General features: G+C 37.1%; 3 protein-coding genes across 4 annotated transcripts in view; all 3 read right to left on the bottom strand.

The window, feature by feature from the left end:
* Positions 1-11,817: 11,817 nt before the first annotated feature.
* Positions 11,818-34,495, bottom strand: cacng1a (calcium channel, voltage-dependent, gamma subunit 1a). The gene is made up of 4 exons (XM_053499115.1): positions 34,056-34,495; positions 21,032-21,106; positions 14,733-14,870; positions 11,818-13,874 (listed from the first exon to the last, which is right to left on the bottom strand). Exons 1-4 carry the CDS (start codon positions 34,288-34,290, stop codon positions 13,645-13,647), a joined length of 678 nt encoding a protein of 225 aa, XP_053355090.1. The 5' UTR covers positions 34,291-34,495; the 3' UTR covers positions 11,818-13,644.
* A 7,549-nt stretch (positions 34,496-42,044) lies between these two features.
* Positions 42,045-56,323, bottom strand: cacng4a (calcium channel, voltage-dependent, gamma subunit 4a). The gene is made up of 4 exons (XM_053498999.1): positions 55,743-56,323; positions 45,405-45,488; positions 43,214-43,354; positions 42,045-42,980 (listed from the first exon to the last, which is right to left on the bottom strand). The coding sequence occupies exons 1-4, from the start codon at positions 55,969-55,971 to the stop codon at positions 42,454-42,456; spliced, it is 981 nt and encodes a 326-aa protein (XP_053354974.1). The 5' UTR covers positions 55,972-56,323; the 3' UTR covers positions 42,045-42,453.
* A 14,115-nt stretch (positions 56,324-70,438) lies between these two features.
* The window catches only part of cacng5a (calcium channel, voltage-dependent, gamma subunit 5a), a 32,787-nt gene continuing 31,136 nt past the window's right edge, over positions 70,439-72,089 (bottom strand). For both annotated transcript variants that reach the window (XM_053499077.1, XM_053499078.1), the window contains 2 exons: positions 71,935-72,080; positions 70,439-71,862 (listed from right to left, as the gene is read on the bottom strand). In XM_053499077.1, the coding sequence (XP_053355052.1) occupies positions 71,611-71,862; positions 71,935-72,080 (398 nt within the window). In that variant the 3' untranslated portion in view covers positions 70,439-71,610. The remainder of the gene's footprint in view (positions 71,863-71,934; positions 72,081-72,089) is intronic.

Genomic DNA, 72,089 nt, shown 5'->3' with positions numbered 1-72,089 from the left:
CAAGGCGATGTTTTCTTCCATCCGGGTCGACATTTATTTTTGCTCAGTAATGAGTCATTTTCCTTTTTTTGAAATTGTTATCTATGATAAAAAAAGGGGATCAGTTCTATTTTTATATTGATGAAATGCCAAGGTGAAGGAGAAATATGGTTTTATCATTGTCTCAAAGTGCTTTGATAAAGTTGTGTGAAAACCGCCATTTTGTTTAAAATACATCACAGAACGCATAAATAGCATTTACATAGTAAATCTTCCAAAAACAAAGCTACCTCCTACACATCCTAAACTAGCAGCATTGGAAAAAAGAGGCTCAAGGTTCGGGTCACATGGTGTAACTGGTTACACCACCTGACATTTCAATGATATAAAATTTGACAGGCATTATTATAAACATTTATGCATTTTACCTTGGTGTAAGCATTTAAACATAAATATGTTCAAGTATGTTTAAACTTACACAGAGGTCAGCCTTTCTGTAGTAGTTCTTGCAAGGACAGTATTGTCAAGTGCATTTGCAAAATCCCTCAAGCACCATAATGAAACTGGCTTTTATGAAGGCCATCCCAGGAGGGCGAGACCAGAACCTACCTCTGCCGCAGAAGAGAAGTTCATTTAGAGTTATCAGCCTGAAAAATATTTAATATAGTTTCATATATAGTACATTATTTTTTAAATGGCCTAAAAAGTGCTCATGCTTTTTTAAATAAACAATATTTTTTCCCTTCCAACAAATAATATTTCCCTATCAAACAACTGGTGACTATATGATGTATGTAGATTTACTCCGGCAAAGGCTCATTAGTCAAGAAGGTCATTTTTTGGGGAAGTTTTAAATGGGAAAATACCACTTTTCGTCACCAAGAATATCAGAAATCATTTGACAAAAACTGTGTGTGATTTATTATTGTCTTGACTTAATAAAAGCCTCATTTGTAATGCGATTTTACTCTAGAATAAACTTCAGGTGGTTGTTGTATAGAAAAAAAAACGCAGTAAAACATATCTGGTTTGTACAGCCTTCGTTTTTAATCCGTTCCCTCTGGACCCAATATCAAAACACACTAAGCTGCACTTGGACTGTTCCTGTTTGTGACTAGCACGTTTTTGATGCCAGTCACCTTGCTCTCAGCAGGAGGGCCATTTTGTAGCCATCCTTTTTTCCTGTGGCTACTGTGACATGCCCTCATTATTCTTTCACGGACCATTTTCTCCCTATTCTCTGTTCTCTCTGCTCCTAACAACTTTATATCCCTATTGCATGTTTACCTATCACTAATGCTCTCACCAAAAACAAGAAAAAAAAATGCACAAATGGTGTCATTACTTAGGGAATGTGTTATTACCTATACATGCTTTCATTACTGTTGCCAAATACGCCTGGAGGAAACATACTTAAATAGCCTTATGTAATTATTTGTGCTCGCAGAAAAATGAAGAAAATGGCTACAATAACAACAAAAAAATGGAAATCTGTTATAACACAGTTTTTAAAATGAGGGCTGTAGTAGGAATACATCACTAGGAATAAACAGATCATGTGATCTAAATGGATGAAGATAATGTATGAATAAAAATGAGGAGGCATACTATTTGGGAATGGGATTCTGCTGGACAAAAAAGTTGGGACAGGTTTTGGTTTTTACTTTCCCACAGCCGTGTGTTGCATCTGGCCTGAAGTTTTGTAGCCGTTCTTTTACCACTTTCAGTTACTTTTTGAACATTTGAGATGTAATAACAATGCAAAGACTCACAGTTTGCCAGTCACTCATGTGAGCACTGAACCTCATAGCGTTTTGATTAATTGCCTATTTTTGAAACTAGTTTTTGTCTCTAAAAATAGCTCTGCTTAGACATTTTGCAGTTTTTTTTATAATGGTCAGTGCTCTGTTTATCACATGTCATTTTCAATTGCGTCTTTGGATATGAAGGCGGCACGGTGGCTTAATGGTTAGCACTGTCACTTTGCACCTCTGGGGTCCAGGTTCGATCCCTGCCTTGGGGAATATGTGCATGTAGTTTGCATGTTCTACTATGGGTACTCCGGTTTCCTTCCAAAAACCATGCAGATTAGGCTACTCATGAGCATGGATGCTTTCTTTGTGTCTCTAAATCCTCTGTTACACAATCTTTTCACTCTTACTTACTCATCTTCTATGCAACTTTATCCTGTATTTAGGGTCATAGGGGGCCTGAAGCCTATCCAAGTAGACTTGGACTGCACCAGGCAGGGTACACCCTGGACAGGGTGCCAATCCATCGCAGGGCACACACATATACTTACTCACACACACACTAAGAGCATTTGGCAATTCCAGTTAGCCTAATCCGCAGGTCTTTGGACTGTGGGAGGTAACCGGGGTACCCGGAGGAAACCCACCAAGCACGGGGAGAACATGCAAACTCCATGCACACAGAGACGGGAATCGAGCCTGGCTGGGAATCGAACACAGACCCTGGAGACTAATGTTCCTTCCACTTCCGGCCACATGCACTTTAGGTTTAATTTTAAATGTGTACAAAAAGGTAATTGGAGCACTGAACAGATAGAGATCTAAATAAAGTATTGTGTTACAGTCCTTAAATATGCCTTCACTTTCACTTTATCTCCTCTTTCTTAAAAGTTTAATATTGAAGTTTCAGTTTGAAATTCAGCTATTTGCACATTTGATTCATTTTTTTTCTCCACAAAAGTAAGGAAAGTTAAGGGTGCAGTTAATTTCAAAGCCCCAATATAAAGCGCTATAATCACACTTAATCATCACAATTCATTTAAGTTCAGGTTTCTCTGGAACACCCACGGAGCTAAAGAGATGCACTGCCATCATTATTTAAATTTTTACATTTTCTCAACACTTTCCAGCAAGATTTAATCAGACTAATCAACTCAATGAACACAATATCACACAAAATTTGCTGAAAATGTATTCAATTTCATTAGTTTCTCATGCAACTCTGACCTTTAGTATATTGAGGATAAATAGATTACTAATTAAAGTTGTCACTTAATTTGAAATAAATTTTATTCGCATAGCTGGGTTATATCGAGTTTCTGGGTCAATGCACAACTTTACTGCTAACATGTCTGCTTCTACTGAACATTATCTTTACACTTCTGTTGTAGTGCATCTGACTGGGATCAGGACGGAAGCTGACGAGATTCATACACCTGCTTCAGAATCTGCTCTCAGGAAAGAGATACCACTGAAAGAGAACAAGCGCCGCATAACATTTGGCAACCTGCAAGACGAACTAAACCCTGTGTTCAAATTACAGTCATATTTTCTTATTTATTGTTATGGCACACTAGCATGGCTGTGTTATAACCACTTTTCTGTACTTATGCACCTCATAAACCTCATATGTACTCATAAACATCAATTTGCATAAGCAAACGTGTATAGCCTCATTGAAAGAAGATAATCTTTTTACTCTAGCTTATTAAATTCATCTTTCATCTACTCATTTGCTCCATCCATCATGAAGTACTAATGTACATACTAGAGCATCAGACCATTATTCTTTCACTCATCTTAAAGGATCTGCCTTGTCATGATGAATGGGGAGTCAATCCAGGAAATCCTGGGTGAAATGCAGGACCACGCCATACACCTTTACTAATCAAAGTAATAAGTATTTCAGCGGAGTGGGCCTGAGTAGTTACTACTTAAAGCTACTGTTATTCGAAATATAATTCACATTATAATAACTTGTTACAGCACATCAATTTTTTGAGCATTGAGGCTTGAACCCATGACCATCACCATAGTAGCCCATAACCGTTACTGTTGAGCCACTACTGCCCTCAGTTGCACTTATTACATGAGAAAAAGGCACAACTGTTTTGGTATTGGTGACATGATGGTGCATTGACTAGCACTATGAGCTTGCATCTCCAGGGTATAGGGGTTAATTCCTGCCTTAGGTCTGTGAGTGCAAAGTTTGCATGTTCTCCCTTAGCTTGATGTGTTTCCCCTAGGTATTCTGTATTTCTCTCAAAGACATACAGAGTAGGGTATTTGCCATTGTCCAAATTGCCCAAAGTATATGCACAAGTGTGCCCTGTGATGCAGCCTCATGCCATCATTGTCACCATCACTGGCCTTGAATCAAAGGGCAGGAAATGCAAAACAGTAAAATTCTATTGGATTCAACTTAAACATACTAACACAATGAGTGATAAGCAACTAAAATATAACACACTAAGACTAGCTAAGTAATGCAATAAATAAATAAATAAAATTTTGAGACAAACAGCATGTTCGAGCCCCAGCACTGTCAAGTTACTGCTGTTGAGACCTTTGAGCAAGGCCCTTAAGCCTATCTGCTCCAGGGGTGCTGACTACTTAACTTTTCATTCCATCATGTACACTGCTTTTTTTCTTCACTTTGGACTAGTATGACAGGAGAAGATCACTGGGTAAGATGTTGGAATAGTGATTAGAAGGTCACAAGTTCAAATCCCAGCATTACCAAGTTGCCACTGTTGGGTTCTTGAGCAAGGCTCCTCAATTGCTCAGCTCTCTAATAAGATAAATGTAAGTTGCTCTGGATAAGGGTATCTGCCAAATATTATGCTGTTTTTTTTATTATTATTATTATTATTTTTATTGAATCATTGCATTCATTGGGTTCAACCAACCAAAAAGCTTTAAGAAACAATTAGGCCTTTTTTTTTAGCTAATTTTGCATAGTAAAACAATCCAAACTAGTCTTAGGATCAGTGTCAATGTTAAGTTAAATTTTTTTTTTTAAACTAATTCAGCTGCAACATACGTGGACATAAGTATTTGGCCAAACCTGTAAATGATTGAATTCATGTGTTTCAATCATCCCCTTATCCCCATTAAGTTGCAATCTTAATGCTTTAGCATAGCAAGACATCGTGGAGAATGGTATCGTTCCAACTTTGTGGCAAAAGTTTGGCACAGAGTAGGCACTTTTCTATTTCAACTTGCACAAAGCAAGGACTATAAAGACATGTGGAAGAACTTGACTGGCCCAAACACAGAGCCCTGACCTCAACCCCATCGAGCATCTTTGGGATCAACTGGAATGAAGATTGTGAGCCAGACCTTCTTGTCCAACATCAGCGCCTGACCTCATAAATGCTCAACAGAATAAATGGGCACAAATTCGCACAGAAACACTCTGAAATCTTGTGGACCGCCTTCCAAGAAGAGTGGAAGCTTTTATAGCTGCATAAGCGGACCAACTACATATTAAAGTATGTGTTTTTGGATACAATGGTGCAGGTTTGGCCAAATACTTTTGTCCATTTAGTTTATCATGTCAATATGTTTATCTATTATAAAATTCAAAATTATGAATCATTATTCATTAAAAATATAATGATTCGTCATTTTAAATTTAAAACATACATGACAGTCAATCCAACAGTCAATCAGCAGATATTTCACAGGGTAAGCATTAAGATACAGTAATGAAAGTTAAACAACAAGTTAAACTATTCTGCCCTTAATGATAATGAGTTCTAAGATCTGACCACTGATGGTGCTACTTGTGAAAGGCGTTTGAACCCCTGCAGGTTTTTATTCATTTTAAATTCATTATTATTATTATTATTGTATTGCTTTTGTTGTTCCCTTTTACACCTCATGCTCAGTTATCCTATGGGGTAGTGTGAAGTTTTTATTTAACTTAATTAATGAAAGTGCATTAGTCTTAAAAAGGATAATTAACAATAATTATTTTTAATCATGAAATTGTTCGGCCCAGCATGCCTTTCAACCTGAAAATGTAGGTATGGGACAGAACAGAGTCTGTACATGTGGAATAATTGGATGTTTATTTAAGCAGCATGGGCTCAGGGAAGAGAACAAGGGAACGTTTTAGGGTTTTGTTGGAAATAGCTATTCAAAAGTAAAAAAAAAAATATATATATATTTTTTTGTTCAAGTTGTCATTGTATGCATAAACCTTCAGACAGGTACCTTGAAAAAATACAGACTAAAATTCAGTGTTTAACCGTTTAAAAAAAATCATTCCATTATTTTTTACATTTTTTATATTGTTTTTACTTTCATGTATAAAGCTGGCTTTAAAATGCTATTTTCTATTGTCACAGACCATTTGCCTCTGAAAGATCAAACAGCGTGCGTCTGCAACCTGGTGAGCAGCTCGATCAGGAGACTGTGGCCCAAAAACATCAATCAGGCCATCATACTGCCTCAAACTGCTCACACACAACAAGCAGAATATTTAAAGATCCGAACAGACATTTTAATATGAGGCTGGAAAGCTTTAAAAAGGCATTCATTGGCCCATTCATATGCAGCCGCATGTTAATTAATAAAACATCACTACAGAAAAGAAGCTCCTAATTGCGTCTTGTTAAAAAGCTGGTTATAGAAAAACACACTCTTAAAGCCATAATATTTAATAATTAGCAATTAATTACACAGACTCCATGTAATGACTATAGATTGATGCGGTACAAAAGGCTGTATGTTTTTCTCCTTTAAGGTTTTTTTTTTCTCATTACAACAAAGAGAATGTCTTTGATGTTCATAGTAACGGGATATTTTATACATTACAGACCAACTAGTTTAGTAGGCTGAAATTTCAGTATAACAGGAGTTAATATGGAGTCCAGTTTGTTATTGGAGGCCAGTTCACTGTAATACTCTACGTCCACGAGTCCCCCAGATCTGCTTCTTTACCCAAGGCAAATCTATTTACAAAAATGCTTGATTAAATAAATAGGTTTTTAGCCTAGACTTAAAAACTCAGACTGTGTTTAAGTCCCGAACATTAACTGAAAGACTATTCCATAACTTTGGGCCTTGTAAGAGAAAGCTCTGCCCCCTGCTGTAGCTTTAGTAATATGCGGTACTGACAAACAGCCTGCATCCTTTGATCTAAGTAGGCGTGGCGGATCATAAGACACTATCAGCTCACTCAGATACTGCGAGACCATTTAATGCTTTACATGTCAAAAGCAATATTTTAAAATCGATGCAAAATTTTACAGAGAGCCAATGCAATGTGGATAAGATTTGGTGCTCATATCTTCTGGTTCTAGTGAGGACTCTCGCTAGCTGAAGCTTGTTTAAGCACCTAGTTGAACTACCAGACAGTAAGGCGTTACAATAGTTCAACCTAGACGTGATAAAAGCATGAACTAGTTTTTCTGCATCATTTGGTGACAATATATTTCTTATCTTGCCAATATTTCTGAGGTGAAAGAATGCTATCCTGGTAATATTATTTACATGTGCTTCAAATGAAAGGCTGGAATCTATAAACACACCAAGGTCTTTCACTGTTGCACTTGATGGAACAGAAAGGCCATCTAAAGTTATAGTGTCTGTAGAGGCGATGGTGCAGGAATTGAAAATACTTAAGTACAGTGGTACCTGTGTTTTTTTTGCCTTAAGAATAAAAATTTTGCAAGACATTTGCCAGTTGCATCTCATGTTTCACGTATATCCGGTTGCACATACCTCCGGTAGCAGATAAAAACTTGTTTGCGTTCTTGTTAGTTTTTTTTGTGTGTTTTTTGTTTTTTTTTTGCATTTTGTGCAAGATTTGGTGAAGACAGCGCACCATGGGTCCCAAAAAAGTTAGCAAGGACAACAGCAAGAAGAAAACAGAGCCTCTTTCAGTTTCGTTTTTAAATTAGCTGGTGCAAAGGGGATTGATAAATTAAGGATTTAGTGAGGTTTAATGTCTATTTATTTAATATTTTTACTTAATTTACATGTCTTTCAAAATGTTTTGATTGTTTTTATATGCAAAAATATGATTATTATGTTGGAAATTGGAAATATTGGTAATAGTGTATGTTTGGGTGACTGGAACGGAATATGTGCATTTACATTATTTCCTATGGGAAAATGCATTTCGCAATATGAAATTTCTTTTTAAGGACGGATTAAATTAGTTTGCCAAGGTACAACTGTATTTGTTTATTACTTAATTAAATAGATAGATAGATAGATAGATAGATAGATAGATAGATAGATAGATAGATAGATAGTGAGAGTAACTGAGCAGACCATGAAGCTAACAGATAAGAGAGAGATATGCGAGAACCACTATGGTGCATAAACCTGAAGAGTCTTACAGTAGATCTCCCAGTCCACACACCTATGTAAAGAAGCGTTGAAACGATGAGTGGCTCTGGGGGAAAAGCATTTGCTGAGTCTATTAGTTGAGCAGCTTTGCAACAGAAGTCTTCCACTGAACACACTCTTCTGTTTGCAGAAAACTATGGAGCTTGATGGGTTTTTGCAAATGCACTTGACACAATACTGTTCCTGCAAGAACTACTGTGTTGCAGAACAGCTGATCTTACTGTCTTAGAATAACTGACTAAATTATCTCATTCCAAATGTGTCATTTTATAGTTTTGAAATCTCCAGTATTGTTTTAGAATATTGAAAATTAATTACTGAAAAATAATGAATTAGAAGTTGTGTCCAAACAATAAATGTTCACGGGGAGCAGAAATAAGTGCAGAAGAAGTGCAACAGTCCTTTTTTTTTTTTTAAGTTCACTTCAGTATAGACAAAAAAAAAAAAAGCCTTGTGTGGAACTCCCATGGCATTTGTCCCTGTAGGTGATCGTCTACAGTATGTCGCCTTTGCCACTGGCCTGCCCTCAAGCAAAGACTACAATATGAGGTGATTTCTTTGCCTCCCTAGAAACCATGAAGTACATCTAACTTGCTAACATTCACTATTTACACCACTCAGCAATAATGCTAACACCACCATCAGGCTAACTGACTAATAATAATAATAATTATATAGCAATAAATGGGTGACTGTCACCAACAGTATTACTAGCAAAAGGTCAGGAATTGTCTGTTCACCCTGTCCAGGTCTATCAAAGACATGGCGGTTAAAACAAACAAACAAAAAAAAATCTAATTTGGACTCATCAGATCAAATGACATTATCAATGGATCTAAAGTCCATTCCTTTGTGTTACTTAGCCAAAGCATGTCTCTTCTGCTTGTTGTTCTTCGAAGTTCAGTCTCATCTGAGCAGTGGATGTCTGCCACTTGAATTTCAAAAAGCATGTAGGTTCTAATCTGAGAATAAACTAATTCTAACTAATAAATGTATCCTCTGCAGCAGAGGTAGCTATTGGTCATCCATTCCTGGAACGGTCTTCATGAGAACAGGTTTCATAGCGTTTGATGGTTTTGGCGACTACTTTTCTTCCTGGGATTTTTCGAAATGATTGACCTTAATTTCTTAAAATAATGATGCACTTTTTTTTTGTTTTTTCTTTTTACTTAGCGGAGTATTTCTTGCCATAATATGGATTTGTACAGTAGTCGTAGCACTAATACTGTAGGGCTTATTTCTAAATAAGAAAAGTTGCTTTTTACATTAAAAAGTAGCAAATTGTACATGTTTGAATGGGTACTTCCACATATGATTATGACTTTTAACACATTTATATTATTTTTAACATTTTATATACTTTCATTACATACATTATATATACATTCTACTCTTTACATATACATTTTTTAAATGTTTTTTTTGCATCCATGTATTGATGTTATTAAAAGAAATCAATGAAGAATTCATGCTTCTTTCTAAATTTACACACTCTGCAAAATGTCCATGTTTACATGTTATTTACACTTGCATTCAACAGAAGACCAAAACACCTTACTTGTCTTTCAAATCACCTATCTTGTGATACTTATTGGGTGCATTTTACACAGGGTAAAGCAGTTAGAGGCCAGAGGTTCACAAAGATAACAACATTTCCTCCCTGACACACATATGCTTTGAAACTTGCCAGTCTCTCCCTCAGGGAGTTTGAATCGCTTGATTCTTGCTCATTGTAATTCCACACAGTCGGGCCCGGCACTGCCGATTGCTCTGATGTTTGATTCATCGGCCCCTCATTATTGTCGTGATTGCGTTCTCTGCATGTCACTGGGCCCACTGTGAATGGCCATGATTGGCAAAGGCGAAACCTGAAGAAGGACCACATGACAGATGAAGGTCGATCATTGTTTTTATTTTTTCTGTCGGTTGTAATATGTGAAATGCCTTAACAACAACAACAACAACAACAACAACAACAAAAAACAAAATTAGAAATACCCTCTGTCTAATGTTTGTAGATTCCTCAAAAAGTCAGTATTTAACATCATCATTTCTTGTCTTTTCTTTTTTTTTTCATGTGTGTGGAATTATGAACTTCACCTGATTTTATAAATTATTAAAGAAGATCATTTCCCTAACTTGCATCTGATATTTCAAGCACAAAGGCATGTAAGTGATGTCTCCCACTTCCAACAATGTTCATTAGGATTTATCACATTAAACAATAAATGACAATTATGACAGAATTAGGTCAGCCATGCTTTGATCCAGTATTTAATCTGCTTTACAGACCACTGGATGTCCCGTTTGCTTGGGATGGACTTGCCAGTTTCGATTAAAATGTTAATCAATTACAATTTTCCAAGGAGAGTTTGAATTACTTACATAAACAGAGCTTCTTTCACATGCTTGTCAGTTTGTGTAAGTCACTGATGAACAAACCTGTGTCTTGAGACAGTGTTATGGGAGTAACTTTAATGCATACAATCATATTTCAAAAACATTAAGCAATGTAAGTAAGGTAAGTGTGAGGGGTGTTTTTTTTGGGTCTTTTGGTTGTTACAGTACACTAGTACTTGGATACCATTAGGGTAAAAAGATCTCTCAGTATGCTGGAGCCATAATGAGACTGCCTGCTTCACTTCTGAAACACTGGCCTCCCAGGAACCCCTGGCCTCCATGAGTTCCTGTAATGTGCAAGTGGTTTACGTGAATGACTGTGTGTATACAGTATTTCCTACAGGCAGATGCGTCTCTTCCAGAAGTTGGCAACAGGTTATCTGTCCGTTTGTAAAGATCAGGAGTACCACTTGTTGAATGCTAACAGAAATGACTGTGAACAGATGGTCGTCTTTAAAATGTATGTACCACTGCAATGTGTCACATCACCGTACCGCGCAAATTCCATCACAAGTCCCAGTTTTACTTGAACACACCCTCATTTACATCTGCACTGTTTTATATGTAAAATTGTAACTGGGTTTTGTATTTATCGCATGTAAAATTGTATTAGACTAAAGACAAAAACGCTGAACTCAGAAAATGAGTTGTAAAGCCTAAATGTATTACATTTACCAAAATGATTTTTACAGTTTTAGGATAAAACAAAAACCTGATATTTAGAAATTGTTGTCCTTAGTTTATCTTTGGAAAGTTCTTCAGGATAATCTCATGTTTTATTTGGTGATATGAACAAGAAGTTGTTTTAGGTCTGGGGCCACTGTTTGACACCTTGATGTAACTTTTTAACTTTTAAAGGTCTGGTATTTAACTGTTTCTTTTATAAATAAAGTTTTTCTCTTTTTTTTTTTCTCATTGTTTGTACAAGACATCCACACTGGTGACCCATCTGAATGTCTGAAACTGAGTAAAAAATGGATTATGCATATTATAGCCTTATGGAGCCCATTGATCATATTTTTTTCATGTACATTAATACCCATAATTTGCAAAATCCTACTAAATCAGGACCTAATGTTTAATAAAAATTCCCAAATCTACAAAAAAAAAGGTGGGCTTAAGTTGAACAAACCAGTCAAAAACCACTTTACCAGTATAACCAGGTTAATGGAATGGAGTATGCAATTTATGCATAAATGCTGCTACCAGCTATAAATGATTATACTGTATGAGGTATTGGAATAAAATAGAAAACAAGCCAAAACAGAATTAGGTAAATTATTAGGTAAAGTGAAGTCCCATTAAACACAAATGGTCCAGATCTCATTAACTGCATTTATTTTCCAATAAAAAGTCATAAGATGCATAATGTACATCTGAACAGATTCAGAGTGGCGCATACAGAAGGGTGAAATACAGTACGTTTCTACAGTATATCTGTTTATCTGCATGCACATCATTAACATAGGCTACATTTTAAAAACCAATTTTCAGTAGTTAATAAATGGAATTAGTAATAACATTTTAAACTGCATGGCTCTCCTGAAAAAGTTCTATTATGCTATAAAGAAGATCTTTAAAAGGTTAAGCACAGCTCTTAGAACCTGGAAACTGAAAGTCAGAACCTGAAGGTATTTTCCTTTTGCATGTAAACAAAAGAAGCAGGTCTTAATAGTTCGTGGAAAATTAATCTGGTTTAATGTTACCGTCATATAAGCTCTGTCTATGGACACAGTATTCACAAATAATCAAATGTACCAAATCAGGAAAATTATCAAACTGTGCAAGAGTGTAAAAGAAATATTCATGAAATATTCACTCTTCCATAACACAACACTAACATACAGTATAATGTAAAAGTCTTGCACGAAATGTTCATAGCTACACTGCAATGTGTTTATACAGCTCACTAGGCCAGAAGCAACATGCATTTGAAATATCTTTTAAGTTTCAGGTCCGGCGGAATTAAGAAAGTTTCAAAGTCTCCCTGGTGTGTGAAGAATGCTGAAAAATAATGAAGATCCAAACCGGAAGTGTTTAGTGTTGGATGTGTGTGGATGACTGCAGGGCAGGTGAGGGTGGGTTGGCACAGCAATGACAGAACTAGCTGTGTTTTTTTTTTTTGTCTTTTTCTTACTTTTTTTTTTTTTTTTTTTTTTTTTACACTTGAAACTTGAAAGACGCCATTTGTGTTCACACCTGCCAGAACTGAAAGCACTCCAGACATTCAGAGGCCATGGCAAACCGCATATTAACATTCTGTTCGAATCTGAAAGCAGACACACAGATCTAGTGTGTCTCAAAACAAGGCTAGCATAGAGGACTTGTACAGACATGTCTAGCTGGGTAAACCCCCAGCTTCATATATCAAGTAGGAATAAATAGCCGACGACAATTTAGTTTAAAATCGCATCATTGTCACACACTTCTTAATTCAGACACAGGCAAAATACTTCTATTTTCTTATTAGCTCCTAACAGCCCAATCCTAGGTACAGATGGTCTGTGTATAAAGAGAGAACATAATAAAACAGTTTTCATAAATTTAATATTAGAAGATAAAATGGTTCATTTAAGGCAGCATTGAAATTAAGTTCTTTCAGGGTGAAATCAACAATACATTAAGTTTCACACCGAGCTCATGATCACAAGTGCAAGGATTTCGCCTTACTGACCTGACTGTAGTATATGGTGGTTGAATACCTAGGAAATAATCATCAGGTGCATTTGGGGTAAATATTGGGAAAAAACTTAATAAAGCATAATTTTTTATTATCATTAATAAGCGTGGCACTTTAGTTTAATAACGATATTCAGAATTTGTCATGCTTAACCATCAACCAATCTTGACACATAAATAATACAATAATCAGAGGAAATAAAATGCCTTCGCTGAAAATATATCAAATAAATGGCACTTTGGCATGGCTACGCATAGAGTACAGCCAACTATCTGGTAGGGGTCATAAACTATTTCAGGTTGGTTCAAACCCCAAATGCCCTGGTAACATGATATTAAAAGGAAACACTGGCACCTCCTAAAGCTTTATGAGAAACAAAATCAATTGTGATTGTTTGAGCCCCAAGTTTCCATGCAACGACTGTAATGGCTAACAGAACAATGACAATGTCACATGGACGGGTTTTTATTAAATTTGTTCAGGCTCTGCATCCATGCAGGTCTCCCATGGATTCTTAGGCATGTAGGGCATGGAGAGGACAAGCAGGGCAATCCCACAGACGAAAAGGAAAACGCACGCTGTGCAGGCGCATGCAAAGGACCAGGAGTAGTAGTACTCAATCCAGATGGTATCCTCGCTCTCAATCATCCTCTTTACTGACTGTCTCATCACCTCCACAGAAATGATGGCACATACGCCTGTGGGACAAAGAAGGGATTAGAAAATGATGAAACGCAATGTAATGGAGAATCTCAGTATCATTAGCAAAAATGCACACGGGGTCCTTATTTCAGTATATATACCCTACCGTTCAAAAGTTTGGGGTCACTTTCTAACTCCTTCCTGATTTTTATTTCTTTCTACATTGTGAAGGAATGCTGAAGGCGTCCAAAAAAATGCATTAATCTCCTTTGAACAGTTGATATTGTGATGTGTCTGCTACTTCTGCTCTGTAAAGACTTCATAACGCCTCTAATCTGAGGTGCTGCTAATTGGGTATTTTTTCAGGCTGATAACTCTAAATGAACTTCTCGTCTGCGGCAGAGGTAGGTTTTGGTCTCGCCCTCCTGGGATGGCCTTCACGAGAGCCAGTTTTATTATGGCTCTCATGAAGGTGATTGACGGATTTTGCAAATGCGCTTGACAATACTGTTCTTGCAAGAACTATTACAGAAAAATCCCCAGTATTGTTGTAGAATATAGAAAATAAATCACTAAACAAAGAAATTTGCAAGTGACCCCAAACTTTTGAACAATAGTATATATATATATATATATATATATATATATATATATATATATATATATATATATACATACACACACTAATAGGGCTTTAATACTAAACTATATATATATATACATACACACACTAATAGGGCTTTAATACTAAACTATATATATATATATATATATATATATATATATATATATATATATATACTAATACTTTTTACTAACACATTTAATACTTTTTCACGTATACAGTATATACATTTCTGGCTGTAGAATGTAGAATTAGCTATAATAAGTTATCTAGAACCTTCTTGTCTTACCAGCAAATGCATAAAACATTCCAGCAGGTTTGTGGAGGTAGTCCTTGCCTTTCCTTAAAGAGCCCAGAATGCACAGAGATCCCAGAATAATGAAGGCAAGGCTGAAAACAGCAATGGCTGCTGCTGAGATGTTGTACTCTGGAAAAGAGAGTAAGTGACAACAAAAATATATGAAATGCATTGCATCGAGTATTGCATTGTGTCATGTTGTTGTCGTGTTGTCGCTCTTGTTTGCACATTTGCACATGTACTTTATCTTGTCTTTTGTATAGTACATAAATAGTTTTGTTAAATTATCATGTTAATTTGTTTTGTAGTGAGATTATTAGTTGTGTTTGTTAGCTAGTTAGTTTTTTTTATTTATGTTGTTCATTTATGTTGTATGTATGTAGCACCTTGGTCCAGAAGGAACTGCATATGATTAAAATGACAGTAAAAGCTTACTTGACTTGACTTGTTTGATTTAATTTATAAGTACAGATTATTGTTTTGCCCCCTTTTTTTTTTTTTTTTTTTTAATCATCTAATCCATCTATTGATCTAGGAACTTTTGTAGTCCAACTAGGAACCGTAGAGGCCAGTGGTGACTATTGTATTTATTCCCATTTCTATGACCTCCGGTCAACACTCACACTTCTCGGTATTAAACGCTGAGCTGTAGTCGACAAAGAGCATTTTTGTCAGCAATAACGCCTCAAGAGGGCGCTTCTGTGCCCAGAAACTTCTCCTTGTTTTTTTTTTTTTTAGTTTTGTGTTTTCGAACTCTAATTCCCAGAATGCGCCTCAATTCCCTTCTGTGTATATGCCTCACGACATGCCAACGCAAGCACCCGTGACAATTTTACCATAATTTCCCCTTCTAGTTCTCAGAGGGAATGATTGAGGGAAGCAGAATGGGGTTTCTTCGGGACAGGAACAATAATGGACTCTTTGAATCATGTGGGGATTACCCACCGAGATAAGGAAAGAGAACTCGAGAACTCGTCCTAAGATGCCGTCTGGTACTGCTGTCTGGTCCTACTCTCCTAAAGGCTTTCCTCACGTCACAACGGAGATGACGAACACGTTTCTGATGCTGGCAGTGTATTTCCATGCAGCTGTTTAGCTTTAGCATTGCTAGCATCTTTAGCCGTAGTCTCGAAGCGTTTTCAGCGTGTTCAGCTCGTCTGCCAGATTTGGGGTCCGCGTAATCATAAAAATGTATTGTACAGTCCATCTGGAAAAGTATTTTTATCGATTCACTTTTTCCACATTCATATCGCTCCACTTTTTAAAATGCGGAAATGTTTATCTGTGGATCTGTCCAGCTGCACTGTACACCATATGTTTTAAAGTTTTACGTATTTCCTGTTTACGACACAGGAAGGAGTATCGAGTAAGAAACAAACAACGAAAGAGTCTAACTAAGAAAAAACTAAGGAAAAAGTAAGAATACTTTACAGTTTTCCCCTTTTTGTTTCTCAATTGTGTACCATGTCTGGGGGACCACCACCACAAAACCAAGACCACAGTAAGTGCTTTCATTGACACGTGTGGGGGGGATTATTTAGCCTTTAGCTCAGGACTAGCTTTTGCATGTTCACTGTAAAGAATTTTGCTCTTCTGATGGATCGTACAGGAATAAACATCGACGTTACAGGAGGAGGAATGCATATGGGACAAATTCTGGTGGATAATGATTTCCAAGGAGAACTTAGATGCCTTTACAATTACACTGGTAAGAAAAAGGATTAATCGCCTTGATTTGGTAAACATCGGAGAGCACTGGAAAATAAAAACATGCTGCAGCGTACTGTATGTAGCTTCTCTTGAATTTTTTTAATTTTAGGACCTCCTCCCAGAGAAGAACCAGCTCCTGTTGTTCCCGGACAACCAAATGGTACTTGCCTGAGCCTGAATTATTTCTTTACATTTACTGTATATGAAAGTGCACTTTTACTATTTCATTATTTTTAAACTTGTAAAATTCTCTCTTTCAAACTGGAGTTGGGACGATCAACATTAGAAATGAGGGAAGTTTCTCAAATCAATCCATTCTAAAAGGGAATAGATTTGGAGGCAATGTGCATTTGGAGCAGAATATTAGAAGTGAGTTATTTCTGTTTAAATATTCATCTGTACATTTAAATGGCATTATAAACTTGTGTGACACATTCTCCTTTTACAGTTCAAGAGCAAATCAACAACGAGGGCAGGGACGAAGGTGAGATTTCAAGGATATTTTGCTGTTAAAATGAATACTGAGCAATGTCTACTTAATGATTGAGCTAATTATATTGTCTTTTTATTACAGACATGGATCGAAATTAAGATGAAACAATCAAAAATTGTTGATGATAATTTTTTTACATTCTTACATACCTCATCAGTAATTCAATAAAGCTGAACATGATTCACTTTACTGGTTGATTTGTACTTCATCTTTTTCATCATGATGACATGTAGGAAGATGCATAAATGATTCTTAGTGTAAATTGATCCAGCATTTCATGACAGCATTCATGTTTATTTTTATTAGAACTATTTCAAAACTATTATACAGTATAAGTCATGAATTTAAGAATAAAAGAAGTAGAAAATATCTACCCTAAATTAAGGTCAATAACACAACACCCTCATAACTATGCAGAATTATTATAAATCTATTTAATGGCAGGGTAATAAATGATATGCACTGATCTCTCGTTGGGTTTATTGAGGTGGTTTAACCGTACTAGCTGACTCGTGCGTTTGTATTTTATACCACAATGCAGTTTAGGGCTCAATTCTGATTGGTTAGAAGGTTATTGGTCAGGGAAATTAAATGTTGTAACTATGTAAACAAAACTAAAAGGCGGTCTGACAATATATTAAAGTGTATGATGACATTTTTGTATAATTACCAGTAAAAATGTTTTTTTTTTTTCATTGAGGATTTAAGTTTAATTGTAAGTGTTATGAAACTGTACTGCAGGCACGGTGTATGCATAGATATTACGGCTGTAGATTAACAACATGGGACATAAACAAGATCTGTGCCAGGAACAGGAAAACAACAGTAAACTAAACTGAACAGAACGGATGCGAGAATAAAGACAAGACTAAACATAGGCATTTAAATAATACAATATACAAAATTACAGCACAGTTACAGCACAATTACAGCACATAAGCTTCCTACTATATTAGCATCACTTAAAAACATTAACCACTATCAGCAGGAGTTCTTACAATAATGTTGCAGGATGCAGAAAACATCTATCTATCCATCATTTTTTTAAAGCTGCATACAATCACTATTCCAATCAATTCCATTAATTTCTCAATACCACTTTTTTCTGTATAAGATTTCAGGGATCCTGAATCCTCTATCCCAGAGAACTCATGGCGCCAGGCATGGGCCTTATGATTCATACATTTCATAAACAGTTACATAATTTTCCTTTGATTGTGTAAAGCTGCTTTGTGACAAGGACCATTGTTAAAATTGAATTGAATTGAACTTATCATACATTATGTTAACAATTTAAACATAAAACTACCTCTAACTTACTACTAATGCAGTATCATGGCTATAGGGTGTTATAAATGCATTATAACATGTTCATAGTCTATTACAAATAGGAACTTGAATACATTATTAGACAAATCGAAATTGTTCTTTTATTTCAGATTTAGCCGAATCATTTAAACAAAAAGTGAAAAGCAGATGACGAGAAAAAGTTAACTTTATGCAAGATGAACGCTGGAAGCATAAAAATCTGTGAGATGCTGATAGATCTGTGAAATCAGAATTCAGACTGAGCATGAGCGAAACATACTGTACGGTAGCTTGCTGTACAGTTTGCCCCAAACCATTGGAGCAGATTCTCAGTTTCTGAGCCTTTCTGAGCCGAAACAATCGCTTTTTGCTAATTATTACAGCCGCATCTGTCACTTACAGCTACTTAGACAAATCATTTCGCTAGAGAAGGAGTCTTGCTTCTGCTAATGAAGCTCAAATGGAGCTCACACACAGTTTATCGATATATAACATGATGTCGTCATATTGTTCATTTTGCAGTTTTAAGGGATGAAGGTTCTCTGTGCAGTTGTAGTACAGTCTTTGGGGTGTAGTCACTGCTATATTACATGCTGTAAGGACAGCGCGGAGAGAATAGTAAAATAATTAAGAAGAGAGAATGGTATGCTAACTATCAGGCTCAGACTCATCACCCAGAAACCCACCGGCGCCGTTCATTAAGGCAAAATAATTGTTCATCAAACCCCCTGCCTCGATGCCCTTACGATACAAATTACATCCTGCACTGTACAGTACGAGCCTTTCACACTGACAATATTTAGCCATCCGTGAATCCATACATTTAAGGGAGTTTAAAATATTAACAAATTTGATTTGACGAGCTCCGGGTCTATCCGTTTAGGGTGGGTGTGTGGTTGTGATTTGGGGTTTAAGAGGAAAGGAAAAGAATATTTCCTACCCAGAGAGACATCCATCGTCTCAGTAGCAGTTTCATACAGGGGCGGGTTGCGAACTCAACGCCCGATTGAATCTGCACAGTTCACTCAAGGGACTAACAGTTTAAACTGGGGCTCGAACCAGTGTCCTTCTGATCAGTAAGCCCCCATGAACAAATGAACTGTTTTGAACATTTAAATTAAACTATTTTTATAGTCATAACATTATGTCATGAAGCATATTACTGTAGATACCTGTTAGATGTTTATTTTGATGCTCATCATGTTCTTATTTATAAATGTTTAATTGTGTTATAGAATATTTAACATTTTTCTATACCTTTACATTACTTCTCTTGCTTTTAGCAATATATTATTATATAGCAAAAAAAACCTGGGTCTGGGCTGAAATGCTCATTTCCTTTCTTCATTCTATGTCCCTATATTTTTGGACTTTTAGATTGTGTTTAAGGACGGTGGTTTAGCTATTTAAAAAATAGATATGATTCATTTTTCAAAAATCTTAATATAAATCCATACTATAGATCGTTTAAACAATCTGAACACTGGAGCCCAGAAAACTCCTGTCTAAATATTTGGAGCTCCCCCACTTCAATACTGATTGAACATAAGTTGGATATAAGTCTCCTATATGCTGTATATGAACCTTTGTTGTACAGTATGCCTCAGCTGAAATAATGCAGAACCTAAAATACAATAGACCTAATGCAAATGAGAGCAATCACATGTAGACTTGCTTGGGAGCAGGAAAGCTTGGTCTGGAATTTTCACTAGTGAGAAGATGGAAAACTACATATTCTCCAGTCAGAGTCAGAAGCCTACAGTACTGTACATACACCTAGGCGAAAATATTTAAAGTCAACTTTTCACAATTACTGACATTTAATCTTAGTAAGTCTTTCCTGTCTTAGGTCAGTTACATTCTTCACAGTTGGAATGGCGTTCTTCAGCTTGGAAACCTCCTTCTTTTTCATTCAGACAAATGATGGTCATTCTGGCCAAAAGTTCAGTTATTATTTAATCAAGCCAGATGACATTTCTCCAAAAAGTAAATCTTTGTCCAAATGTGCAGCTGCAAACCATAGTCTGGATTTTTTTTTTTTTAAATGTGACTTTGGAGTATTGGCTTCTTCTTTACTGAGCAGGCTTTCAGGTTATGTCAATATTGGTCTTGTTTTATTTTGACCATAGGCACTTCTGTACCGGTTTCCCGCCGTGTCTTCACAAGGTCCTTTGCTGTTTTTTTCTGGGATTGATTTGTGCTTTTTGTACCAAAGTACATTCCTCTCTAGGAGACAGAATGCGAGTCCTTCCTGAGCGGTATGATGGCGGCTTTTCATTTTGCCATGATGTCAAACAAAGAGGCACTGACTTTAAAGGAAGGCATTTGATTACACCCACAGTTACTTCTTCTAATTAACTCAAGTGATGTCAATTAGCCAATCAAAAGCTTCTAAAGTCATGATGTTATGAATTTTTAACATCATTGTCAACTGAGTATATGTACTGTACGTTTCTGACCCACTGGAATTGTGATATAATGAATTAGATGAAATAATTAATAAACAACTATTTAAAAAATGACTTGTGTCGTGCATAAAGTAGCTGAAATCTTTAGAAGTTGAAAAATTGTATGTACATTTCTGACTTAGACTGTACTTAAACAACAGTAGCTATTGAAGGTTACCTTATTATCTAGTGCTGATGCATGAGGGCACAATTACACTGTAAAGAATTGTGTAGAGATGGAAACCCCTTCCTAAACTGTATAAAGTATAAACCTTCCAGTATAATGGGTATTTAAAAGCATAGTCTCCTCTCTTTTAAGCAGATAATCTTACCTCTCTGTGTTTTAACCTCAAATATCTCCGAGTTTTCTCCAGGAGTGAAGTGTCGGAAGTAGGAGCAGTTGACCTCTGTGAGGAAAAAAACAAATTATACACAGTTAGTTAATACTCTAATACTTGAGAATTCTTAGGATGTTAAATCGAAGGATAAATTTACGTAGTAATAAATGCGTAGAGACAATCCAACTGTGCATAAATACCAGAATCCGCATCTACTATTACTCATGGCCCAGAAGCATGACTGCCAAAGACTTTAAACATACACTCCAAATGCTCTAGCCCATATATATTCACACACTCATCCACCTGGCATTTTGGGTAGGTGGCTTAGCCCAATCTGCATGTCTTTGGACTGTGAGAGGAAACTGGAGTACCTGGAGGAAACCCACCAAGCACTGGGAGAACATGCAAACTCCACGCACACAGACCCAAGGCAGAAATTAAACCTAGCCCCCGGATAAGGAAGGCGACCTTGCACTCTATAGGCAATAACGCACCCTATATAAACAAACACATTCATTTCAAAGCATTGTACAGTATAGGCACATCTTTTGATATAATGAGTTGCATTATTTATTGTTTATTTGATTTTGAGTTTCATTTGTCCACTGGTTGCACAATCTAGTCTTGCCTTGTGCTTGGTTTTGCTTGTTTGGTCATCGCTTGAGCAAGGCTTGTGTATCCCTATTCCACCTCGTCTCACAATTAGTATTTGGTTGCCTGTTATCAATAAATGCTTCTATCTGCACCTGCACCCATGCCTTTATGCTGCCACAAATATCTTTGTCAGTAAGGGTACCTAATTATCGTAATTTTGGCATAATTGCCTTTCGGTAAAATTGGGGAACCTTCACGGTAAAATAATCAACAAACCATGATGGTGAGACCTGTAATAGAAAATGAATCAAAATGTTTCCTGATTTTTTTTTTAGTTCTATTGTACTACAGTCATTTTGATGATTATTAAAACATCATGCTTATCTGTTTATACCTCCTTTTACCATTCACAAAACAGTCATAAAAGCAAGTTTTACAAATCCAAAAAGATATATTGTAAACTTACACAAGCGTCAGAAAGTTACATCTTTACTCCTCTTGCAATAGAGACTCCTTCTAAAAATATCGAATAACATTCTTCTAATAATGTCTATAATAATGTGTCTATAATAAAACACAAGCATTTATATGCTGTTTTTAAAGAACATTACACACCTACTAAGCAGTCAAACTTGAGGACTAACCACGCTGTAATATAAATGATATGTACTAATAATGTAGAATAACTTGCAGGATGATTCTGTCCTTTTTATTTGGATGGACACGACCAGCACATGTGACTATGGCTTGTATTTCATAACTCTATTTTGGGAATCCCCACACTCCTCCCAGCTGTAAAATCATGAAACTTTATGCAATCATGAACTTCAAGTAGGGAAATATGATCCAGTATAAGACACCGAGCCTTTATATGTTGTACCACAACAACATATAAGGAAGCCGGACCCTTTAACCTAGCATTATGCACTTGTCAGTGCATATCGAATCCCTATCAATGAAGAAGGAACACAAGGCTGCTGAAAAGTGTTAAACTCAAACGATCAACGCTAAACCTTTTACTTTTGAGAATATTATTACAACAGACGAGAGTGGCATGTTACGCCAGACAGATAAGAATCTATAATCGTGTGGCTCATCGCTTTGGATGGTAGAATTATTTCCACGTCTAACCATTAATGTTAGTAAAGCAGGTCTATTACACTATTATTTAAAAAATATTCTATTTGAATTAATTGTAAGCTCAAGGAATTTTTTATAAGCTAGTAATTAAGCTTCTTTCTAATCAATAAATGTTCCATATTTTAATCCACAAAGTGTGTGTTAGTGCTCCAGCTGAAACAATCCTTAGATCATGCATCCCTCTATTCTACTTTTTCTAAGTGAGCCATTTCAGTATCTTTGTAAATGAGCTATGAGAAGCCGCGTCCAGCCAAAGAACAGCAGAGCTGAGCCACCTGGGGAAGGGAATGTTCTTATATGAGGTCACAATAGGGATAAATTCTAGTTGGCTTGTTTAAACCTCAGCAGTAGAAAAAAAGGAGATAAAAAAACAGACAAAAAGTGATTTTTGTTCTTTCAGTTACATTTTTAAACAAGCACACTGAAGACCCATCCAAATTTTTTAAATTAAGTGATTTACTATACATTTATGTTCCCTTTAATACAAAAGCAAGACATTTCAAGGATAAAAGGTAAGAATTCCTAACAATTTTATATGGGTTTATAGTAGACTTATAATAAGGCATTCTATTACAGAATTTCACACAAACACTAATATTGATCTTAACTGAAATGTTGAAATTACTCTATAGTGAGCCAACCTGATGCAAAAGAGAATTTGTTGGCTTTCACACAAATAAGGTTTGACAAAGAATATGAACAAACTCCACCATACCTAAAAATCATTTAAACTTCTTACAAATTTGCAGTTGCATGCTTTCTACATAGTTGGGTGAACCAAATATACTTTGTTGTGTGAAGAATCCCAGTCACAGAGCTCTGCAAAGTGGCATATGCTGGGTGTGGCAGCAGCTGCTAAAGCTATTTTGGAACAAACAGTGTAAATCCTCTGCTGTGATGTGTACATTTCATTTTAATTACCGTCCGTGTTGTCAAACACACACATTGCATCCTTCTCCTGTTGTACAGGAATTTATTCCTATAAGAAGTTTGTCCTTCCCACATGGCATGTCCACATGTCTCTTTATATGCCACATGGCATCCTCAAAAGTAAATTACATTATATTTGTTGTTAGAAAGTGTGGTTGTTGTTTACTTGTTTACAAGTCCTGCAATATTAAAAAAAGAAGAAAAATCCAGCCTAAAATAGAATAATCGATAATGAAGATTGTTTTTCTCCAAACACAGCAGTGCTACCATCTGGGGAACAGCCCTACAGGCAACAAACCAACAACCTCCAACAAGGTCAAGCTAAGTGCAGATATGAATGAGCTGTACAGTATGACAGTACTGTAAGTCTTGTTTTGCTTCCAACAGGAACACTTACCTAATATAATTGACATCGTCCTGTTTAATGTGCCCGGCATGACGTACAGTACAGTACATCATTTTAGATTAGGTGATCACATATTTATTGGAGGTTATTTATTGACCATAGACTAATTCTGGTCATTAGATACATATGTGTATGGTAGCATCCCTGCCTATATGGTTTAATTAGCAATTGACTGAATAAACCATAGTCCCATTGCTGTGTTCAGGTTTTCTGTAGTATTCTTATCATTTCTTTGCCCACCTTCACTGCAGCCAGCAATTTTTGCAAAATGTTATGCATGCAGCAACATAGAGAATAAATTATACCAATACTGAGTTGACACTGTCTTATTTTGCATCCATATCCTTACAAACTGAGCCTTGGGGCAGCTCTGGAGCGTTGATATACTAACAGTGTAGATACATTAATCTAACACTGATATCAGATTGTCATCATATTGCATCAGCTGTAAGCCTACATTAATCCAACAGTGATACTGGAATGGCTGAATACAGAACATATATTGTATAATATGGTATAATGTAAGCCTACATTGACACCACATTCATCCTTACCTGGCTTAATACTGAGTTACTGGCTCAATACCGTTTGCACAATTTAAATAATGCTCTTAGCTCTCTCTCAGCATCCCTCTACAAATACAGTAGGTAAATGAAGTAATGATTAGAGCAATAAACCACTCGGTACCCCAGGTGGAGTAATAAACCAGGTCAATCTCTTACTTGTCTAAGAGCTGTCTCATCACCAGCAAGCCCCATGAGAAAAACTTGTATTATCAAGCTAAAGACAATAAACCATTTAGATTCATCTGGATCTTTGGTGACAATTTGTTGGAAGTACAACATATTTTAAGTTCTTGGCAGATCCTGACCCTAACAAGAGAGAGAGAGAGAGAGAGAGAGAGAGATCCACATGACCCTTGTGCCAGGCCCTCTCCTGTTCAATCCCCTTCTGCTCTGCCCCAGGGCTCGCAGCAAGGCTTGTCCTGCTTTCCTGGCTCTGCCCTACGCCATTGCTTTAATCCTTGACATTAAAAAGGAATCTAGGAAGACATTTCACTGGTTGAAAATGACAAATTCTTATGACCCATCTGTAAGAAAGAGCTCCTAGTGTATCTGTATCTGGAGGCCAGATATTTATCTATGTTGTCCGAGGTCTCTCTCTATATACACACTAGACAAGATGTTTTCTGAACTTGTACATTGGTTCACTGACCCCCTGGCATGTTGGTCATCTGATATTCTGGACAAGACCTTTCAGGCCATTTCATGGATTCCCTGACATGCAGCTTTGTGAAAACTACAGACGGCTTTACAGATCCTTTAGATCCATGGTTTTACTTCGGATTCCTTTCCTGACACAACCCTCCCAATTTATCCAGGCTTGAGACCGGCACTGCATTTAGTGGCTGAGGTTTGGGCTTTGGGTTGGGAGCTGAGGAGGCCAGGGGTAGCTCAGTGGTTAAGGCATTGGACTACGGTTCAGAAGATCCCAGGTTCAAACGCCACAACCACCAAGTTCCTACTGTCGGGCCCTTGAGCAAGGCCCTTAACCCTCAACTGCTTAGATGTGTAATGAGATTTTTTAAAAAAAGGATCTGGATAAGAGCGTCTGCCAGATGCCTAAATGTAAACTCAACCAAGGCCTTCCACATGGGAGGCCAGAAACCTAGCACTGAGCCAATGCTTGGGAAAAAAATGCTTTTTAAATTTTTTTTTTAAATAAAAGCATATAGTTTGTTGGTTATCAATATACAGTATTACTATCAATTAGGAGGTATTAGTATACCTCTGTGGCCATTCAACCACTACTACCTGTCCTCACAATCAGTTTTGTTAGGTTGCAAGTTGACTAACTTGTCCAGGCTAAACTAAAGAAAAATATATAACATAACATAACATGACATAATATAATAAAATATAATATAATATAATATAATTAGTGTTATTTTTTTAAATGAATCAACTTATTATTTTGGTTTCTATAAACTGGTATAAACTCTATGCTGGGAGGGATTGTTGTAAATGGTCAGCTTTTCTTAGATACAAGCAGGGGGCCACCACGGGAATAAAGTTGGGAACTGCTGCTCTAGTTGCCACCTGTTTCTGGTGGTTTTCGGAGCCTTCGTGCACATATGCTCCCTCAATCTAAGATGAATTCCTTGGTCAGCTGCCCTGTGTCACGGAACAGCTGTATGGCGAATATAGAGGTCAGCATTCACCAATGTTTGTTTTTGGTCATCCCTGATTGTACTTGCTTATTCTGTGTTACTTCCTGACTATTCTCTAGATTTATACCCAGATGGTTCATTGTCTTATTATCAAGTATGATCATGCATTTCATTAAGTCTGAAGCTTATTACTGTAGTTGAATTCCTCTGTTGAATTGTCCTGTTTTTGACTCATGTTCGTTCTGAAAATAGTTATGGACTATCATACATTATCACTGTCTGCCGTAATTTAACCCCTGCAATAAACACTGAGAATGATCCTTGGTCCTATGTACCCTCACTGCATTCCTGTGTTATTCCTTGCTTTTATACGTTACAGCTGGTATGTTCAGGTGTGGATGTCAGTCAGTGTGTGACTGAAAGCTGGTGCTCTGAAACCCTTCTTGCGTCTCTTGCTAGACAGCTGACTATTTACACAACCTAAATTTGGGCTTTGGGAATTTATTGCTCTTTCACTTTGGCTTTATGCAACCATTCGTTCTTAACACAAGTTAGACACAGAACATATTCTGTCACACATGACTGAGGAAATCATTTATATGAAACACTTTTGACGTGTGCAAGTCAATCTGTCAATAGCTTTCTTTTGTGTATTGTTTACCATTAACTAGTAATAAAAATATTTATTTATAAGGTTTTATCATCATTAGTTATAAATGACTTTGATATACATGAATTCGTTTTAGACTGACACCAAGATTTAATAATTAACAGATATTGTGCTAAACTCATCTAAAAAAACACGAAATTGGACCTTTCAAGTTACTAAGTTTCTAACCAATTAAAAACAATAAAGAATTCATAAAGGTCCATAACACACAAGGAAGAGAGACTTGCGAACAATTTTGCAATTTTAGTTTTTTTTTATTTTGTAATTTAAAAGTAAGTCAAAAGTTTGGACACACCTTTTAATTTAATGTTTTTTGTTTTGTGATTTTTTTTTTTTTGCGAAAACATCAATGAGATTAGGTAATTAAGTAACAACAACAGCAACAGTCAGTTGTTATTATAAGGCCAGCTGTTCTGGAATAGTTCTTCTAAGAACATTATGGTCGGGTGCATTTGCGAAACCCATCAAGCACCATGATGAAGAACAGCACCTCTCATGAAAACCTTCCCAGGAAAGCAAAACCAAAACGTACCTCTGCTGCAGAGGAGAAGTTCATTTAGAGTCACCAGCCTCAGAAATCACCAATTAACAAACAGCACTTCAGATTAGAGCCATTATAAAGGATTTACAGAGCTTAAGTGTTCAAAAAAGATTACTGCATATCTTATTCTGGATGCCTTCAGCATTGTTTCACAAAGTAGGAAGAAATATAAATCAGGGAAGATCGTGGGATTGGAAGGTGTGTACAAACTTTTGACTGGTAGTGTATATGATAAAGGTGCATCTGTACAGGTATATGTCAACTTACAGTACATTTCATTTTAAGTCTGAATTCCCATAATTATTTCTCCTTTGCTAGCATGTACACTGTTAAGATGATACGCTAAGATCTGTCAATACATTGTATCTCTCGGTCCACAACCCAGTGGTTCTTTGTAGTCGTCAGTGCTTCCAAACAAGCAAGGCTTTGGTCTGATTAACCAGCTTACAAACTGTAGTTTCCATGTCTGGAACAAAATAAGCTGCTTTGCTTAGTGCTAATCCAGGCTAATATAGAGTGTTTACAATTTATTTATTTTTTAAATTCCTAGAGCCGGACGATGACCAGTTCTATAAATAATTTCCACTCCAGTTTGAATAATATAATCAATCATTGTCATAAAGACTTAATTACATTGCCATAATATTAACTCTCTATTTTTATTGACCCAAAGTCCAACCCTGGCCCAAAAGTATAACATTAGCTCTTAAGTCTAGCAAATAGTAGCCCTTGGAAATATGCCACTGAATGGAATGATACCCGAGTGTGTGTGTGTGTGTGTGTGTGTGTGTGTGCGTGTGGAATGTTCACAACACTATGCAAACATAGTGTATTGGTTTATTTTGGTTTCTGAGGCACACATACTCATATAATAAAATTAGCTTCACTAAGGATAATATACGCCATAGCATACGTTTTAAATTTTCATTAAGTTTATATTGAAATTACTGAGGTGGTCTACAGATCTCATTAACTTTCCCTCCTTATCTTTCTGGTCACAGAGATAAATGTGTGATTAAGGTATGCTGTGTGCCAACCCTGGCCAATTTAATTACTCTCACTCACTTATCGTCTATACCGCTTTATCCTGTATTTAGGGTCGCTGGGACCTGGAGCCTATCCCAGGAGACTTAGGACACGAGGCATGGTACACCCCGGTGCCAATCCATCGCAAGGCACACACACACATACATACACTCACACACTACGGGCAATTTGGGACCGCCGATTAGCCTAATCTAGATGTCTTTGGACTGTAGGAGGAAACCGGAGTACCCAGAGGACACCAACCAAGCACGGGGAGAACATGCAAATCAGGAGTGAACCCTTGACCCTGGAGATAAAAGACAACAGTTCTAACCACTAAGCCACCATGCCATCCCAATTTATTACACTAATACATACAGTAAGGTCCATATGTATTTCGTTTTTTTTTTTTTTTTTGCCTCACTTTTGTGTGACTATAGTGTACAGTTTTGGCATTTCATACACAGTACCTACCTATGGATCAGAATGTAATGACTATGATTTAAAGGGAAAACTCTAGACTAGAGGCAAATCCATTTCAGGGCATCATCCATACTCTCTCACACACTTATTCACTTCATGCACTCATTCACACCTAAAGGTAATGTAGTGTATCAATTCTGGATCCTGTACATCAATATATTTAAGAAGAAACCACAAGCAAAATACATAGACATGGGGAAAAAAGATTCACACATACAATAATCTGAGCTCATCGACCCTGGAGGTGTGAAATGCAAGCATCAGCTACTATTCCTTCTCTGCCTTCAGTGTTCTATCCAAAGCAGTACCAAAGAAACACACACACTCAGGCCAAATATCTGAATCCTGTAATGTATGGGTGTGTGCTTTGGGATGGGGGGGGCTTACTAAATGTGCATGCATGATGGACTACATATATCTATTTGTCTTGATTGGTTGGCATTACTGAATATATAAATGGCACGTTTTATAGAGGCTGTGGTGTTGATATGGTACTTCTGCGTATCCAATTATAATGACAGGTGCTATAATGTGAGACTCTTATCACTCATCGGAATAAAAATATCTTGGAGCATAAGAGGTTAAAATTACTCCTTCATGATTCAAATTAAGACATTTAAAAAAAAAATTAAAAGATTTTTATGGATTCCATGAAAGGTCTTCCCAGTTTCACAAGGGTGTCAGAAATTGGGACAGTTAGGTGATTCAGATAAGGTTCACATGATTTCAGACTACCATGAGCTGATAGAGTTACACTCATGACTGTGGCTTGCCATGGCACAAGGGACAGTGCTAGAGTCATATGCGAATATGGTGCTAAAGCCCTGTAAGCCCATCCCTGAGGCCACCCATGCTCAAGCAATTATCCCTAATGATCCACCCACTGTGAGACCCCTAGAGTATTTTAAGTTGAATTACTGAGATGGCCGAGTGGTTAACTTTCCAAACAAAATTCAATATTCTATTTGTCCAATTAGTAACCTATATACTGTATATATAGTACTGGGACACCCCTTACTTCTTCATATTTTGCTTCCAAAGAGTCAGAATTTACTGTATTTTTAATTTAGTCCTGAGGAGTAATTCTCCAGGCCTCATAAAGGACTTTTTTTTTTGTCTTTCATTTTCATCCCAGTCGCTGTACCTGAGCAGTTTCAAAGGAATGTTTTGTTTGTTAAAACCATACAGTGACCTACCGTACTGTATGCCTCATTCACGCATAAAAAAACATCTAATGCTATGCACTAAAGGTATGAACCAGTGAGAAACAGGTGCAGATGATGACAGATGATCAGACAGGTGATTAGTATACTGGTGATGCTGAATGCTGAGTGGTTGGAACAGATGAGAGGGGAAATGAGGCTGCTGCCGAGTTACATACAGTAAAATTCTATCTTTAGGCACTTTGCAGTCTGTCGCAGTAAAACACACACACACACACACACACACACACACACACACACACACACACACACAATACTAGTAATACAATATTATATATTTCAGCATTAAAGCAGTGTTTGTTAATTGTGCAAGTTAAATGCTTTTGCTGTATCATGCAAGTTTTTTGTTGTTGTTGTTGCTGGAATAGAATAAGTTGACTTTTTAAATGTTTTTCAGAACAAAAAAAGAAAGTCCAACTAAAAGTTCAAGCTTGCCACAGTTCTCACTAAAGGCACCTGACAAATACAATGCCAGTCAGAAGAAATTGGCAGAAGTTTACCGAAGGGACATGATAAAAATTTTAATTTTATTGCGACATCTTGCAAAACCCAGCGTGACTTTTAGTATATGAACTTAAATTTATTCTGGAGGTTGGAATATAAGAATTTGCACTGGTTTTAAGGGGTTAATGTTACCTCAGTTTGTTAAAGCTTTAAGTTACTGATGAGAGGGTTGGTTTAAGATTACAAATCATAAATATGATTTCGACTGATTTTTGACTGAAATATCGTGCTAAACTGGGCTCAAAAAACACAACGAATTCAACAAAGCCAACCCTTTCTTTCTCTAGGTTTCTAACCAAGGAACAATTTTTGTAACCAACCATAAAACCACATACAGTACTGTACTCTTATGCGAGTTTTTTTTTCTTAAGGCCCTTTCATTGTTACCCACCAACCTATCAGTGCTCTTTCTTTTATTGTTCATTAGCGTGGGAACCCATTGTCCACAGGAAAAGAGTTTGTAGAAATAGTTAAAAGGTTAAAGATAAAAATAAGCTAAAGATTTTGTCTTAAAACAACTCCAGCTGGTTTAAATTCACTTCTACCACTTTAGCGCTGTTGTTTTAGCAGTGACAATATTAACTAATCATATTCAAATTATTTACTTTAGCTTTTCTAATTAATATCTGTGGGTGTAGTAGTTTGTTTATATATATATATATATATATATATAAATTTATTTCGATTACAAAAAAGAGCTCAATATAATACACACATTTGAAATACCTGTTTAATCATCATTAGTACTAAACTCCTAACAAACGACTCTTTTCTGATCCATACAGTCATTTGTAGACACCGATTATTTTTTTTCCTCCTCGCCTTTTTTCAGGTCTGTAACTTACCTGTCCCCTCTTTTATATCCTGTCCATTTCCATTGTCATCTATTTCATTGTTTTGTCTCGCTTTCTCTTTGCTCTCTGTGCGGCTGTCTCACTCGCCTGTCTGCATCCTGGTCTAGACAAGAATATAAACAGGCAAGGGAAATTCTGCATCGTTGAACTTCCATGCTAGACGCGAGGACGCTTGATGTTTTGTCTGTTAAAGGAAATTTCTGATCTGTCTGTGAACCTGAATATTTTAGACACAACAATATAACAAGGCAAATTGTTCCCACAGTAAACATTGACGATTTTTTTATCTAAGTTAAATTCTGCCTGTTTTTTTTTTTTCTTTCCTGAGGATGTTTTTTTTTTCACACCACATCCAAGAAATCCAGGATTATCCCAACAGTTCTTCACCCTTTATTGCTTGTAGCTACTAACAGGCTCTGACTGGAAACTCGATAATGCCTGTATCTCAACTCAGCACCTGTTTTAAAACCTCACACTGTTACAGCTATAATCTCATAAATAAATGGAGCGATCTTATTTGATTATGTCACAGTAAAGCCTGCATTTACTGTAATTTACAAAGCTGGATAACAACAAAGCTCTTGTTATAAATAAGGGTAAGAGCGTATACTGCCTGTTAGGCGACTTTTAGCTCCGCGTTCAGAGGGGGAAATATAATAGATATGTATTTCTGTGAATGGAGAGCAGCTAAGTTAAGAAAAAAGGTCACTTAGCATTGCTTTTGCATTAGTACGGCTTACTCCTTGGAAACTCTAACCACGTGCTAATTATCGATTTACAACAACTTAGCATGAGTGGAATGTGGGATGTTGTAAGTCTAAATTTTCTGGCGGTACTATGTATAGTTTACGATTGTCAGCTGAACATTTATGTCGCGTGCTAATGTGAGTGCATTGGATTTAACCTTCCTAAACAAGCCTATTTGTCACCTCTAATGCAGCCGACTGAAAGGTTATGCCACCACATCGCACAGATGTCTGCAGCTTGGTTACGGATTAGATATCTCTGTCCTTAATAATAATAAATCACTGAATCAGCAACCCGCAAACCTGTACTGTAGTTTCAAACATGCTAGCAATCATTACTATACAATTCTAGCTTTATGACTGCTGTGATGAACTTTCTTTTCATTGTAAAACCAACACCAGACTCCATACAAGTACAAGACACACTGCTGATGGTCCACGTGCATTTCACTAAATCATTTATTACGTAAAACTCCAACTCTAAATCTGTGCACAAAGTTTCCCCACATATTAATTGTCTTTTTATCTGGTGTTGCACTTTGTCTCGATTATTGTGACGAAAAAAGCCTCGTTACAAAACGGAATTTGTTATTGAGAAACAGTTCAAATAAAAGGAATTAATACTTTGATTCATAAAATACTTACTACAAATCAGTCTGGTCAATCAACTCAGACATTTATACTGTACTTTTCTATACACGAGGCTGAGTCAAAAATTATCCGCACTCAGGTTATATTCAAACTTCTGTTGACCGCACTCAAGTCTCATCAAGCGTTTAGATATCTGCTAACAAACATCCATTAGGGAGCTAAAATCCAAACTTTGGATTAAAAACAGAGGACTGATATTATGACGATGCCCGTTCACACACGCTGTTGACACTCTGCAAAAACTATGTCTTGAGGTGCTAAAGCATCCTTCCTATAGTCCTGATCTTGCTCTAACCTGTTTGGTTTCCTGAAAGCAGCCTTATGAGGATGAAGATTTACTTTTACTAAAGGAATAAAGACAGTGGTTCATTCGTGGCTTGCAGCTCAACGTCGAACATTTTTAATGAGGGAATATGAAAGTGTGTTGACAGATGGATAAAGTGTATTGAAAAGCAAGAAGATTATGTAAAAAACTTTGTACTAGTAAAATTATTAAAGGTTAATTAAAACAAATTGTACAGCCAGAATATGAATCATTTTTGACTCATCATACATTATGCTATATCTTTGTACAATAAACATAAGGTATTAACTTCCTCTGCTGGTCTGACGGTATCAGGTATAATCACGTAAGTTAATCACACTCACAATGCTTTAAAAAACATGTGACCTCAGATTTCTTCAGGACTAAGGTACAGATATGCCAATCTGTAGATAATATGTAATGGATATGTAAAAATACAATTTCTAGCTTTATAATTAATTATGGTTGAAATATTATGTGGCTTAAATTTTAAATATAAGTATAGATCTGTAGGGTATCTAGGCATATTCAAGTCAAACTGGAACTTATGATTGTACAAAATAACAGAACAGATTTCTAAGAGTAAAAACTCCCGTTATTAGCTAAATAGTCACAGAAACAACCGCTTGAAGTCCTCATGTTAATGTCAATTAGTTTTGTACCTTGATTCATGAGAATGCTCATCAAAAGTCCTGGATTGACTTAAACAAGGTGTAGACTAGGGCAACCCACCCATATAACATGCAACAGACATAAAACAACATACAACTTACCTCCTGGCAGACTGAGCGGTCCACATCCTTGCCCCACGGTCTCAGGATCCTCGATGTAAATGTTCTTCTTGCAAATCCTCCACAAACCAAAATGTGCCGCCTCACAGGTACTATTTACACTGATCACCTTGTGGCTTAACACAGCCCAGTGATCTGACACCACGGCCGTGAACATGCACACTATGCCTATTAGGATCACCACATATGCGATCTTCAACTTTGTATTCTTTTCCATGTTGTCTCAGAGGTTTCTTCTTCTTCTGTGTTTCTGGTGAAATACACGCAACTGAGCGAGGCTAAATTGGCCTAGTGTATGGTCTATCACCGAGCAGGTCGTCGTGTTCAGCTTGATCCTGGTGGAGGTCTTGGATAGGCTCGTTTAAGCACTGTGTGTGCGAGTACTGAGAAGCCAAATGGCAGTGGCATAGTTTTACGCGGGCAGCGGGTCTGTAACGTAGCCTGCAGCTGTTGATGTACATCAGGAAAGTTGATGACCCTACAGGCTGTCTCATATGGGAGTGGGAGCTGCTATAAATGTTTGGTGAATCAAGGAGTCAGCCAGTTGGCTTCTCAGATTTCATAAGTCTGGGCTGGGGTGTAGCAACCTATGGCAATATAATATAACATGAATAAACACATAAACAAAAGTGGAAAATCTGACTATACTGGTTGATGATACTTAGGTTTATTACCACCTTTGCATCTAGAGCAAGTGTTCTATAACAAAGAGGCTTACATAAATATAATATCCAGATTTTTTTAACACTCAATTCACTCCCTGTACAGTCTGGGAATTCCCAGCATTAACATATCTGAATCATCTTATCAGTTAATCAACAGGGTTAAGAGAGGAGTAATCTTTCTTTTATATCAGCTCTATAGTTAGGTCATCATTTAAAAAAATCACAATAGAAATACCCTTTGATATAACAGAGGTCAAGAAAGGCAAAAAAAATCTCCTAAACCACCAATAAATGTGGCGGCATAGTGGCTTAGTGGTTAGCATTTTCGCCTCTCATCTCCAGGGTCCAGGTTCTCCGGTTTCTTCCCACAGTCCAAAGACATGCAGGTTGGACTAACTGGTGTTCCCAAATTGCCCGCAGCATGCATCTGTGTGCCCTGTGATGGATTGGCACCCCGTTCAGGGTGTTGTCTATTTCCTGATAATCACAGATTTTCTTTAAGCTCCTTGTTTTTCCCCAGTTGGTGTATTGTATCTCCTGGACTCGCTGTTCACTTGGTCATGCTTGTTGGTTACTACTTAGAAGTTCCATGCTGCTAATGCTTCTTGCATTCATAGGTGTTAGTTCCAAGCTCTTGACATTAATCCTAGTTGTTGTGGTCTGCTTTGGGTGTTATTCTGGATTCTGTGTAGTGAAGTGTAATATGTCTGCTCTTATGTCCATTTCCAGCCCTTATATCTGACATTTGCAAATTGTGCCTAGGCATTTATCCTCATTACAAATACAATGATCTATGAATAACCATAAATATGCAGGAACTGAGTATTTTTAACAACATGCCATGACTGGTTGCCTAAATTTGCAGTAATGGCAAACTTGTTGCAAGTATGGCACTAGACTTATTAAAACCACCATGCTGGTGTTCAAATAAAACTAACTTGAGTCGGAATCCCACTGTGTTCTGGGCAGAAATGTTTATGCGCAGGAAAAAAAAAATCATAAATGTTTAATTTCTAATGTTTAAACTTATTTTTTTATAGTTGGATTTTACCAACCTCTTGTATTTCAGGAAAGAATGGAGAAAGGGTTGTTATTCCAGACTCTGATAAGGTCTGATGACAAAGAATTGCCCTAACTGCTTCATAATACAAATATGCTGACTATGGAAAGACTACTGACTATACATTAGTCTTTATCTGATGTTCTGTTGTTACAGCAATGATAGCTGCTGAGCCTCTAGGAAGAACAAGGTAAGCTCCATTGCTGTATGTTTGCAGGAGTTTGAGCTTGTGTGCTATGTACATGTAAGCTTCCTGGAAAGGGCTTCTGAGAAAGCCACTCCATCACAGCAACGTCAAACCATGATTTAATGGACCATTTCTTCAGAGGAACATTATTGTCATTGTGGAACATGTTTGGGCCTTTATTTCAGTTGAAGATAGGGTACAATGGTAAAGTATACACATTATAACATTGTTACACCGCTTGGGGAAGACTCCCAGAGCACGATGGTCTGGTGTCCATGAACTTGGGCCTGGGAACTTATAGTTAATGTACCTTGTGATTCTACCACCAATGGAGAGCTGCCAGGTTACCTGGGCTCCCCTGCTTGACCAGAAATAATGTAAAATAGCAGGAAACTTTTATAGCTTACCTACCTGGGGTTCTATTCATGATGAATGATGAACAAATGAATGGAACCCCCTTGATGAAGTTCATTACTTCATGAATAGAGGGCTGAACTTGCAGCTTCTCTGCAGTTCATACTAGTTCATACTAGGTTCAACAGACCACCCTGGTGGTTTTCCACCTAGTTGTAGGAACATATCTACACACATGGCCTTGTGTTACTTTACATAACAACACAATCGGTTCAAGTGACACAATCTGGACATAGACATAATTTCTGCATTTTTGACTTTTGACACCTTTAAAATGGATTTGAACGTTATATGAGGTTATAAAGGTATGATTGATTGAAGAGTAGATTTTAACAAAAACATTAAATTAACCATGATCTCTTTATTATCACAGGCTTAAAAGTAATTGGATAAACACTATAAATATAAAGATCCCCTTCAACAGAACTACTTAAGGTCTGAAAATGCAGTGAATCTCCCAATATAAAACCAAATCTGTGTTTAGGTTTCTCTCCGCCCCCTAAAAGTCTCCATATTTCAGTTCAGGCCACTTTGTTGCTGCCATGTCTTCAAGTCTTGTCTCTAAACAAAGTGCACCATGCTGTCTAGCATTGCTAGTGATTCATGTAACGTTCTGGCACATCATTCTACAAATTCAGTCGATGTATTTTTTTTCCTGCTACATCACACACAGCGTCACTGCTGTCAACATTGTTCTTAAAAAGTAAAGAGAGAGATTTCTATTTAGACAGACCGTCTAGACATACGCAGTAACAGTATTGATTATTTTAAAAGGCTGGTACAAAAACGCTATTAGTGGTATACTGTGTAATATTATAAAGTGCTTTAAAGGAATGTGCTCAATATTCAGACCTAACAGTTGTCCAGTTCATAAGAGTATTAACAATTCACTTGCACTTTTCAAGGCTACTTGCCATGGAAAGCAATAGCGTCATGAGTATTTCTAATGGCTTAGCAGTGGTACTGCTCACAGAAATTGGACTCAGTTTTTTCCGGTGGCTAGCAGAGAAATAGTTCAACCAAATAGGAATCTTATTAAATATATATATATATATATATATATATTTTAGTCTTGTACTGAATTTATTTATTAATATTTACACTATATTGGCAAAAGTATTCACTCGCCTGCCTTCAAATGCATATGAACGTGAGGAACATCCAATTCTTAATTCATAGGGTTTAATATGATCTTGGCACCGCCCCCTTTTAGATTAGATTAGATTAGATTAAACTTTATTGTCACTGCACATGTAGGTAGGTACAAGGCAACAAATTACAGTTAGCATTTAACCAGAAGTGCATTTTCACAGTGCAGAATAATTAGCATATATAAATAGTATATAGAGGGTATATAGAGAGGTAGATTAGTTACAATGGGTGTAAATGAGCAAATGGTTACAGGTGGTACAGTAAAGAAGGTATTGTATACCATGCTAAAGACGTTTGCATATGTAAACATTATACAGTGAGGAAGGTAATATAATAAGTGCAAATGAGCAAATGAATTATAAGTGGGTGCAATAGGAAGGTATTATATACAGAAGAAGAGTGCAATGATTTTGATGTATGCAGTGTGAAGATATTGTATACTTATAATAAATAGGTTGCATATGTATACTGTTTGCATATGTAACTGTAAACAGAAAGGGTTATATACACTGAGTGTAATAAAGAAGGATATATGGCAAAATAAGAATCATGAACATATAAATTCATATACAAAGAAGGGTTATGTATAATGAATGCAATGGTTGTAGATGAGGAAACATATTGTATACCATGATTATGATGTTACAATAGAGAGGGTTATATACATTTGTGCAACTTGGGAGTGGAATGAGGTAGGTCATTTTTATACAATATGTGCAGCAGTTATGAATGGTGCAGACCTGAGTGTTTAGTTTATGTCTATTAGTGAGCAGTTAGGTAGTGCAAGGTAAAGTAATGTATCCAGTCAATGTGTACGTGCTCGGGTGGAGGCATACGTCAGCAAGGAAATAAGAAAAAGCTGTTCCTGAACCTGCTTGTCTTTGTCCAGACGCTTCTGTAGCGCCTCCCAGAAGGCAGTAAGAGCCTATGAGCCGGGTGAGAGGAGTGCTTTGTGATATTGTGTGTTCTGCTGAGACGCCGTTTCCTGTAAATGTCTTCAATCCTTGATAGTGAAGCTCCTTTTTTGACCATTCTTTCAAAAAAGCATTTGTAAGGTCAGACACTAATGTAGGATAAGAAGGCCTGGCTCGCAGTCACCGCTCTAATTCATCCCAAAGGTGTTCTATCTGGTTGAGGTCAGTACTCTGTGCAGGCCAGTCAAGTTCTCCCAAACCAAACTCGCTCATCCATGTCTTTATGGACCTTGCTTTTCTGCACTGGTGTGCAGTCATGTTGGTACAGGAAGAGGCCGTCCCCAATCTGTTCCCACAAAGTTGCGAGCTCCAACTCCTGAAAACCAATCCGACACCAATTCCAACATGATTGTGGACTATGGATTAAGAATTGGATGTTACTTAAGTTCATATGCATGTGAAGGCAGGTGAGTGAATCCTTGAATATTGTATATCATACACTGTCTGGCCCACCAAAAAAAACACTATTTCAGATTGGTCAAATTATTGGGCTGTATCAAGCAAAGAAAACAACTAAGATAATGAAATTACTGGAACTAGCTTAAGAACCCTTCGATACAATATCAAAACCTGGAAGGACAATGCTGAAGCGTCGACTTTGGCGGAAGAAATGTGGTTGGAAGAGGGAAATTAGTGCTGATCACTTAACCACTAGATAAACTTTCATGGATAAAAACATAGGTATGTTCAATACTGCAAGGAACACAATGTGATAAGAACTCAGAGGATTGGGACGAAACAGCTGGGTGACCATGAGAAAATCACTTGTTAGTAAGAACAATCATAAAATATCCTTTAATTTGTGACGAAGCATAAAGATTAGACTTTGGAGCAATGGATAAGGTTATGTGGTGGGATGAGTTCAGATTGACCCTATGCCAGAGTAATGGGTGTGTCTGGGTAAGAAGGGAAGCATTACACAGTGTCCACTGTACAAGCCTCTGGAGGCAGTGTTATCATCTGCGGTTGTTTCATTTGGTCAGGTCTAGGCTCAGCAACATTATGGGGCAATAAAATGAAGTCAGCTGATGACCTGAATGTACTGAATGACCAGTTAATCACACTGACAGGTTTTCTTACCTGATGGGACAGTCATAGGACTAATTATTGTGGAAAAAGTAGCTCTGGGAGCATGAGGAATGATTTTCACACATGTAATAGACACCAGATTGTGGCCTGTAATCAACGCTAAAGGGGACTAAATGAATGTTTGAGTGTGCAACATTTTTTTGACCAAAAGAATCACCAAGCAGTACTGTATAAAGCACGTAAAACAGATGCTAATGTAACTTCAATTTGTTCTTTATACAGACAAATGGAGTGATGCTCACCAAGTTCAGGTAAAACATTAAAGTCTTTGCTTTTATTTAGGTTGACTACAGTCAGGAAAAGCAGACAGAATCACAGCATAATGCACAGATCGAATCTTTCACAGAAAACATTACGAACTGGTAAATGTGTTATCGATTAACAGAAAGCATTGCGCGAAATCACAAATATGCACGACCATGTCTCTTTTTTTTTTTCTGTCATTACACAGTTGTTAAAAGGTAGTGTAGTAATTCTTGGGAGAGCTATGGAACTAGAAGGTTGGTATCTTCGCTGGACCTCTAGGAAAAAAACGTACGATACTTTAGAATCAAACTTGGTGTTTATTAACCGTTGCCATGACAATGACTGTTGGGAATAGAAAGAGATTTCCTCCGGTAATGCCATTATGAGATGAGACAATTTCACAGCATCCACAGAGAAACAACAACTGTCCATGTTTGATTGATCACAGCAATAACATTAGAACAAAACGATTTCTTGGCAGTTATAACGTCACGGTGGCGTCCTCAGTCTGGAAAGTTATCAGCTGTAAGTTTTGGCTGCTGCCAGACGTTATTACTATTTTCGTTCTTTTTCTTTTTTTTTTTTAAATACCCAGGTTTCACTGTTTCTAGAGATCTGGGCAGACAACTTTAAGAGTTTGTGAATGCTACAGTAGTCTCAGCGTCGTGTTTTCAGCACTGTAGTAGATTAATTCGCCACCCCGTGGATGCTCTAATGCCTTCTGTGGTGCTGCTGAACGGAGTCCGCGTTATAAGGCAATCAGGCTTGCTTCATTAGTCGAATGCTTCTTTCTAGCATGGAGTGTCAAGATATATAAGCCCCCAACGACATGGCAGGAGCAAATTAGCCACGTGTTAGACCATATGTCCCGACATTTGTTCGGGATAAACAGGTTTTATTTTTTCTCCCAGTTTTTAAGATCAAAACGCCAGTTCAGAGACGACGACGCATAGATTCATCAACAGTGCTACAGGTTCTATTTATAAGTTGCAGCCAATGACTTGTAACGTCCCTGAGCGAAAACTCCTTAAACATCCACGTAATTGTCTTTATGACTTAAGGTTGTTTTTGTTTTTTTTACCCTCCAGTCTTGGAAATTTTTACGGAATGTACAAGACAGAACTCGTTCGCGTGAGCAGAGTTGTCGAAATGTAAACATCAGACGTAAACAAAATGGCAGTGGTGTAAAGCACAGTTGTACAAAATGGCTTCTTTGCTAGCTACTATAAAAATCTTCTACAAGAGGCCAAGGACAAGGCGTGAACCAGATGAGTTGACGTTCACTTGAATAAGCACCTTTCGAGCTTCCAGGTTTCATACTATCTAAAAAAAACATTTTTTTTTTTTAATTGTCATGTCAAGACAATCCATAGTGGACATCTGCGTATGGACATAACAAGCAGAAGAAAGTGCAACAGCACCCATCTGTTTTGGCAGCTTTAGCGTAATCAGTGATGGTGTAGTAGGTGAGTTTACATCTTCTCTGTGTGTGTGTGTGTGTGTTTGTGTGTGTGTGTTTATCTGTTTAATGATTTTTAATTAAAGGTAGTAGACTAGTTTGTCCCTTTTAACCTCCTACCCAAGTGAACTCCTTCAACTATCATTCTCACCAGTTGCTCATTACTTTCATAGTTTCCGATATACAAGAGTCAAAAATTACCCGCACATGGTTGTATTCCAACTTCTACAGCCAAAGTGCGGACATTTTTTGACTCACCCTTAGAATTGTACTATACACTCACAATCCTATATAACAGAACAGAATCTGCTCTAGACTCAACTACAGTAGGTGCATAGCTCCTTTTTTTATATAAAGTTGTCATATAAAGTGTTCTAATACAACAAAATGGATTGAAATGAATTGAAAAGATATGAATATTATTCCTCGTTTTTACCCATATGTGACATGGTGGGACAGTCAACAACAGGTACAATTGTACTTCTTTTGTTTTCCCATGTTGATGTGAAATAAGTTTCACAGCACACAGTATGAACACTTAATAATCATAAAATCTTCATAGATTGTGAGTTTACATAATGTAGGTACACAGTGTATAGAAAGTGTGGTTTTAAGATTTCACAGGCTTTCTGGAGAAAGTTTGCGGTTGACTAGTGAGTGTGTGTAAAAATTGGGTCAGTAAGTAAAAAAAAAAAAAAAAAAAAACTAGACTGAACATCGAGCCCTCTAATATGGCTGAGCTTTAATTAAAATGGGTTTGAATAGGGTTTTGCCATGACCCGTGACATTAAGCTACATGTGGCGTTTGACATGATGTGTCCTGTGTGTATCGGCCTTGAGTGTTAAACATACTCACACAAAGAAAAACGTGAAAAGACTCAAACAATATTTCAATATTTCAATATATAGTGCATTGAAATATTGCTACTTGGGCTGCAGACTGTGCATATGGATAAACAGTATGAAACTGGAAGCCAAAACATGGCTCAGAAAATGCTACAACGTCTATTAGTTTATTATCTTTAAAACAGATGTTAAAGAAACCCCGCCCCCTTTAAATCAAACTCAGACACAGTGATACTAACGCTACCGAGTACCACTATGACGATCGGCCATCTTGGACCAGGTGTGCATTTAAACAGGCGTGGTCCTGCGGTTAATGCCGTCTTTTGTGGCGCCTTTGGGGAAGCAGTTGTGAACTTGCAGAAAGCTGGGTGGTTCTGGGTAGGGCCCGAGCGCTCCTCCTGACCTCAGTTGGTGCTCTCGGCCAAGAGTGTACATGGAGATCTCGCCTAGAGGCAGCGCGGATGCCATCATCTTTCGCCCGACAGGCGAGTTGTCTCGAGACGGCTCGGTGGAATGGGAGCTGGAGCGAGAGCGCCGCCTGCGCTGCCGGTAGCTTGGGATTCGCATGTACGGCGAGGAAGATGACACACCGGTTTTCAGGAAGTTGCGCCGCTTTACGTGCACTTCCTTGTTTCTCTCAATGTAGATGTTGACAGCGAGCACGCCGATGGCTTCGGCCACGATGAACGACAACGCGCCAGAGTAGAAGGACCAGCCGTAGCTGTACTGGTTCTTCTTGTCTTCGCCTTTTTTGTCGCTGGGGTCCCCGGTGTTGCTCGAGATGTACACGATGATGCCTATGATGTTGCTCAGACCTGGTAAAAGACCGAACATATTTCGTTTAAAAAAAAGTTTTGATTACAGCATTCATCAAAGGTTACAACATAAAATCTTCTGCAGCAGAGTTTCTTTGTGCTCTGTCATTATTGCACTTATTTAAAAGTTGTTGTTTTTTGTCACAGCAAACATCATACAGGATAAAGCTGGCTTTAATGACATTAGTGCTGTTGGCTGCACTGCCATGAACCCGCCACACAGCCAAGTTTACCTGCAGCCACAAACAAGATGCCGGCACTAAGGAGGATGTTGTTCCTGCCGTTGTAAACTCGTCCCACAGCCACACACACTCCTCCCAGAAGCAGCAGGATAGTGCTCAGGATGGGGAAAAGACTGGATGCTCGTACAATCCCTACACAAACGCAAACAATCGGGTTAGATTCTCCACAACCGCACTGCTTCTCTTCAAACCTGAACTCCATACTGTATGGTTCCGCTATGTAAATTCATTTCACGGCAAACAGACCTCTGATATTTATTTGTGCTGGAGCTTTTCTGGTCATTCTGCAGTTAACTTTAAGATAACTTTAAAAACATTAAAAGAGATTTGGGGAAAAAAAAAGTGTGTTTGACAATTAAAACCATTAATATAGATCACTTAAATGCTAGTGAAGTTCATCAAAAATCGACAACAGAAAACAGATATGATTCATATTAAAATTAAGAGAACCATGAACCATTTGGACATAAGGAAATCACTTCTTAATCAGACTAATTAGAAACAAATGATTGCTAGGGAACATTAAGATTGGACTTTGGAGCAATAGAAGTAGGTCATGTGTTCTGATAAGTTCAGATCGACCCTCTTCCAGAGCAATGAGTGTGTCAGGGTCAGAAGGGTGGAGATGAACCCATCATGTACTGTATAGTGTCCACTGATCAAACCTCTGGAGGCAGTGGTATGATCTGGGGTTGCTTCAATAATACAGGTTTTAATACAAATCTTACCCCTAGGAAATATTATACAAAGCTAAAACTGGCAAGAAAATTGGGCATTAATGTTTTAATGTGAAGTGTATATTGTTTCCTGTTTTCTCTTACAGGAAAAAAAAAAGTTAATATATTGTAAAATATAATGCAATATATTAAATAATACATTTCCATATATAGGAAACTATTATATGAATGGACCATGTATGGGTATATATATATATATATATATATATATATATATATATAGCAATGAAGACAAAAACCCTAACCCTAACCTTATGCATGTTAAATATAAACACACTTTTATTTTGTCGGTGTGCTCTCATTAATGCCTATTAAGTCCATTTTGTTTGAACTACATTAACTTACTGTATAAGCATATTGTAAAATTATATATATATATATTTTTTTTTTTTTTAAATCAAATTGAATATATTATAAAGTATATTGTTGAATATAAAATTACACACTCACATATACATATCTTTTTTTCTGTTAATTATTAGTTAGTTTTATTTAGTGTAGCAACTAGGAATATTTTCAATTAAACAGTAGATCAGAATACTAAATCATTTAATATATTGACAGTTAATATACAGTGGAACCTCGGATTACGAGTAACACGGTTTACGAGTGTTCCGCAAGACGACCAACAAATTTTAATAATTTTTTACTTGAAAAATGAGCATTGTCTTAGTTTACGAGCACCGAGTATCATGTTTCATGCATGCGCTTCTTGTTTTAACACCGAACGTCACTTCATCACAAGTAAGCCAACGTTTTTTTTCTCCCTTGCAGCGGAATTGTAGGTAATCGTCTCTCCTGCTGGGTGAATAGGTTTATTTTTACTTTATATTGTGTATTAATTATATGTATGTATTTATTTTTTTGGGCTGTAGAAAGAATTATTAAAGTTTCTATTATTTCCTATGGGAAAATTTAATTTGGAATACGAGTCCGCTTCCTGAACGAATTAAGCTCGTAATCCAAGGTTCCACTGTATAGGGAAATATATTTTCTTTGCGTAAAGGAATATATAGTTTAAAATTCATATTACAAAACTTTTGTCCGCTGCTAAGCACTAATACTTTCTTGACTGTATGATGTTTCTAGCAAGAAGGGAACTGGAAACTGAAAACTAACTGAAAGGTTTAGGTTCAAACCATTAACCATTAGTCTCATAAAATAAAATAATCTATCCCATTGTGTTATGAAATCTATACTGCATGTCCAATACAATCAAAAATGAAGTGCAAATTTGCTTAGACTTTTTTTTTTTACACACACCGTCAATTTATAAAACAAAAAAACAAATTAATATAATGTTATCGTGACCTGGCCAATGGATTTGTGTTGTTGTTTTTTAATTTTTTTCATTCGTGCCTCATGCCTCCTATGAAACAAGGCTCACTCATTGATATTTGGCCCTGAAAGGGACATGCTACATAGGGAAAGAAGGGCAGACTCACGCAGGATGTACTCAGAGCTGTCTGTGTCGTAGTCATTATCCTCAGGGAAGTGATTGATCCGGTAACAGCTTCCTTTGTTGATTCCTGTGAGTCAGATACAGCAGCAATCAGATGCGGTCGTTGTGATTCAGCGGTGATGTGTAAAATACCCGATAGTCACCCTAGCACCACCCCCTCCACTTCAATACACCAACACACGTCAATACAGTTTTATGGTTCGGCCAGATTCATGGATTTAATTAAAATCACTGCAATTCTACTTTGTTACATTACATTACTACTAGTGCTGTCAATCAATTAAAAAGTTTAATGTAGTTAACCGCAGTCATAATCAAGATTAATCACAATTTAAAAATATTCAGATTTACTCATATTATGTGTCTAAAAATATAGGAAGGCATTAGGATCAAACTTGGTCTTATGATTAATTTGCGTTCAAAACATAGTAATGCGTTAAAAACTTTTAGATTAATCACATAGGTTAAAACTTTGATAATGACATCACTGGTTACTACATTGCTGAATGTCAGCCTTGTTTAAGGGGCTTGCTAGGGGTGTGACGTCCATGAGGAGCAGTTCAACAGTTCAACCACTCCAGCACTCCTTCTCCTCTTGTTCTTTCTGTTCTTAGTGAACTTTTTGTGAACAATTTGTGAAAACGACTTGTGTGCGCAAGAAAGCATTGCTCCATTCAATTTCCACAGACACGACATGACATGACCCTGTTTCACCACCTATGCAAAAATGGAATATTTTGATTAACACTATGAATGAAAACCCATTTCCTTGCTACCTGCTTTGATGATTATGTGCATATCAAACCAGATAACACTCTGCTCCTTCCTGTACAACCACAATCCAGCTTGGGCAGCTGTGTCGCATTGGGAACATTTGAAATTTGAAACATTTGACAAATGAGTCACTGTCGGTTTTCTGGGGAGCGGATTTCACCGATAATGGCCCCCGGTAGTAATGTCGTAACGTGAAATCAGTGTGTGCGCATAACATGTGTTTGTGCATATGTGTGCATACTGTAGACATAATGACTTTATTCAGGCAGCACACTGTGACAGTAAAACCTCAGGCATAATGCTGAGCTCAGCCCAACCCTTCAGAATGTGCTTAATGGAGCTGTCATGTTCTGATCTAAAGTTGCTTAACATTTTAAATCATGCTTTGGCCTTTTTAGCTCCATTATATGTTTTGTATAATGCATGCAAGTCCATTTAATGTTTCAATTTACTTAACTTAACATTCAATGCTGTGTATGTGGTGGGCTTGACATTACAGGAATGACAGTTTTTTTTGGTGACATATTGAGAAAAAAAAACATTATTTTAACATTAAAATATAATTAACATTATTAGTGTTAGAATAATGCAGCGTCTTAAAGTCTAAGACATTGTTCCAAAATCTCCAGCAGGTGTACACCTGGTGTGAGTTCTAGTCAGTGTAAAGGCTGTAGGAAATCGCAAAGTGATCCCTCGTGCCCTGTGAGTGGAGGACCAGGCACGCTGAAAGAGACTTACATTCGAAATGTTTGGTACATTTGCGGCCATTTTTGACATTGGTGACGTTTCCATAACAAGACGTTTTTAGGAAGGAGTCTCCAGTATCAGAGCTTCATAATAATCAGAGGAGTCTTTTTTTTTTACAACAAATTCTCCTGGAAAAACAGTTTTGTGGTCTCTTGGGAACATGGCAAGTTGTGTTTGTAAAAACCAGAGATGCTGAAAATTTTTTTTTTTATATGAAACACTCCATATTTCAGATAAAGCTATTGTGAAAATTACACTTAATTAGGCTGTTAATTAGGTTTTATGCACAGGTGAGATCATACAAAACCAAAATCATGCTCTCTGTTACTTCAGCCATTGTATTTAACAACTTTTGAATCAATGTGGACCTGAGGTGTGAGTACAGATCAAGTCAAGCTTTCCAGAAGATAGTGCTGATACTGCTCTATGAATGAGTCTGGATCTTGCATACTTGTGTGTGTACAGTATGTTGGATTTTGTGTGTATGTTTTTATGAGCATTCGTGTGTTTAAGTGTCTGAGTTGGTGAATAACAACTCTGAAACTTGAACTCAACTTCACCTGTGTGCATGGAGATTGCATGTTTTTCCTGTGCTTGGTGGGTTTCCATTGGTGTCCTTCCACAATCTGAAGAAAAGCGGTTTAGGCTGACTGGCATGTCCAAATTGCCCATACTGTACCGATCTGGTGGCACCATTGTGATGATTAAAGTGTACTGTACCCTGCCTTGTGTCCTCCACAATATAAAGAGGATAAGTGGGATAGACATTGGATAGCTAGATAGAGTCTTAGTGTCTCTGTAGAGATTTCGCACCAAAGCGCAATTTTCCAGTCTCAAATCTCAGTATATATAAAAAGATAATGTTTATGTCTAGCAATCAGCACATAATAGTTGAAAGCTTGTCAATTCTCTCTCATACCATCAGACTTTATTAAATCCGGCTTTCATGCTGATAACTCAGGTAAAGGTGGGATGGCATTCATCTGTCTCCCTGATAATATCCTGGACTGACGCTGAATCTGACGCTCTGCTGTTATTAAAGGAAACCCACAGACTCTCTTTCTCCACACTTTAAAAATAGATAGCAATAATAGCGTGTTGTCAAGGAATTTTTTTATTGCACACCAAATCCGCCCTTACAACCGCGACATTTCATCTGACGTTAGCCGTTTAGATGTTTCCCTCCAGTTTCAAACTGCTGAAATTTTGTTAAAGGAAAATGTGAATGGATCTGTGAATGAACAACTAGAGATAGGAGAAAAAAATCTATTCAGTTCTGAATCACGATTCTTTTGTGTCATGATTCACGTATCATCATTCACATTCACTTCAAAATCATTTTTTTTACATATACACTTTGATATTTACATTATCTTGCAAAAATAGTCATAGCCCTTAAACTTTTCCCCATTATGTCACCACAAACGTATATGCATTTTATTGCACATAAATGAAGTGAAAGGAAAATGATAAATGGCTTTCAAAATTTCTTTACAAATAAAAATCTGAAAAGTGTGGCGTGCATTTGTATTCAGCCCCCTTTACTCTGATACCCCTAACTAAAATCCAGTGGGACCACATTGCCTTCGGAAGTCACTGAATTAGTAAATAGCCCTACTCACCTGTGAAGTATAAATACAGCTGTTCTGTGAAGCCGTTAGAGGATTGTTAGAGAACATTAGTGACCAAACAGCATTATGAAGCTCAAGGACAAGTTTGAAGCAGGTTAGATTGTAAAAATAAATAAATATCCCAAGCTTTGAAGATCTCAGGGGACACTGTTCAATTCATTATGAGAAAGTAGAAAGAGTATGGCACAACTGCAAACCTATCAGGACATGGCCGTCCATCTACACTGACAAGGAAAGAAGCAGCTAAGAGGCCCACAGCAACTGTGGAAGCTGCACATCACTTTGAACATTCCATCGGCACCGTGAAACATGGTGGTGGCAGCATCATGCTTTTCTTCAGCAAGTACAGGGAAACCGTACTTGCTGAAGAAAAGAGTTGACAGGATGATGGATTGAGCCAAATACAAGGCAATCTTAGAAGAAAACCTGTTAAGAGTCTGTAAAAGACTTGAGAATGGGGTCGGAGGCTCACCTTTCAGCAGAACAACAAAAAGCAAAAGCTTATCGTCAGTTTGCATGTCTGGTCATGCAATTCAATATTTATATATAAGGACTCTGTCACACTCCGATGAAGACCATAAAGTTGCCAACGCATCCTAATAATATCGAAGAACAAAGTGTGAACAGGGTCGAAATGGAAAAATATGTTTTTATCAAGTTCATGTTACTTCTCAGCCCCATTCTTGTCAGGTCCTCAATGCGTCTCTCATGTTGTCCTTAATTTCCTATCATGCACTTGATCACATGCTCACCACCAGCACTGAGACTGAACTGCGTTATAACTGCATCAAATCACCAAGATGGTGTCTGGATCCAGCATTTATATTAAGTTCTCTGAACCTGACACAGATGTGCTTATAACCTGCCGCATGCGCGTCATAAACATGGTAAGCACTGGAAAACGTAATATGAACTTAATGTGGACCTACCATGGTCACAGCACAAGCTTGAGCAAGGTTGTTGTGAGAACTGATGTAGCAACAACACAGTGACATCCCAATGAGAGCTCAGTCCGAATGCCATCCAATCTTTCACGCCTGTGCCAGGCTTGTAAATGTCATATGAAGTCCCTATGAGGTGTTAATTGCACCATTGATTGGTCAATGCCATCGTTAATATATCCTAGTTTTGCAAGTTCTTCCTGCATCGTCCTTCGGTGCTCTCACCAGGGTTTTTTTTTTTTTTTAAAGCACAGTAGTTCCACATCAAGGGATCACTTATCAGTTTCTACTTTATTCCTGCAAAGGTGTCCTAGGTGTCCTAGAGCACGAGAGGGGATACACCCTGGACAAGGACCAATGCAATGCAGGGCACACACACAACCACACACTCATTCACACACTCATTCACACACTATGGGCAATTTGGGAACGCCAATTAGCCAAATCTGCATATTTTTGGACTGTGGGAGAAAACTGGAGTCCCCGGAGGAAACCCACCAAGAACAGGAAAGAACATGCAAACTTCATGCACAAAAAGGCAGAAATTGAACCTGGCCAGGTATCGAACCCAAACCCTGGAGGTGCAAGGCAACAGTGCTAACCACGAAGCCACCATAATGTGGCATGCAGTTATAGGGAAGTAATACTTTTATATAATTTACTAAGTTTATTGAATTCAATTTGCAAATTAAATTGCCTATATGTGTGTTTGTGTACCATACCACAAAACAGTACAATAGGAAAAGAGTAGCAAAGTCAATTAGTTAAATGTATTAAATTATTTGTAAGCACAGCCTCAGCTCAATTTAAATGTATCTAGATGAATTATTAATTAAAACTCATGCAGGTGTGAAAGCCAGTATCGCCCTTTCCACCAGTTTGCCTCGGTGAACCACACGACTGCCGGATTCTAATAATTCATTCATGGAGTCTCAAGGAGCGATGCTGATGCTCCTTTATCGGCTTTATGCATGTTTGGAAACACGAGCAACGAAGCAGCACAGCGAATGCCATTAGAAAGCAGTGAGTCATTAGAGTTTCGTTAGAGCAAGCACACAGTCCTACTGCCGTCTCAGTTAGAAAGTACCACAGTCAATTCTATAGCAACCCCCTGTCTACACTCTAGGGGAGTTTCCATAGCAATCAGAGACCTGTGGTTGCTGGGCAACAGCATTAACTACTGAATGGGGGGGGGGGATGTTCTTATGTCTCTGACAGTTCAGGTATACAGTATTTACACTAATAGTAATTATTATTATTATTATTATTATTATTAACATTTAGGTTTAGGCATTTGGCAGATGCTCCTATCCAAACCGACTTACAGTACAAAGATGTTTAAATTCTACCATTGGATAGATCCTTACACTGGGTTCCTAGCTTACTAACTTTTTTGGGGGGGGATTAACCCAAGTACTAAAAAAACAGATATGTCATCATTTAATGATTATTATTATTATTATTATCATCATTTGAATAAAAGTCTAGGCACGATGGTGTAGTGGTTAGCACTGTCGCCGTGCACCTCTAGGGTCCGGGTTCGATTCCCAGACAGGCTTGATTCCCGTCTCTGTGTGCATGGAGTTTGCATGTTCTCCCTGTGCTTGGTGGGTTTCCTCCAGGTACTCCGGTTTCCTCCCACAGGCCAAAGATATGCAGGTTAGGTTAATTGGTGTCCAAATTGCCCGTAGGGTGTGAATAGGTCTGTGAGTGCGTGTATGTGTGTGTGCCCTGTGATGGATTGGCACCCTGTCCTTTCTGGGATAGGCTCCAGGCCCCCCACGACCCTGCATACAGGATAAAGCGGTATAGAAGATGAGAGAGTAAGTAAAAGTCCATAACTCAATAAAAGGTCAATAAAACTGCTCTGTTTCCATATGGACATATTGTTCATCCCCTTTTGCTCAGCGTTCAGTGAAGAGGGACCATAATACAAAAACAACATTGTTCCAAAAATATCATGTATTTAAAAATCTCCAAACAATAATCCATATGTTCAATTTGTAAAAATGTATATCTTCATTATAATATTCTGTAAACTGTACATCTTGAACATTTTAAATATTGTAAAAAGTTCATTTTCTTTTGTGATTTAATTTAAAAAGCAAAACTCATATTTATTACATGAAATATGAAGTATTTCAGTATTTTAATTTAGATTATTATGGCTTTTAGATCATGAAAATCAAAAATTAAGTATGTCAAATATTTTACCTTAAATCAGTTCTAAAAGCATTTACAGCACAAAAATTCTGAAAGATTATTTGCATTTATGTGCCCCATCCTTAGTGAGGACTCCATCAATGTGGTGTGGTGTGGCATGGCATTGTGTTCAGCCTGTAGTGCTGCTAGGGCATGGTTGAAGACCATGTTGCTTTGATAGCAGCCTTTGTCTCATCTGCATTTTTAGGTTTGGTATTTAATCTCTATGGGGTTCAGGTCAGGTGAGTTGGCTAGCCAAGCAAGCACAGTAATATCATGGTCAGCACACCAGTTAGTGGTAGCTTTGGCACTGTGCGCAGGTGCTACGTCCTGTTGAGAAGGAAATCGGCATCTCCATAAAGCTTGTCAGTAGTGATGTAAAATCTCCTGGTAGACACTTCAGTGAATTTCTCTCCTGAGCCCAGACAGGCTGCTGCTGATGTTGTTTCTGGTTCAGGAATGGCTTGACTCGAGGAGTGCAGTAATTGTAACCTAATATACAGATTTCCTGAGGACATCTGTGTATGGTGGCTCTTGATGCACTGATTCCAGTCTCACTCCGATTCTTGTGAAGCTCTCCCAAACTCTGGAATTGGCTTTGCTTGATCCTTGACTTCTAATGGCGCCGATCATTCAGTCAACTTTCATGAATATGCTTTGAGACAGCATTGCACTTCTGTGCCTTACCCTCAGGTGTCGATTAACATCATCTGGACAACTACTCAGCAGTCAGCAGTCCTCCCCATGCTCGTACTGAACTAGTCCCAGAGATGCATCGTATTTATACTGTATGAATAGTAATTTACTCAAACTTGAAAATAAATATTCTAGTATTTTTGATTTTCATGAGCCTTAAACTGTAAAAATTTAAATGGAAACAAAAAAGGCTTGAAATATTTCACATTACTTTTAATGAATCAAGAGTACGAGAGTTACTTTTTGAATTGCATCAAAAAAGAAAATGTAGTTTTCACATTTTTCTAGAAACACTGTATATAAGCACATTTCGAGTAGAGTTATAGCATTTCAAAATCTAATCTTTTTTTTTTTTAATCCCCTTCCAAAAACAAAAGATTATTTGATTCCATCTGTGCACACTTTGACCACCAATGTCTGATTACGAGAGCTATGAACCATGGGTAGACTATTGATTTGATTTTATACATTTTTGAGCATTGTGATTTTCAATTTGATTTGATTCGACAACACTAATGTTTATTGCCTAATTTGTCTCAAACAGCTAGAATTCTTTACAGGTTATAAAGTAATAAAAAAAAACTACTAAAAGTAATCAATAAGCATTGAAAGGCTGTGTAGGTTGGATTGTTGATTGTATAAATTTTATGTTTTCTACAAAGTGATAACCGTATTTTTTTTTTCTTTTTTTCGGTTAATCTCGCCAGTGGCTAAAAAAGCAATAAAAGTGTGAGTATGTGCAGAAGATGCAAGTGGTTGGTTTATTTACTGCAAAAGATATGGTATGCTTGAAGGAACTTACCAATTTTCGATTAGCATAGTTTCGAAAATTGGTAATTGGTATGTAACCATGGTTACAAGGTTACACTTGTAACCTTGTAACCTACAGGAAATGTTTAAATGTGTGAATCGATTCTGAATCAAAAATAAACCCAACGATTTAATCAATGCAATTAATCAACAAAAGATTCAATCAAATAAACAATTAATTTGCACAGATATTTTGTTTACAAAATAAATCAATTAGGCGTCTATTCATCTCTGTTTTAAATGCTATTTATGGTTTCTGAAAATGTGTCAAAGTACAGTATGCTTTAGGCTGAAGTACCTCATTCTGATTATTCACTTATTAATTTTTACATTTTTGGTAGTTTGCCGGAATTCACACACACACACTGACTTCTGAGCCACCACACATATCTGATCAGTGGTGCTCCTGTGGTATTCCACTGAAGTCAAACATGCTGACAAATTGGGCGCAGTTTAGAGATCACCTAACTACAGTAAATAATTTGTGTATCTACAAAGTGACTGGACCAATGAGTGTAAACGCCAGAGCTTTGTTTACAGATATACATAAGACATGAAAGAATTTTACTTTATAATTGGGGGATTGTGTAATATTTAAACAAAAGTTCTCTAAATTTACAGATAAACCTAGATGACCCAGAGTAAATATCCATGGGTTGCTCTGGCCAACAGAGCAGACTCAAAGCTTCAGAAAGTAAAAGAAAGAAAATAAATGTGAAAGAACATTTTATCTGTTACTGTTGAAAACATTTTTCAGGGAAAACCATGGAGGTCTTTGACAGGTTTGAGAAACTTATAAGATTTACTTTATATTTCTGCTTATTCCACTTTAGAAAATCAGCTAAATTCCAGGTTCCAGGATTTAATCCCAAATAATAGCTATGGGGGTACAATCATTAGTTCAACACACCATATTGCGCATGTTCAGAGGTTAGTGAGGGATTTGGGATTCAGCTGTTCACCACGTGTAGAATGTAGATTTGGGATTCATCACACGTATAATGCATCGCGTCCAATTAGGTTCCTTGGGCGTGTATAATCTGAGTTAAGGCTAAATGTTTAGAATTTAGCCATTTCATACAAACTTTCATATTTCTTCTGATTGTGTAAAGCTGCTTTGCGACAATGACAATTGAATTAAAAGCGCTATACAAATAAAATTCAATTGAATTAAATTAAAATTGGTTGTACAGGTTAAGCCGTGACTTTGGGACAAAAAGTATTATGTAGCTGACGAAACCCATTTGTAAAATTACTCTGTGGCCCAGAATGCACGTTGCTGTTGTTTACCCGGCCCTTACTGTTAGTCATTTTTACAGACACCCTTTTACAGTTTTTCACATCACCCCTTGCTGAGGCTGTTAATACTGCAACCTAGTGCTCATAAGATGTTATTACAAAGAAGGTAGGACAGAGGCTGCACTTGTGACCATTCTCTATGAGTTGGACTTATGAGATGGACTCCTTGCTAATGCTAACACTGGTTAGCCTGCTAAGTTTTTCCTTGTCATTGTTGAATTTTGGCTTGTTCAGTAGAGATCAGACTTCTTTAGACTGAAGAAGCTACTGGGATGAAGCTACTGTCTACTGGAGCTCATGTCTATTGGATTAAATATATTTATAGGCATTTAGTTGAATTTACACGATTCATAATCAAAAGTTATTAAAGTCTTCATTTCACTGAGTTTGCTTGATTTAAAATAAAATATGATCATGTAAAAGCAAACAAGTGTTTGAGCTAAGTGAATAATAAGGTCCATCTGTGTGTAGAGCTGGTGCTACCATGGTCCCTGGTTCAACACTGCTCTGGGGGTACTGTCTTTAGGTTTCCAGGTTCTCTGGGTTCCTTTGGTTTTCCCCTAAAAATGCAAGCAGGTTGCGTAGTTGTGTGTGTGTGTGTGTGTGTGTGTGTGGTGCCATGTGACTGTGTCCCATCCAGGGTGCGTTACTGATATTGCATCTGTCGATCAGGATAACATGACTACTGAACAGATGCATGCATGACTGAAGGAATGAATGATGTGTTTGGTTCCTTGAATTCTGGAGGTATAAATGTAGATTTGCGAGAGGAACGTGTTCTTCATCTAGACAAAACCTTATTATGTTAAAGATGGGGAATTATTGCAACCTGGAATTTTAAACCAGTATAAATGCCCAGTTCAGCTCACTCACTCATCGTCTATACTGCTTTATGGAGGCCTGAGGCCCAGGAGACTTAGTGCACGAGGTGGGGTACACCCTGAACGGGGTGCCAATCAATCGCACACACTCATTCACACAACGGGCAATTTAGCCTTATCTGCATGCCTTTGGACTGTGAGAGGAAATTGGAGTACTCGGAGAAAACCCACCAAGCACTGGGAGAAAATGCAAACTCCATGCATACATACCCTGATTTAGGAATCGAACCCAGACCCTGGAGGTGCAAGCTGACAGTCCTACGCATTATAACAATTTGCTGCCCCAGTTGAGTTCAAGTGCTTTAAAAAAAAAAAAAAATCAATGCATTTTTTGTTTTACCTTCAATGCAGCAGATCCTCCAGAGGCCAGAGTGTGTCAGGTCTCCTTTGGTCTTTTTGGGCTGCAGCAGGTTATCCGCTTCGTCCGCGCTGCTGTTGGTGGCGTTACACACGTAGGCGCGCGAGTACAGCCAGTAGTCAGTGCCGATGGCCACCGTCATGAGGCTGAAGGCAGCGAACGCGCCGAGAGCCGCGAGGAGAGTCTGAGCGCCGCGGTCACAGCGAGCCATGGCCGCGCGGACTCATGCTCATCCGGCACGCGCTGGCATCAACGTTCGCGCGCGACGCACGTGCCGAGAGCGCGTATCCTAATCCAGAGATAACCGTTGAAGTTAAAAACGTAAAAAAATTTTTTTGTTTGTTTGTTTAAAAATCTTAATATAACTGGGATTGAAAGCCTGAGCGACGCGTCGCCAAGCGCGCAATGGACATCAGCACAACGCACGGGCGCACGTGCGGATCCGGTAATGCGCGTTCATCCCAGTACAAAGCGTTGGAGCGTTAAGTGGAAGCAAACTTCACACCGAGGAACGGCACCGGCGCTCTTTCCCGCGCTCACGCGCCCCGTTAGTTTCCACCCCCTCTCCGTTTGGGAACTGCGCGCGCGCTCGGGTAGCAACACAGCCTTAGTGAGTCACTTTGATGATTCGACTCTCAACACACTCCTTTAACACACTCCTTCAGCACACTCCTTCAACACACTCGTTCAGTCTCACTGCATGACTCCAGTATCACAAGATGATAGACGTGTTGGGTTCGTTCTCTTTTTCTCCTTACTATTTTTTTTTTATATATAAGACTAATCCTTTTTATTTATTGTGATGATCAATGCCTTTTCCAGCCTGATGGAGCACCTTCCCATAAGGCAAAACATGATAACTAAGTGCTCAGGGAACAAAAACAACAAAATTTTGGGACCATGGCCTGGAAACTTCCCAGAACTCAATCCCACTGAGAACAGAATAATCATTTAACCAACGACTAAAGACTTATCTTAGATATTTGGGTTAATCCCCCCCCCACCAAAAAAAACAAAAACAAAAAACACCCTTCCCAACTGATGGCACTTAGTTAGTAACCTAGTAAAAAGATAAAATGATGGAAAAGAGCACTTTTTTAAGTCGCTCTGGAGCCTAAATGCAAATATCTATTTCATTATTTATTTCTATGCAATCAGCAAATAATCATACAAGCAATGCATAGAGGTCAGTTAGGCAAATAATCATTCTTTACAATCACGATGAGGCAAAATGCATATACATATACAGTACATATACCTTCTACCTGTTACTGTGACCATACCGAACTGTTATCTCTCATTTTCTTTGCTTCACTCTTAGCTTTTGTTTCTCTCTTTCTCTCTCGTTCAAGCTGCACATGGCACACCTGAGCTCCCAGAGATCTAGACCCCCTCTGCCCTCTGGACCTGTCTGACTTATGATATGGCAGGGGTAGTTAAGTGGTTAAGGTGTTGGACTACTGATTAGACAGTCCCAGGTTCAAACCCCAGGACCACTAAGTGGCCAATTTTGGGCCCTTGAGCAAGGCCTTAACTACTCAGATGTAAAATAAGTTTTAAAATGTAAGTAACTCTGGATAAGTATGTCTGCCAAATGTAGTAAATGTAATAGGTAAAAGCACTACATAAATAAAATTTGAGTTGAATTGAAAAGCATTTCAGAATGTACAACACACCAAACACTGAAGGAGACGTCCTACAACAGCAGAACAAATCTAGTTTCAATCCTGACATCCAAGAACAGGAATCAGAAGTGGTTCAGTGGGTACAGACATTCTAGTTTGGACGGTTTTTGATTCTATAGTCAGAGGAATAAAATTTATATTATTACTATATTTTTTTGCTAATCTTTATAGAAGTATTTATAGGTGTTTCCATATACAGTGACTGGGTACAATTCTGGGATTTAAGCATGGTTTAATGATTACTCCTGACTGTCTACTTACGCTTGCGAGAGCGATGTTATTTACTTCACCTCTCAGTGTTTTTCACATGATTACATGACAAGATGTTATTAAATTATTAAATGCAAGTATGCGTTCATCTTTTTATTGAATGTATTTAAATAAGTATACTTGTGCATTGATTTTCCAGTGACCCACATAAAATTTACTTATAAAGCTGTATGACATAGACAATCTAAAATAGGGATAAAAATATATGAGTCAGCTTGTCCAAAACTTTTAATTCCTTCTTTTACATGAATCTATTCTCCTAATTGACTCAGTTAAGAGAGTCATTCAAAAAGGCCTGATTCTTTTGTGAATCTCATGTCAAGTTACTGTACCAGACTTTTTGTTTCATGAGTCAAATGTTTTAGACATTTCCACATTTCAGACCAATGTTAAGCAATAAAGCACGGAAAGACAGATATCACAGGACTGCTTGCTGTGGTTGAAGCAATAGTCTACAAAAATCTGATCTCTCGCTGCCTGACTTCTGATGCTATTGTTTTTTCAGATTGCACACAAAGACATCAATTGACCTCTATTAGGAAGCAAGAATGAGTTAAAAATGTATTGGCTCAGAAAATAAACAGATCTTTTAACCTTTTAACCTTGTCCTGGTCCTGTTTGATCTGGCCTACTTATAAGAATAATTCAGACAAAAATACATAAAAAATCTCCCTTAATATAAATGCATTAATTTTTAGTGATCATTTGTTGGACTGGTATTATTAGGTTTATTAGTTGTGAAAAGGCCAGGGAAAACTTATTTGTGTGTAGCAGCTGGACTTTGGAATGCATTTTTGCATGAAATGAAGGTTGTAGAATTTGGCCCCAATTGTTTAAATTGTACTTATGTTCCAGGTGACAAACTTCATGGTCGGTGTGAAGAGCAAAAAAAATTTATAATGACCTGTTGTAGCACACAGTGATACCTCGGCATACGAACACATTTTTGCGTTAAGAACTGAAATTTGCAAATCGGCATGCAAAGCATTTCCGCCATATGAACGACCGAACCGAGCCTAACTGAATGCTGGATAAATGATGTTTGCATTAGTGGAAAGTGAGTTTACATATTTTGTTGTGTGTTTCTTTTTTATTTTATTTTGTGCAAGATTTAGTGAAGACATACTGTAGCACCATGGGTAACAAAAATTTTAGTAAGGCCAGTAGCTAAAAAAAAGAGATCACATTTCAGTCCAGTTATTACGAGAAATAAAAAAATTAAGGGTTACGTTAGGTTTAATGTCTATTTATTTCATATTTTATTTTTCATATTTTATTATATGCAAAAATGCAAAATACCTTTAAAGAAATATAGTATATAAATTAAATTTTTTAAATTCATTTTAAATTTAGAAATTATTCGTTAGTAAACAGGGCAGATGCAAGAGTAGTGAAAAAAACTGCCTGAGATGACTTGAGGAAGAAACCTTGAGAGAAAGAGAGAGAGAGAGAGTATGCTCAATGTCACATAATAGATAAGGACAGTGCACAAGTTCAAGCAGGGATGATGCAATTAAAAGTCAGATGTCCTTGAACAGGGATATATTTAAATAAGACTAAGTTTAAGAGTAAATAATGTTTAAAAAAAATTTGTGTGTCCATACCTGTGCATGATGTCTCAGTTTCATCATTGATACTAAAATGCTTGTTTTTTTTCACTTGATCATATTAAACTTGAAACCATGTGTTATTACTATTGCAATTTAAACAGTAGCCTCATTTCCATTGCAGTGTGAACTCTGCTGAATGAGGGCGAGGCGGTTAGTGTCTTCAGAATTCTAATTATCATCCCCTTCCAGCTCCTCTCTCCAGCTGAGATCACCCCATAGCGAAGGCTAGTTTGGATATCTCTATAACAGTACTCTAAATTACACCAGACCTGTATGTAGTAGGTCTGAACGTTACTGCACATATGTAAGGTTATTTTTTTCTTATTTCCATTTGGGAGCTTCTCTGTTTTTGTACCCCTATCAGGTCCCTTCTCGGGTCGGGGGAGAGTAATCGGGCCAGACAGGAAGAGACAGAGACCGCTGTGTCTGCGAACATTCTGAATTGCGTCCCTTTCACAGAGGCCCCCAGTTCCTGCCACTCTGGATTGCTTCCATGCCCCCGAGAGAAAAGCGCCCACGCAGACAAATAAGACAGCGCACACAGCTGAGATGCGGCGTTCCCTTTCTAACTTTCATGCCTGTGATGCGCATCAGCCTCATCTGTGATAATATCAGAGAAAATAATGGAAGCTTCAGGCCATGTGTGCTTTCCTCAAGTATGTACACCTATCTTATGTGGACAGTGATTTGAGCAATTACTGACAGCGCTCCACAGAGAGAATTCTGACACATTGTATTAGTCAGAAGCGCTCAGCATGTCTCAGGTCTCATCTGGGTCAGCAGAGGACATGTTAAGCAGAAGCAGGATTTATTATTTTGATTTTTTTAAAGGTGAAGTAGATCGGACAATCTGCATATAGATGGCACTGTGTGTGTATTTAGTTTTTCATTCTTCGATTGGGCTGTAAATTTACCGATATTGGGCAACGAGTAGGATTGAAACATGGTCCTGGGATCATTTGTTTGAACTCCTGACATTCCATCATTTATGAATTATTAGGATTTTTTTTTTTACAGTGGCATTAAAACAAGAAATATGGTATTCATGACCTATATATACTGTATATATAATAACCTATATGTATATAATAACCTAAATATATATATATATATATATATATATATATATATATATATATATATATATATATATATATATAGTCATATCATAACAGGTTAAATATAAAATATGAGATGTAATTAAATCATTGTTCTTTTTTCAGCTGCTTCCGTTAGGGGTCGCCACATCGGACCATTTGTCGCCATCTATCTCCTCCACATCTTCTTTAGTCACTCCAACTCCTCCCTCACCACATCCTTAAGCCTCTTGGACCTTCCTCTTTTCCTCCTGCCTGGCAGCTCCATCTTTAACATGCTCCTCCCGATATACTGTACCCCTTATCCCTCCTCTTCACATGTCTAAACCATCTTAATCTCGTCTCTCTAACCTTGTCCCAAACCATTCTACCTGCACCTACCTGACCTTCTAATATACTGACCACCCTGCCCATTCTTGTCACTTCCAAAGCAAATCACAGCATCTGGTTTTTATCAGTGTTATTAAATCATTATAATTGTTGGATATGATAAAAATTATTAGCAAAAAAAAAAACAAGCTTTATTGCATGTGCTACCCAGAAACATCACCATATTGGACAACACCATATTTTATGTCTTATGTTTTTTTGTTCTGATATGCCGTTGTCGTCGCACTGTCACTTTGTTGTTGCTCATTTTGCACATTTGCACGTGCACTTTATGTTGTTGTCTGTTGTCTGGGAAAAAGAAACCTGTAGATAGTCTTTTAGTTAGTTAGTTTTTTTTTTTTTTTTTTTTGTTAATTTAATTTATGTTGTAATTTATGTTAGGAATATCTGTCTTGTCTCTGCTAGCCAGCTAACTAGGCCTCCTAGCTAGCTAGTTTAGCTTCTTTGTTAATTTATGTTGTAAGTTTATGTTGCATGTAGCACCTTGGTCCTGGAGGAACGTTGTTTCGTTTCACTGTGTACTAACTGTATATGGTTGAAGTGACAATAAAGCCTACTTGAACTTGAACTTGAACTTGATGTCATGGGTTTATCACGTGACTTCAAGAGGATGTTCATTAGATGTTGACATCAAGGATAAAGCTGAATACGTAACTTTTCTGTACTGTACTGAACAGTGTCACATGTTGTATTTAGAAACAATACATTCATAAAGAACGAATGAAAGGGTCAGTGTCCTGAGGTTTTGGTCAATATGGCTCTATGATAATCCTGGGATTTAATCACACAACCTGTAGGGTGCACAGGAACCGCTGCTAACTAACTGCTTATAAACCACCTGCTGTAATACCTGCAAATGATTTTTAACCGCTAATACTAATTATGACCCAGTGCTTGCTTTGCCATCTATTCATACTCATTAAATAGAAATGTTATTCAATCATTTTCTCCCTTTCTTTTGTAACATTCCCATTAACTCATACTTCCTTTGTCTTGCCTGAGATAAGGTCTGCAGCTAGAGGTCACACATGTCCCAGGGGAATCGAATTGCATTTTTTTCCTACTGGAAATAGTAATAATTCTTCTACACTTTGAATTATTGCCATTCATGACATACAAGCGGATGCATTTAATATCATTATATTTATTTAATCTTATTAACAGTATGTTAATTTTTACATTGATGAGTAAAGAAAAATGTGAAATAAGTAATGGTATTAAAGCAGAAAAAGTGTTACCAAATCAAAAACACATCCCAATATCTTTTCTTTCTTTTTATACCATATCAATTTGCCTACTTACCAATTTTTTTTTTTACTTAAAGGGCAAATATAAATTTGACGTTTAACATTGTGGACTGCCAAGAAAAGCAAGTTACAGTAGTACTATAGCTCCTGTTATCACTTATGCTATAGCAGGAAAAACCAGGCCTTGTGTTAGAGGAGTACAGCCATTCAATCAGAAGTGAGAATTCAACATCTCTGTAGTGTACATTCCAATATAAAAATATGAACAGTTATCGAATCTAATGTCTCGTATCAGCTGGAGCTCTGGAGAGATCAGATGTAATAACTGTGTTTATTACTGAGCGTCAAACACAGTTTTAATTTCTCTTTTAATCGAATTTCATTTTGCTTTAATTTCTGCTCAGAAACAGCTGCATCAGACAGAAATATAGCCTCTGAGACAGATAATGAGAAGTCACATGAGGACAGACCGACTGAACAAATCTGTATTGAGATGCTGAAATGATGTCATCATGCTGTGGTAGTACAACACCAATAACGCCATGTAGAGATTTCCTTTCATCTGCACGCTCTGCTTGATTCGTAGCACAAACACATCTAGTTTCCCATTTCAGCTAATTATCACACCGAATCGAGGTGTGGGAACAGGAAGAACAAAAAAACCTGTGCGGAGTTCATGTCAGTTCAGGTTTAGGCAGAATGTTCAGTAGCATGTTAATTTAGATGTGAACTACTAAAAATACTTGAGATGTTCTCTGGCTCAAAAACAGATAGCAACATCATGTAGATATTTATTGATAATCATTTATAAATATTGATAAAATAAATTAAGTTTGTAAGTGTACATTCATTGTCTTTAGTGCTTATTCTGTATAGGGTCACAGGGGCTGGAGCCTCTCCCATGAGACTTTGGGCATGGGTGCATTCTGAACATTTCTGGACAATAGGCAATTTGGAAACGCAAATAAGCCTAAGTTGCGTGTCATTGGACTGTTGGAGGAAACACAACAAGCACTGGGGGAACATGCAAACTCAACGGACACAGACCCGAGGTGGGAATCAAACCCTCGACCCTGGAGGCGCTTGGCTCAGTGCCAACCACAATGCCTTCATTCCGCCTAGATGTACTTAATTCTATCTAAATAGTTTAACCTCAACATACAATTTTTTAACCATTATTAATTATTATAAATACATACAACGCAAATTCCGAAAAACTTTGAGAAGTTTGATTGTTAAATTTTATACTTTTATCCACAAATGAGCTCATTTCAAATTTGATGCCTGCTACTGTACAGCTCTCGAAAAAGTTGGGACAGCGTCAACAACGGGTTTAAAAGGCAAGAAATTTTGAAAACTTTTAGCTACCGTAGGAGAACATCTAGCATTAGGTTTGTAACATGATTAGATGAGCAGAGATTTATCAATCTGTGAAAAATGCATAAAAACATTGTGAAATACTTTAAAAACGATGTTGCTTAACGTCAAACTGCAAAGGCTTTGCAAATCTCATCTACAGGGGATAACATTATCGAAAGATGCAGAGAAACTCAAAAAATCTCTGTTCGTATGAGACGAAGCTGATGACTTTTTTGTTGGATGACACAATACAGTATATTGCTTTAAAAATAATACTGTAGAATTGACTAGGATTGATGCACACCGGTGGCCAAACATACTGTATGAAGACAGCACATGTAAGAAGTTCATACTGCTCTATATGTAGACTCACTGATTCACACACCATCTATACAGTAGCGCTTAATCATGAATACAGATCACGGGGTGTGGCCTGGAGCCAGGGGACTTATTACACATAATAAATAATAAATAGCAATAACATTTTATAAACAACTTTTTAAAAGATAATATTTTACTGTTAAGTGTTTGACCATGAAAAACTGCAAAATATACGCATTTATAGCCAAATCCTGTAAATCCAGTCTGAAATAACGGTACACAAATAAATGACTACAATTTTCGAACTATAGTAACCTTGGAGACCCCTTAAGGACTTGTTATGGAGTTCTGAGCTTTAAAGACTTTCTACAGAAGACCTGAGAGCTAGTGTTCATGATTAATGAGAGACCCTGCACTAGAATTGATCACAAAGTAAAACAAAACAATCCAAGTCAAACTGGTACACAGTTCATCTACAGTAACATTGTTTTTTCACCTTCTGTCTGACGGCAAACACGCACCGAACACACACGTCCTGTTAGGCCGAGGTTGGTCCCTGTGGTATTCATCATGGTGTTTATGTAAAAGGCCTGACTGATTCTTTACAATGTTATAATTATTAATATTAAATACATGTTCATTATTTTTTTCTGGAGAGCGCTTGGTAGAAGCGATGTAACAGACGTGTGTGAGGAAAACGGCCAGAAGGACGAATGCAAAAGACAGATGGAAGGTATTACAGTATCTTTCTAAAAAAAAAAAAAATACAAAAAAAAGTATAAAAAAGTTTTAATAACACAACTTGTCATATCAGGAAGACTTTGGAAATGTTTGTACAGAAGGTTATAGATTTCACACAAAAAATATCGCTTAGAAATTTAGAGCAATACATTTTTATAGGGAAAAAAAAAACCCTATACAGACAGCATGTCAAGGCGTAGAATGTGTTAGAGTTATTAATTAACAACAATGACCTTCTATCATTCTATCATTTCAGCATTCTTTTTAACCCTTAGTGGTTCTGCATCAGAAAAACCACCGAGCTTAAGTCTGCTCTCTCCTCTCTGACTTCTAAGATTAAAAAAATATATATAATAATAATAATAATAATAATAAAGTAAATTAAGCTGTGATTCTTCGCACATAGCATGGTGTTAGAGTCTGGTATCCTGGTCAGGCTCTTACATATGCTTCCTAACACATTTCAGAGTAGTGAACAATGCAAAACACACACACATGCACACACGCACACACACACACACTGTTTACAGATCTACAGATAATAAATACATCAAGCAACAGTTTGATCTCCCTCTGTGTGTGTGTGTGTGTGTGTGTGTGTGTGTGTGTGTGTGTGTGTGTGTGTGTGTGTGTGTGTGTGTGTGTGTGTGTGTGTGTTTGTTACTCCTCAGAGAGTTAACACTGACAGGTATGAAATCACCTTCACAGCCAGGCAGTGTGTGTTGGTGTTAGGATTCTTTGAGTGTCTCTCATATACATTATTTAATGACATACAGTATACTGTAGTTCTGTGCACAAGTCTTGAGCCGCCCCTCACTTCTTCATACTAACCCGAATTTAACTGTGTAGATTCAGTGAAAGAAATGTAAACAAATGTTTTAATGGAATGGTTGTTTATGTAACGACCTCAGCAGCAGCCTCACTTCCCCTCTCGTCTGTTCCAGTCGCTCAGCATTCAGCATCACCAGTATACTAATCACTGATCATCTGTTATCATCTGCACCTGTTTCTCACTGGTTCATGGCTTAAGTTAGATGTTTTTTTTTCTCTTGAATGATTCATAGGTCTGTGTGTGGCCTAACACACAATGTACTGTTGGTAATTTTAACAGCCCCAAAAAAACAAACCAAAAAAAAAGGTCTGGTTTAAAGTTCAAAAGTGAAACAGATGTGTGTGCAGATGATGCACAAAAACCGAAGTTAAAACAAAAGAAAAAGAAAAAATTAAAATAACGACAATAAGAACCTGAAAGTTTGTTTTCAGCAGAATGACGGCTCATTTTACCTAATCGCAGCTACGTCTGAGCGGCCCAGTGGTGTAGGGGTTAGCACTGTCGCCTTGCACCTCCAGGGTCTGTGTTCGATTCCCGGCCAGGCTCGATTCCCGTCTCTGTGTGTATGGAGTTTGCATGTTCTCCCATGCTTGGTGGGTTTCCTCCGGGTACGCCGGTTTCCTCCCCAAAGACATGTAGATTAGACTAATTGGCCTTAGTGTGTGAGTGTGTGTGTGTGTGTGTGTGCCCTGCGATGGATTGGCACCCTGTCCAGGGTGTACCCTGCCTTGTACCCTAAGCCTCCTGGGATCAGCTCCAGGTCCCCGCGACCCTGAATACAGGATAAAGCAGTATAGAAGATGAGTGAGCTACATCTGGTCGCACATTATATAAACTAGTGGCCTGCCTCTTGCCCTTGGCTGTTACTACAGCTGGTATTTTACTGTAAAAAAAATTATAAAACATGAATGTCTAATCCACAAATATGTTCGGATCAGCAGCATTCCAAGAGTGCTGATACTTAGTAGAACATCAAAAAAACAAACAAAAAAAAAACACAAGAGATTGCACTTCCAGCCGTTACTAAAGGCTGTCCACTGTGAGTCTGTGAGTTGCCGTGGCAACATGCATCACTTCATCCAGATATGGCTTGTTTGAGACCTACAGTGTTTCCTTTTAAATACTTTTTTGGTAAAAAAAAAAAAAGAAAGAAAGAAAGAAAGAAAGAAAAAAGAATATATATATTTGGCCATCATTTGGATTTGGACCAATAAAACAAAAAAACAGTTGAATAAAAGCAACACTAACAATGATGATGTAGAGAATATTAACACAACTGCACTTTTCATCATGTTTTATTCTAGCAATATCGCACGAAAGCAAGCACTGTTACAGAGAATGGAAAAAAGAAAATAAGTCAAAAGGGTTAAAATAAAAATCAGTTTTTAATCAGTTAAAAATCAAGTAAATAGAATATCTTTTTAAGGAATAGCTGAAAAGTATACGTTATAATAATAATAATAATAATAATATCTTCCAATATGTGTATTAACAAAATATTAGTATTTGGGTCAGAACTATTTAATGTTAATCCTGAAAATATGTTTTATGAACATTTAAATAGTTTTAGAGATTGATGCCGGGTTTCATGAGCATAAATAAATAAATAAATAAGTAAATAAAATACTACTACTACTACTACTACTACTAATAATAATAATACTGGTAATAATAATAAATTAAAAATAGCTCTTAATATGGCTTTTAATATATATTTTTAATTTGTTATAATTAATTTGATAATAAATATGAATATTGTTATTCATATTCTAAAGCTAAAAATGTATAATAAAAAAAGGTGAATTAAATGACTGGGTTTTTATTTATTCCTTTTTGTGAATTCATTTTATTCGTATATTATTCATTAAAGTATTCCTCAAATACGAATTGATTCTAATTCTACTTTCATTCTGCAACAGTCCAGGGATGTTATTGATCTTTCTGCAGTAAAATATACAGTAAAACATTACATATAAAAGCACATGTATCAGACCACTAGAGGGACTCATAACACTTGTAATGGGAGCCACTGTTCCATATTTATGTGGAAAACAGGCCTGAGTGTCTACTGAACCGCACAATAACAAGGTTTCCTAAATCCAAACACAACCTCACATGCTCATCTGAGAAATCCTAAAGTGATCTGATGATTTTCAGCAGCCAGTGTTGTCTCAAAGAGGATGATACATACATGTTTATCTTTGATCTGAGCCTCTCTGAAGTCTTCTCCAGCACATCCTTAGTGTCCAGTTCATGTGTGAAAATGAATTCTTATACCTCCAGAACCACTCTTTCGTGATCTGAGTCCTGGAATATACAGTACGTGTGCTTTCAGGGAAACAACCTGGTCATTCAGTACATTCTGGTCATCAGCTGACTTACTTACATTTTAGTGCCACATACAGTAACTAGACCTGACTATCTGAAGTAACCCCAGATCATACCACTGCCTCCTGCCACTTAACCAGAGGACTATACAGTACATGATGGTGCATCGCTTCCTGCACTTCCCTTCTTACCCTGATGCACACATTGTTCTGGAAAAGGGTCAGTCTGATCTCATCTGACACTATGTGCTTTTTCCGATTGCTTCGAATTTTTTCGTTTTATACTTGTAAGGTTTTGCGATATTATGTGAACGTTCACATGCCTCTATGCCCATAAAACAAGCCCACCATTGTGACTCCTTGTGCTAGCACTTCCTATACAGTAGCCTGTTTCTGAATGAATATACAGACAAATAGCCTTTTTTTTTCTGATGAATAAAAAAGGTGAATTAAATGACTGGGTTTTTATTTATTCCTTTTTGTGAATTCATTTTATTCGTATAATATTCATTAAAGTATTTCTTAAATACGAACTGATTCTAATTATACAGACAAATAACCTTTTTTTCTGATTAGTCTCACTAACAAGTGGTTTTCTTATGGCCACACAGCTGTTTAGTCCCAATACTGTGAGCTTCAATCACACTGAGTGTGGAAATGCTCCTACTTTTACATTTAAACATACCGTAGCTCAGATTCCTACCGTCCGTTTTTTTTTACTATGTAACTTCACAAAGCGTTTAAGTGATTTCTGATCATAGTTGCTAATTTTATAAAAAAATTTTGACCACATATGACACAGTTGACAGTTCAACACTATCATTATAGGTTTTGTTAATCCCTTGGGCAGTTCTTAACTCAATTTTTAATATTTTCTGCAGTCTTCTTAGTTGTTATCTTTGCTTGACACTAATGATTAGAATTTGACAAACAGTATCATCTTTTAAATATGTATTTATTTACACTAATTGGTGACTCTGCTTTAAGCCAGACACTGGACTCATCTTTTTCCTAAAAAACATGAAAAATCGTCTGTAGTTTGACAGAATCGTAGCTTTATTTCAGCTCTACTGTACAACAAAACACAGCATGAACAGGACTGTACAAACACACTGTGCTGTAGTGCTGATTGATGTTCACTGCACTCTCATGTCCAAGGCTAACACATGTAAAGCTCAGCTTTTCTACAGTACATATCTATTGTGTACTAGACTGTATACATGTATGCTATACAGTAAATCTGCTTTTGCTACACACTGGCTCAGTAGCTACAGATCAGATCATATAAAGAAACATATTGTTCTTTTAAAAAAACTCTTATCTTATTTACACATTTCTTTGAATATGTACACAATTTGTCTTATTTTTAATATTTACTTTTGGTAATGAAGTTCATGTACAGTATGAGGTAAAATTCTCTTAAGGAATTTGTGAGTATGATTTGGTAAGAAGCAATCAAATGATTCATATTCTTGTTAACATACACAGCACTTCATTCACAGCTTTCATGATCAAGATTTTAGGGAAATGTTCGAGGATATTTCACATGTACTGTATATTCACCTAGAGTGTTCCTTCAGCTGGTAGTGTAGATTTTAAACATATAAACCAAGCTAGAAATGAGAGATTTGGAAAATGGTTATACTTAAAGCAATACGTATATGTTAAAATTTGGGCAGAATCCATTTCAAGCATAAAAAGTCCTATAGTCATCAGTTCAAACTAACTGGCTTGGAGTGTAAGGTATATAAACTCTGTGGAGTCGTTAGGTCACTAATGGTGACTTGTGGGTTGTTGTTTCACCCATGTGTGTCATTAGGGTCACCTGAGTCAAGGTATGCACGAAAGTGAAAGTGGCTTAGTAGTGATAAAAGAACGGCCTTGGTAATAAGTGGTGCCTTAGCACCTCCTCCCCCCCACCCACAGTTTGTTCAATAAGGTTGCTCCAATTTGATGGTTGGCTCTTTTACACCATTTTTAAACCACTCGTCTGGTCTTCCCTGTAAATGTGTAATGTGGACATAGCTGTCTTTGAATGTGACTCTTATCTTTAAGTTGTTTATACGCCTGCCACTCTGTGCCAGTTAGTTAGACCTGATAAAGGTTTTTAGAAGACAGTGGACAGATGAAAAGTTACAAAAAAACAACAACAACAACAAAAAAAAAAACAATCCTTTAAGATGACCCGGATGATGTAGTAGATCATACAGTTTATTATCAATCGAATTACTTCAGGCTTTCTAGTCTCCTGTTCAAAGGACATGAGGGTTGAAATTCATGTTGTTCAAAATGGCTGCCTTTTTACTATTCAAACATTTCCTGTTCAATGACTTATAAAAATGTTTGAATTCAATTTGAGTAAATGAACATGAACATGGATTGCTGTGGTTGACATTAACATTAGCATGGATCAGAAAAAAAAAAAAAAAACGACATAAAAAGCAGATAAAATATTTTGTTATTTACATTCATTACAGAACTTCTTTTCTGTAGCAGTGATTTTCTCAACAAGTTACATTAAAAAAATTATTATCATTAAAATGTTTTTTAACACAGAAATCTGCAACTATATACAGCTTACAAAAGAATACAACAAATCTGAAAAAATGTATAAAGATTTTGGAAATATTAACATATGCAGACCAAATTTGATCTAAACAGCATAAATTATTTATGGTTCAAAAATTAAATGGTTGAATTTGCTTTTCCAAGGAAATAGTTATATTTATTTGTGTATTTATACACTTATATTTGTATCTTTAAATATTTTTAATTTACATATGGAGTGCTGATGAATAAATAATTATTTTAAGTAAATGAAGATTTTCTGCAAAAAAAAAAAAAACCATACAGTGAGTAACAGAATCTGCACGGCCACTGCTATACCTATCTATCAGACAGGTGAAGTGCGAATAAACAGTTTAGCTAAATGTTATTTAGATATATTACAAATAAAATTACAGTGATTAATTCAAGCTTAAAATCTTTATAATAGGTTCTACAAAGCAAAAGGTAACAAAGTGCTGTAGCTCTTTAGGTAACACACCACAATCCTTTCTCTTTCTCATAGGTGGTTAAATATATCAATATACCAATCAGATAATATATCTTATGTTTCCCAAATCAGGCCACCAACATACAGGGTTTGACTGTTTATACTTGAGCCTGAAACAGCCGTGTTAAGCCATTTCAATATTAAAAACAAACAAAATTAGGTATTTACAGTAGCTACTGTATGTTGAAACTTAACATATTTTTTGTGTAGCGATGAGTAAAAACTAAGCATATCATAAGAAAATAAACATATCCCAGACTCTTCTATGTGAGATATAATGACTGAACACCAGACCTCATACTCCAAACTTTGGCCAAGTGACTTTAAGATTACAAACATGATAATGTGCTTCATCACCAGCTTTGTTATAAAAGGCCAAAATTTGTCTGTAGCCTGTTAATGCACCACACACTTTCTATGTTATGTTATGTTATGTAATGTAAGCTACCATTTTTTTCCACTCACTCATGTTTCTTAGCAACCAAAAAATGAGAGCTGGGAGAAAGAAGAAAGAAAAAAAATGTAAGATGGCTTCCACAGCAGTAAGGTCAGGTTTAAGGATTTTGTTCAAGCAAGACATAAATTGTCATTAAGTAATGATTCTTTAAGGCAGACATACAGTACACATGCTACTTTTTTCACTTTTACATAATTTAAACAACTGAGAACACGTTACACAGCTAACAGTTTGATATCTATTTAAAAAAAATCTAAAACATACTGAAAGGAAACGTCAAAGGTTTAGTTAACGTATATCTGCTAAGTACTGTACTAGCATGACTAGCAGCTGTACTGTAGGATTCAAACATGAGACACATTAAATACAGATAAAGTAATCTTAATTAGCTGTATGAAGTCAAACTTTTCTGTGTGTGCATGTGTGTATGTGAGACAGAGAGAGAGAGACAAAGAGCTCTCAGCACGGGGAGGAAGAAATATGCTCGGGACACTTGAGCAGAGCGGGGTAGTTGGAGCTCATCTGGAGCGAGGCTTCACTTGAGATGTCTGAGGGACTGCGTCCTCGCGTCCAGGCGTCCGGGTGAAGGAACTGAGCCGAGTAATCGGAGCAGTTACTGAGACGCGGGCCGTAGTAATTTGAATGAGGCCGGTAGAGCTCCTCTGCTGTGTATCTCTTCATAAACAGGTAAACAGACATCACGCCTGCTGCCTGCAGGAGAGAGGAAAGTCAGGGTGAGTGAACAGCGTCAGAAATTTAATGAAACCGAGAACTGAATGTTACCTCAGTGAGCAGGAAGGAGATAGCCGCGAAGGCGAAAGACCAGCCGTACTTGTAGCTGAAGTAGGCTTCGTTGGTCTTAGTTCTGTTCAGCATTTCATCACTGATGTTGGAGATATACAACACCAGACCAACTACTAGAGAAAGACCTGGAAAAA

Source organism: Clarias gariepinus, chromosome 6 (assembly GCF_024256425.1).
Source record: "Clarias gariepinus isolate MV-2021 ecotype Netherlands chromosome 6, CGAR_prim_01v2, whole genome shotgun sequence".
NCBI classification, from domain to species: Eukaryota; Metazoa; Chordata; class Actinopteri; order Siluriformes; family Clariidae; genus Clarias; species Clarias gariepinus.
Note: the sequence above shows the minus strand (reverse complement) of the source record. Positions and strands in the feature narration are given on the sequence as shown.

What these genes read in the sequence shown, in the direction of transcription:
- cacng1a (XM_053499115.1), bottom strand. Translation starts at nt 34,290, where the DNA reads ATGGAAAAGAATACAAAGTTGAAGATCGCATATGTGGTGATCCTAATA. An exon ending in TGAGGTTAAAACACAGAGAG is followed by an intron (nt 14,871 to 21,031) that starts GTAAGATTATCT and finishes TCTCTTTTCCAG; the next exon opens with AGTACAACATCTCAGCAGCA. An exon ending in AATGTTTTATGCATTTGCTG is followed by an intron (nt 13,875 to 14,732) that starts GTAAGACAAGAA and finishes TTTGTCCCACAG; the next exon opens with GCGTATGTGCCATCATTTCT.
- cacng4a (XM_053498999.1), bottom strand. Translation starts at nt 55,971, where the DNA reads ATGGCTCGCTGTGACCGCGGCGCTCAGACTCTCCTCGCGGCTCTCGGC. An exon ending in CAGCTCTGAGTACATCCTGC is followed by an intron (nt 43,355 to 45,404) that starts GTGAGTCTGCCC and finishes GCGTTTGTGTAG; the next exon opens with GGATTGTACGAGCATCCAGT. An exon ending in CATCTTGTTTGTGGCTGCAG is followed by an intron (nt 42,981 to 43,213) that starts GTAAACTTGGCT and finishes GTCTTTTACCAG; the next exon opens with GTCTGAGCAACATCATAGGC.